At 38.8% G+C, this 72,089-nt stretch overlaps 3 protein-coding genes and 1 pseudogene across 5 annotated transcripts; 3 read left to right on the forward strand and 1 right to left on the reverse strand.

Annotated features, from left to right (window-relative positions):
* Positions 1–16,702: 16,702 nt before the first annotated feature.
* On the forward strand, positions 16,703–24,564 carry LOC103696830 (uncharacterized). 2 transcript variants are annotated; one of them, XM_088708789.2, is made up of 6 exons: positions 16,703–17,425; positions 17,676–19,914; positions 20,629–20,689; positions 20,766–20,989; positions 23,977–24,114; positions 24,202–24,564. In XM_088708789.2, the coding sequence occupies exons 1-5, from the start codon at positions 17,305–17,307 to the stop codon at positions 24,029–24,031; spliced, it is 2,700 nt and encodes an 899-aa protein (XP_088564915.2). In that variant the 5' UTR covers positions 16,703–17,304; the 3' UTR covers positions 24,032–24,114; positions 24,202–24,564. The 2 variants fall into 2 exon arrangements, with proteins under 2 accessions (XP_088564915.2, XP_088564916.2); XM_088708790.2 differs by having other exon boundaries at positions 16,800–17,425; positions 24,193–24,564.
* A 4,739-nt stretch (positions 24,565–29,303) lies between these two features.
* On the forward strand, positions 29,304–33,557 carry LOC103696829 (protein trichome birefringence-like 26). Of its 2 annotated transcripts, none has more exons than XM_008778550.6 (4): positions 29,304–29,748; positions 31,155–31,241; positions 31,708–31,985; positions 32,559–33,557. In XM_008778550.6, the coding sequence occupies exons 1-4, from the start codon at positions 29,544–29,546 to the stop codon at positions 33,336–33,338; spliced, it is 1,350 nt and encodes a 449-aa protein (XP_008776772.4). In that variant the 5' UTR covers positions 29,304–29,543; the 3' UTR covers positions 33,339–33,557. The 2 variants fall into 2 exon arrangements, with proteins under 2 accessions (XP_008776772.4, XP_038981284.3); XM_039125356.3 differs by having other exon boundaries at positions 29,476–29,730.
* A 1,785-nt stretch (positions 33,558–35,342) lies between these two features.
* Positions 35,343–41,432, forward strand: LOC103696828 (Transmembrane amino acid transporter family protein). The gene is made up of 7 exons (XM_008778548.6): positions 35,343–35,667; positions 35,734–35,964; positions 36,352–36,449; positions 38,048–38,234; positions 39,649–39,779; positions 39,859–40,095; positions 40,930–41,432. Exons 1-7 carry the CDS (start codon positions 35,550–35,552, stop codon positions 41,317–41,319), a joined length of 1,392 nt encoding a protein of 463 aa, XP_008776770.3. The 5' UTR covers positions 35,343–35,549; the 3' UTR covers positions 41,320–41,432.
* Positions 41,433–49,290: 7,858 nt separating this feature from the next.
* LOC103696827 (hydroquinone glucosyltransferase pseudogene) lies at positions 49,291–51,146 on the reverse strand (annotated as a pseudogene).
* Positions 51,147–72,089: the final 20,943 nt, after the last annotated feature.

A 72,089-nucleotide genomic window follows, 5' to 3' on the forward strand; every position in this document is an offset into this window, starting at 1 on the left:
ATAGTGGAGGTCTATCAATTAATTGTCCCTCACTCATAGAACATCCCACTTGGGTTGTCATGATCTTTAACTCTTGATTGTGAGATCAATAATTACTATTGGAGCACCTTGCTCTGATACCACTTGTTGCCCAAGGTGACAAGCCAAGAGGGGGGGTGAATTGGTTTCTTTTAATTTTAAACTATCTTACTCAAGTCAAATGGATGGTTAGTAAGCTAAAGCAAATCACAACACAAACAATACAAAGTATAGTGGTTCGGTGCTCTCCTTAGCACCTACGTCCACTCCCCAAGCGACCCCTTGGAAATTCACTATAATCTCGTGGATTACAGTTGGATTGTTTTCCGGGCTCACAATCCAAAAACCTTTGTTGGTTTTACGGGCTCACCAACGAACCTATACACTTTGGTTTTCCGGGTTCACCAAAAACCTTTGTTGGTTTTGCGGGCTCACCAACGAACCTTTACACTTTGGTTTTTCGGGTTCACCAAAAATCTTTGTTGGTTTTACGGGTTCACCAACGAACCTTTACAAATAGTTCGACAAACAAAAAGAAAGATTCAAACTCCTAAATGAGCAAATGAAACAATATTAACTACAAAGAAGAGTTAGAAAGTATTTATCGCTTTGAAGTGGCTTTGCTCTTCTTTGTCAAGGATGCTTCACTCTTCAAGGGAGGATGGAGCTCTTGATGACTCTTTGAATCTGCTCAACCCCTTTCTTTGATTCTTGAATGAAGCACTTGAATGAAGAAGATTAGGGCACTTTTGTTTTCTTGTGTACTCTTTGATATCTCTTTCAAAAGTTGTTCTATCTGATGAATAGTGCCCCTTTAAATAGCTTTCCACATCCTTTGGACAAGCCCCAATGGTTAGATTTGAAAAACTAGCCGTTACTGACCTTGGGAAGGACAAAAAGTACATCTGCAGAACTAGCCGTTATGCTTCAGCCCGTGTTTGGGTCGGCTCAACCTGTCCTTGGGTCGACCCAACTTTCACTTGGGTCGACTCAAACATTCCTTGGGTCGACCCTCTCAGAAAACACAGAAACTTGAAATTTCAGCCTTCCTTCCCATGGGTCGACCCAACCATTCTTTGGGTCGACTCAAAGTTCACTTGGGTCGACTCAACTTCTTCTTGGGTCGACCCTCTCAGTAATTCCAGAGAACCATTTTCTGTCTGCCTTTCTGTCTTGCCTTTGGGTCAACCCTCTCAGGGTTTGGGTCGACTCAAGCTTGGGTCGACTCAACCACTGTTTGGGTCGACCCTCTCAGTAAATCCAGAGAACATATTTCTTTCATGTTTTGAGGTTCTTGAAGTTTGGGTCGACTCATGCTTACCTTGGGTCGACCCAACTCACTGTTCATCTGTGCCAATTTTGCAGAAGTGTGCCAAATGACTTCTTGGTGTGCCGGGGTCGACCCAATCATCCTTTGGGTTGACTCAAACATTCCTTGCTGCATCTCAAGGTTAGATTCATTCAAATGAACAAAGACATGTATCTATATCAATTCATACAAATATACTGAGAGTAATGAACTTATAAATGAAGTATCAATTTAACTTATAATATACTCTAGATAATTGCTTGTTAATCATCAAAATAACACTATCATCCTCACATATGCAGTATAAGACACCATATCGATAATGTAAATGCTAGACAACTGTCGGAAGGTGGATTTTACGCCCCAGGCGAACCAGCAACAACTCCCTACTGTCACATGCATATGCAGGATAAGACACCACACTAATCATGTAAATGCTGGCCAGTATCCAGAACAGAAATCCATCTCACATCTACATACTAAACGGCACCTCGCGGGAATTCTACATCCGCGGAAAGCCATACTGCACCTCGCGGAGTCTTACTATGCCCGGCGGCAAGCAGAATATAAGTTGTAGGACCGGCCGATCCTACGCCTAGGGCCGTGTCCCCCCTAGGAAGGGACTGGGCTCCGCCCACCCAGAAGGCTACTATGTACACAAAGGCCGATGTTCAACCCCATCGACTATAGGTGTCCTGCAGATACTGCCAAGCTATGCATGAATGCCATAATGCACCCTCCCAATACTCTACTAAAAGGAGCATAATTAAGACTACCACTCACTCGACTCTGACCCAATCATAACTAACATCAGGGTTGGGAGTGAGGGGTCAAGGGTGTGCAATGCAACTCAATATACCACTGAAATGGGCTCTACAAATCTTTGAAATAGAGGAAATGAAATCAATTTACAAAAGAAGTCATTTCACAATTCAGATCCAATTTAATTACTCATAAAGGAGTATAATCAAAGCTACCACTTACAAGTCTTTGAAATAGAGGAAATGAAATCAATTTACAAAAGAAATCATTTCACAATTCAGATCCAATTTAACTACTCATAAAAGAGTATAATCAAGGCTACCACTCACAAGTCTTTGAAATAGAGGAAATGAAATCAATTTACAAAAGAAATTATTTCACAATTCAGATCCAATTTAACTACTCATAAAAGAGTATAATCAAGGCTACCACTCACAAGTCTTTGAAATAGAGAAAATGAAATCAATTTACAAAAGAAGTCATTTCACAATTTGGAACCCATTTAATTACTCATCTACCCCTCGTAATTCCTCTCAATGTTCCCTCAAATGCATGTACAGAATAATCAAGCATAGAGAATCAAGATTATAGAGGGATCTACTACAACAATTAATCAATAAGCTCAGGTGGAATCAAGTCACACTTGGCAACATTCATGAAAATGAATAAGGAATGTGCTCATGGTGCAAAGTACAAACTCCCACTCACTTGCCAATCTGGCACGGTCTCGATACGCCTCTAGAATTTTACAGTAGGCAGCAGGAGACTTCTTCCTCTTGTTCCCTAGCTTCTTGCCCAACTGTGACATGCATTTACAATACATTTAGTTTTGTATCAAGGGCTATAATCTACGTGCCAATTATAATATAGGAGACTTTAATTGATTCAACTCTCCCGTTCCCTAAATCTTTTTTTTTCTTTTTTTTATTAATTAACTCACCATTTATGTGTATTAGGGACTCCCTTGCATGAGTACAAGATTTCCCTAAGCCTAATCTAGGCTTAATACCCTATTATAGCATGAAATCTCCTATTTTTCAACCCGGATGAACAGTAACCCGAACCGACAGCCGGTTACTTCATCTCGGGTTTGATCCACTTTTCAGACTCCAAATTTGATGAAATTTTTACCTAACATTCTACACTCATAGAGAATTCTAAAGAGATAATATGCATTGCTATCGGAGGTCGTTTGACCTCCTAAATAATTCGCCGAAGTTGGAACTTCGATACAGTTTTTCCGTAGTGCCGGAAAAATTTGTCAAAATCCGATTCTTCCTCTTTTAACCGCCTCTACAACCCTTATCCGACCCCTCTAGACTATATCCACCCTTTGTATAGCCTAATGTCATCAAAAGACTAGATAAAGACGGATATTTACCTTTTTCTTTTTGGAAATCGAGGTCCTTGCGTAGAGGAGAAGGAGATCTACACTTTTCCCTTTAGCTGGCAGCGCAACCGGAATTTCTTTCCTCCTCGAATCCCCTTCCTCTTCTTCTTTCTTCTTCTTCTTCTTCTTCTTCTTCTCTTTTTCTTTCTTTCTTTCCTCTCTGTTTCACGCCTGAGACTCCCCTCTCTGTCTCTCGGTTTCATTCCAAAAGCCAGCTCAAACCCTCCAATTAAATCACATCAAGGCACTATTCATCCTTTGTTTAATATTATTAAATTCTCATTTTACCCCTAACACTTCGACATATCTACCATTATGCCATTAACTTTTGATTCCTTTCCATTTTACCCTTACCACTTCAACGCATCTACAACTATGCCATTATCTTTTGATTCCTTCCAATTTTACCCCTTATATCAATTTTAAAGGACTATTCTATCCTTTTTTTATATAAAAAAAAAAATTTTGGGGTTATTACATCCTCCCCCCCTTATATAAAATTCGTCCTCGAATTTAAAAGAGTAAATTACCTGATTACTCAAAGGGGTGAATGTATCTGCTCTTCATATTCTGCTCGGTGTGGTATTGGGAATCAAATAAATTGGGAGTGTTTTACCTTCTATCTCTACCACACAGGTAGGATACACATACTTCGCTTTTATACTATCCCCTACAGATGTACTAATAGCTAAGGAAATATGCATTAATATCTTATCCTTAGCTAACTTCTTAGCAAAATAAGGGGACACAAATGAATGGGTAGCTCCAGAATCAAATAACACTCAAGCTTTAATCTTATCAATGAGGAGCATACCTGTCACAGCTGCATTCGATGCCTGTACCTCCTGTGGATTTACCGTGAACACCCTTCCTGGCCCTCTGCCTATTGGAGCTGACAGTTGAGATGGTCCAGCACTCTGCTGTGATGTTTGTGCTTGACCTCTGCCTCTGCCTACAGGCTCCCTACTACTAGGCCTGTCCATCTGCACAGAAGGGTAGGATGCCAAAGGCACAAACTGCTGGGTGGCACCCTGCGGGCATTCTCTGGCAAAATGACCCGGCTGTCCACATCTGTAGCACACTCCCTGACCCATTCTGCATCTGCCAGGGTGCTGCTTGCCACATATGCCACATACTGGCCATAATTGGAACCTAGATTCAGTTATGGCCATAGTGACTGGAGGACGAGGTACTGATGGTAGAAAAGTATCTTGTGATTGATCTCTTTCCCTCCATTTCCTCTTACGTGGGGCAGGTGGAGCTGAGCGTACAGACTGCTCCGTCGGGCCCTCCGAGAGATTTACTCCCTCAGATCTACCTCTACTGCTTTGCTCCTTCCCCACACTCATTTTCCTCTGTTCTCTTTCAGCTCTTTCCTCTTTGTTTCTGGTCTCCCACTGTTTTGCTTTATCTATCAGCCTAGACAAGGTGGGGACCTCTAATGCCAGTACTGCATTATACAGCGAGGAAATCAAGCCCCGCCTGAATCTTTCTATCCTGCCAGCTTCAGTGGGGATGATGTAAGGAGCATACTTCCCCAATATAGTGAACTCACGAGCGTACTCAGATACGCTCATTCCGGGCATCTGCTTCAGCCTCTCAAACTGAAGAGCCCGATTCTGCCTCTCAGCCGGAGACAAAAACTCATCCATCACTGCTTGCCTGAACTCTTCCCAGGTTGGAGGATTCCTACTGTACAATCTGTCCTCCACTTGTCTCTGGTACCAGTCCCAGGCATCTTCCTTCATTGTAAGCCCTACAAGTTCTATAGCTCTTGCATCAGAACAGGGCAGTCTCCGTATCATCTTTTCAGTCTCCTCCAGAAATCTCTGAGGATCTTCACCTTCTTCCTCCTTAAACTCCGGGGCTCTGAGCCTCAGAAATTCTTGTACAGTAATCCCCTCATCATCTAGAGCTCGCCTGGCCAAACTTCTTGGCATAGGTACAGAAGGTGAGATGGATACTACTGACGGGGCAGGAGGTTTCCCCTGAGCAATCTGCTCTCTCAGAGGCTAATTCTCCGCCAGTAACTGTTCCATCAATGCATCTCTACTTCCTACCTCTCCTTGATCATTAACCCTCCGTCTATTAGCAGGAGGAGATTTTTCTCTTTGGGGCTCGACATGTGCAGAACCCGCATCCAATGCTATATCTGGCTCCATCCTCCTTCCAGGACGAGCAGGTCCTCTCCTTGGAGGTATTTTTTATATGTCTCTAAAAGAATCAAGAGAGATGGCAGTTATTACACACTGAGTCATAATATATTTTACTGAATTATAAATGACTCATAAATTAACATACAGAAAAATCCTATGCTCCATAGTATAATCCTATACTTAATCCTGACTCACCCTATTGCTCTGACAGGACTCTTCTTAACCTTTGCTCTGATACCACCTCTTGTCACGACCCCCGCCCCGTTCCCGGCGGGCCGCCGCGACGGTCCTAGGGTGCGGGTAGGCATAAGGCCACCAGCCACCACGTAGAACCCTACTACCTATCAATCATCAATAAATCTTGAAAAATTTGGCATGATACATGCACAAAATGATCACTTTTTCTATAGTGACCTGTCAGAATTATCTCAATACATACAACAACACTACCTGTCAGAGCAGCAATCACATAATCTGTCACATAATGAACCTGGACAATATATATCAATACATCATCTCAGGCATATAACTCATCTGCACACATATATATATATATACCTGCTTCCTAATCCATCCATGGTCAAACCCATATCCACAACAGGATCTATGACTGTAACTATGCACTATATACAATAGAAGGTTTATAATACACCAAAAAGTATAAAACTCTATCTACATTATATTATACTATACTATGGAGCGGCACAGCTAGCAGGCAACCACTAATCCTGCTCCTCTCTATACAATACCTGCCCTGCAATCAAAAACACCAAACTGGGGAGTGAGTATATAAATACTCAGTGAGTGGAGTAGAGAGTACTATGCACATGAGACAAGATATAATCATGGCTCGAGGTGAAATCTCAAGAGCAATAACAAGATGAACATGATCTCAACATAGAGAATATGGAGTAAATCATCAATATCACCACAATCAATATCAACTCATCTGAAGCATATATGGAATAATCAAGTAAACATATATGCTACTCATGAATATGCTCAACAGATCATAATGCTAGAACATACAAATCAGGTGTCAATATGCTGAAATCATCACTAGACAGCTGTCGGGAGGTGGATTTTACGCCCCAGGCGAACCAGCAACAACTCCCTACTGTCACATGCATATGCAGGATAAGACACCATATCGATAATGTAAATGCTAGACAGCTGTCGGAAGGTGGATTTTACGCCCTAGGCGAACCAGCAACAACTCCCTACTGTTACATGCATATGCAGGATAAGACACCACACTAATCATGTAAATGCTGGCCAGTATCCAGAACAGAAATCCATCTCACATCTACATACTAAACGGCACCTCGCGAGAATTCTACATCCGCGGAAAGCCATACTGCACCTCGCGGGGTCTTACTATGCCCGGCGGCAAGCAGAATATAAGTCGTAGGACCGGCCGATCCTACGCCTAGGGCCGTGTCCCCCCTAGGAAGGGACTGGGCTCCGCCCACCCAGAAGGCTACTATGTGCACAAAGGCCGATGTTCAACCCCATCGACTATAGGTGTCCTGCAGATACTGCCAAGCTATGCATGAATGCCATAATGCACCCTCCCAATACTCTATTAAAAGGAGCATAATTAAGACTACCACTCACTCGACTCCGACCCAATCATAACTAACATCAGGGTTGGGAGTGAGGGGTCAAGGGTGTGCAATGCAACTCAATATACCACTGAAATGAGCTCTACAAATCTTTGAAATAGAGGAAATGAAATCAATTTACAAAAGAAGTCATTTCACAATTCAGATCCAATTTAATTACTCATAAAGGAGATAATCAAGGCTACCACTTACAAGTCTTTGAAATAGAGGAAATGAAATCAATTTACAAAAGAAATCATTTCACAATTCAGATCCAATTTAACTACTCATAAAAGAGTATAATCAAGGCTACCACTCACAAGTCTTTGAAATAGAGGAAATGAAATCAATTTACAAAAGAAATCATTTCACAATTCAGATCCAATTTAACTACTCATAAAAGAGTATAATCAAGGCTACCACTCACAAGTCTTTGAAATAGAGAAAATGAAATCAATTTACAAAAGAAGTCATTTCACAATTTGGAACCCATTTAATTACTCATCTACCCCTCGTAATTCCTCTCAATGTTCCCTCAAATGCATGTACAGAATAATCAAGCATAGAGAATCAAGATTATAGAGGAATCTACTACAACAATTAATCAATAAGCTCAGGTGGAATCAAGTCACACTTGGCAACATTCATGAAAATGAATAAGGAATGTGCTCATGGTGCAAAATACAAACTCCCACTCACCTGCCAATCTGGCACGGCATCGATACGCCTCTAGAATTTTACAGTAGGCAGCAGGGGACTTTTTCCTCTTGTTCCCTAGCTTCTTACCCAACTGTGACATGCATTTACAATACATTTAGTTTTGTATCAAGGGTTATAATCTACGTGCCAATTATAATATAGGAAACTTTAATTGATTCAACTCTCCCGTTCCCTAAATCTTTTCTTTTTTTTTCTTTTTTTTATTAATTAACTCACCATTTATGTGTATTAGGGACTCCCTTGCATGAGTACAAGATTTCCCTAAGCCTAATCTAGGCTTAATACCCTATTATAGCATGAAATCCCCTATTTTTCCACCCGGATGAACAGTAACCCGGACCGACAGCCGGTTACTTCATCCCGGGTTTGATCCACTTTCCAGACTCCAAATTTGATAAAATTTTTACCTAACATTCTACACTCATAGAGAATTCTAAAGAGGTAATATGCATTGCTATCGGAGGTCGTTTGACCCCTAAATAATTCGTCGAAGTTGGAACTTCGACACAGTTTTTCCGTAGTGCCGGAAAAATTTGTCAAAATCCGATTCTTCCTCTTTTAACCGCCTCTACAACCCTTATCCGACCCCTCTAGACTATATCCACCCTTTGTATAGCCTAATGTCATCAAAAGACTAGATAGAGACGGATATTTACCTTTTTCTTTTTGGAAATCGAGGTCCTTGCGTAGAGGAGAAGGAGATTTACACTTTTTCCTTTAGCTGGCAGCGCAACCGGAATTTCTTTCCTCCTCGAATTCTCTTCCTCTTCTTCTTTCTTCTTCTTCTTCTTCTTCTTCTCTTTTTCTTTCTTTCTTTCCTCTCTGTTTCACGCCTGAGACTCCCCTCTCTGTCTCTCGGTTTCATTCCAAAAGCCAGCTCAAACCCTCCAATTAAATCACATCAAGGCACTATTCATCCTTTGTTTAATATTATTAAATTCCTATTTTACCCCTAACACTTCAACATATCTACCATTATGCCATTAACTTTTGATTCCTTTCCATTTTACCCTTACCACTTCAACGCATCTACAACTATGCCATTATCTTTTGATTCCTTCCAATTTTACCCCTTATATCAATTTTAAAGGACTATTCTATCCTTTTTTTATATAAAAAAAAATATTTTGGGGTTATTACAGTGGCACCCATCTACATCATCGGTGCCCTCCTAAATCTAGCCGATCACGGTGGTATTTTTTTTATTTTCCACCCATGATGTGAGGCATAGGTGGTGTCAGTTCTCGTCTCTAATTTTGAAAATCTAACAAAAGATCTACACATGCCAGTGATCATGCCTCGCTTAGTTTTAAATCATCTTTGTGTTGGTGGTGTCAACTAGTTGCTGTAACAGCCGCGGAATGCTGCGCTGGAGCCGGTGACTGACCAAATTCAACTGGGCGGTGACCTGTTGAACCTGATCTTGGCTTTTAAAAGTCAACATAATCGTTTGATGCCTGCATCCGTGCTAGATAGAGGAGTTTGTGCAACAAATGCAGCAACATAACATTATGTACTTCATAATGTTGCAGCTGGTGTAATTTTTGTGTTGTGTAGGCTGGAGAGTGTCAAGCCACCCATTTCCTTCCCCCCACTCTGCCAACACACATACTCTCTCTCGCTCTTCCTTGCCTCCCAGGATTTCTTCTCCCTCATGCTTCTTGTGTTGGGATCCCGTTAAGTTGTGGCCCACATTGACAAATAGCGTCAATATGATCCAAGTGAGAGAATGTTGGATCCCGTCTAATCCCGTTTAATTAAACCCTGATCCAACATCTTGTACTATGTTGTCTTACTTCATAAATTTAATAAAATTTTGGCTGATCACCATCGTTCATTTCTTTTAAGAGAAAAAAAAAAAACTTTTTTGTGGAGAAATTTTAAGAAAGTGAATGCAAAAGTTTATAATAATTACTCATAAATAATCATAAATAAATAAGTAATTAAAAATAAATAAATGTAAATAAATGGAGTAGGAAAATTTAGCTATAGAGGCACGCAGATAGTGTTGTCCTTAAAGATAAATTTTGTATTCTTCGAAATTATAATTCGATGTGAAGGGTTCCAACGTATCTATCCCCTGATGTTCAATGATAGGAGCATCTTTATAAGAATGCGCTCTCAAATATAAAGATTTGATTAACTTGCTTCTGATTTCCCTTTGCCTCAAGAATAAAAATATGGTGATATTTTCTAGAAATAGAAGAGAAAGAAAATAGAGGGCTCTTCCATGGAGAATAGAAGAAAGAGAGATGTTTTTCAGAAAAGAAATAAAGTATGTATGAAATGAGAAGAGGATAATAGTATTTATAGCGGAGGTTTTATGGTATTGTGCTCGATGAAAGCAACTATTCAGATATCCAATGACAAAAGCTCCACGGTTTTATTTTAATTTTTCTAGATGTATACTAATAAAGGAGTATGAAATATTTTGAAATACTAAAATAATTTTTTTTAAAACAGACTTGGCAGAGTCTACCAGCATGATCTTTGTCCATATACGCCGGCAGCAAGCTGCTTGCTAGATTCTTAAACGTTCAGGAACTCAGACTATTAATCAGGCTCTGTCTTATTAGCCTCCAGCTAGCACAGCACATTACCACCCTGGTACTGCTCCAGTTACAACTTATCTTTTCCAATCTTTCTTAAATATCTCTATATGTGAACGCGTACAATTAATGAAGGGATTAAAAATTATTAGGAGCAACAGGTTTCATTTAGCAACAATCTTCCTTGCATGTTGATGCCCTAGTCGACATGGCACACATGATTGTACAATCTCATATCTTGCAATGCGTGATGTGGGGGTAGGATTGCTTTGGACTGCTACATTGATATATAATTTTTGGTGCAGGTTCTAAAAGTTCTAATCTAACACAACAAGCTGAAAAAAGGCAAGTAAGTCGGCTTTTTTCCTTTTTTTTTCCTCTAAGGTGGGTGGATCATACGTGCCGAGAATGGATGTATCTAATAAAATTAAAAAACAAAATACCTCGAAGTGCCAGAAGCAACTTCCTATCACCAGCCCATAGGGTACTAGCAGAATGACTGGCTACATAAGCAGTCCCCCAGTCCATAGCCCCATTAGCTTCACGAAAAATATGCTTGATCTGGAAGGCCCCTCCATTCCTCACCATAGCCCAGATATCTCGGAGCAAAGGATGGACGCAACCATTACGCCTTTTGAGAAAGTGAAATAAACAAATGTAACCCAATTAGTTTTTCATGAAATATTTGCTCTATGACACACTTGGTCGATATTTTTCTTTGGAAAAAAAAAGGCTTGAACTTGGTTGGAAGCTTGGCTCTCCCACCTGAAAATTTTAGACTTGTAAAAATGAACAAGAAGTTAGCTGTAGCTTCATAATAACTATTTTTTTCAAGAAGAGGGAGGGATGCGGAGGTGGTAATTTATGATTCGACCCGTTAATCTGACCTACGAATGACCGCTTTAAGCAGGTTTGGATTTGACATAAATACGTTAGGGCCGGCCCGAGCCTTGGCCCAAAGGAAGGCCTCCGGAAGAGCTACTCCAGCGTAGGCAGTAGGCTCGTAGGCACAAGCTCCAGGCTGACAGGCTATAGCATGGCCATGGCAGCATCCAGGTGGCAGGCAGCAGACGGGGTTATGGCTTACAGCCTACGAGACAAGACCTCCTAGTCGGCCTCCTGTGCCCCATCCATAGCCCGTCTTCTCCAAGCTCCAGCCTCCAGCATAGCCCGTCTTCTCCATTCGACCATCCACCATAAATAAACAGTAATGGCGGTAAATCGCCGTAGTCACTCATCTTCTTCAACTCTTCTTCTTCGGTTCTTGTTTTCTTGAGTTCTTCCTTCTTGTTCGGTGGTTCATGAGTTCCTCCGTCTTCGGTACCGAACAAGAAGAGTTTCGGTTCCGCCTTAGTTCTTCCGAGTTTCGTCTACGTCCTTCGCTTGTTCGGCCGAGTTCCGTCTTTCGAGGATGGCGAACCCTTGTCCTCCCGTTGGGCCGGCACTCCGCACTCGGCTGAAAAGAGTGACGAGGGATTGGGAGGCGGTGGCGCCGGCGTGCCGACGACTTTTCTCCAGTTCTCCTTCTCGGCCCTCCGCCCTCTCCAGGTAAGCTTCCGACTTCGGTTTTCTTTTTTTTTTTGATCTCAGACTTCAGTTCCGTCTGGCGAATGGCAAATGACTTCCGAAATCCAGAACAAACCAAGGGGAAGTAGGGAACTAGGTCTGGGCCCCTGGGGACTATGGATTTCTTTTTTTTTTTCCCTTAGATTGTGCTATTTGTTTGAAAATCTTGTTTACCTCTTAAAAATGCTGCTATGTGTTTGCCTTCTAGTGGCTATGGTTATCATTTTACATTTTTAACCATTTTGTTATCATTGTATGCATTCTTTGTTTTTTTTTTTTGTGTGACGATTTGTCTATATTTCGACCTCTTCAATGATTAAAGTTTGCTGCCAGAGCCTGTATCATGTTTCTAAAAGAGCAAATACTCTTTTCATATGCAAGACCTCATATGGAAATAGATTTCATGTTTAATCACATCTTGAAGAGCTCAAAGAATATGCTAAATTGAAGATTACCAACTAGTGACACTTAAATTTGACAAGTACGTGGAAGTAGAGATATTTCTATAAACATAAGCTAAGTTTCTCTTCATGGCCTTATGAACTATAGAAATTTGCAGACAGTATGATTCACCCATGTAAGTAGGAGATTGCCCAGTATAATTTCTATTAAAATAGTGATAAAGGATTTAGAAACAGATGTTATTTCTATTATTTGAATACTCATAAGAAACAAAATTATTAGAATTCATAAAGAAACGATATTCAAAAGTATTTTACACTTATTAAATTTTTTTTATTATTTTTTTTTAAAAAAGCCTTTCTTAGTGAGTTCGCCTTAGGCCTCCAAATATATTGGGCCGCTCCTGAAATGAGTTCAGATCGTAAATAGGTAAACCTGTCTGAACTTGTTTATTAAATGGTTTGGGTTCAAATTTAAATATTTGATCCGCTTAACCCATTTTGATTTGTTTAATCTGTTTAATTTACTTGAAAATGCTTAACCAATTTTTGACCTATTTAACTCGACCCGCTTAACATGTGCAAATCCATTTAAACTGTCAAAAATCTGTCTAACAAATTTAACTCATTTAATAAATAAATTATGTGGATCAGATCGAATTATCTATTTAATAAATAAATTGGATTGAGATTTAAATTTTTAATTTATTTAATAAATAGATTAAAGTTGCATTGATGAATTTTTGATCCAACCCAATTCGTATGTGACCCGATCTGACCGCCCCATGGAGGCAGGAGGTGCCTTCTTTCCGGCGTTTCCATAAAAATATAATATATCCCAACTTTCCAAATTATCCGAGTATTCTCTTGCTGATTTAAACGCGTTGATGATTAATGCCAGATGGTGCCAGGGAACCGGCAACACGACGCCACGTAGACCGGCTGGGTTGACTGTTGTTGGACGCAAAAGTCAGCAGCCAACTGAACGAAGTCATGTGAATAGAAGTTTGACCAACAGACGTCCTTCCATATCATTTGATATTTTTTTGACCAAAGAGCCCTTACTTCTAGCTCGTATTTCCAGTTCTTCCCCACTTATTCACTCTCTCCTCTCGTAAGGTCAATTTCTTGAAACGCCGAGGAGAACCGGTCGTCGAGAAAGAGTTACCGGCCCGGTTGCTGCCAGCCTAGCAAATTAGGGGCCGCAGCGTCCAGGCTGGCGGTAGTGGACCCCACATTGTTCTGAAACATGGCCCGGACCACCGTGCCCAGGAGTCTTTGGACTGATGTGATGGGACTTCGTTCTCGCACCGAAACGAGCTCTTTTGCACGGCAAGCCAAAATCTTTTAGAGACAATAATAATTTCCTTTAAAAATTGCTAGCTGAATCAAATTCATTAACTCAGAGATGAATCACTCCAATCATAAACTAAAAGAAAACTTATTATTAATTTATGCTTGAATTGATCCATCCCTATGTTGATGAATCTAATCAAAATAATATTTTTTTAATTTAAATTTTTTATTAAAGTCTAGAAAAATTTAATAGTAAATTTTGAAAAGAAATTATGCAGTTGACAAATTAAATTACCTCATTGGCCTTAGTGCATCTTCTATTAATTTTTTATTTTAAGTATTTTCAATAATTCTCCATGGGCGATGATCGCTAAAATAAAGAGATATGGGTTGACTCTGCTTATGTGATCGAGGGATTCAACGGACGACATATCATGATAGACGGGATGTCTCTGATTCAGGACATAAAGAGAATGATCGAGGATTGTGGCGCTTTCAGGGCCACACATATTTATTGGAAAGCAAATATAGCTTCCTATGTGGCACATCACTTTAGAAACTTTTTTTGGATAAATCATGTGGACATTTTATACCTATTTAGTTAGATTTTTTTTTGATTTTGTTGGCTATGGTGTGAGGAGGTGTTGAGAGAGAGAGAAGAAGAGGAGGAGGAGGAGGAGGAGGAGGAGGAGGAGGGAGGAAAGAAAGAAAGAAAGAAAGAAAAGAAAAGGGGGTTGAATGGGTCGGATATTTGGTGGGCGAAAAGAAAAAGAAAATGGAGGTTCCTGTTTTGTCCTTACCCGCGGAAATCAGAGCAACCTAGATTCTCTCTGACATGTTCCGCTACAGCAGGAAATGTCCGTTAAACAATTCTTGAAACAATCCGTACAACTGCGCCAGAAGTCCGAAAGAAAGTCAGATTTCGGACAAAAACGGAACTCAGAAATTTCAGAGACGATAGGACAAAAGAAAGGGAGAGAAATCGCCGATTACATACGGCGAAAAGACAGACTTCCTCTGCTAGGTTTTCTGACGTTCGGATCCGGCCGGTCCGGACGTTAAAAATGGAGATAAATTAGAGGTATAATTATTTATAGACTCAAATTCCTCAGAAATGCAAAAATATTCCCCTTTTGTTTTGCTGTTGGGATAGCAATGTCACGCTTGTACACTTAATAATTAATTCAACGGTTCAAAGTTTCACAAATCAAGTCCTATAACATTGGATTTTGAAGTGCATAAATATAATTGTTTTTGGATTTGATGCAGATGAAAGAGCCATGGGGCCTTTGAGCCATCTTTCTTGAGCTCCCATATCCAACATTTGAATGGACAGTTCTAATAACTTCATGGTTGTTGTCATCGCAATTTGGTAGAGATTCCCCATGTTATACATCAATATTGAAAAAACAATCATCATCTGATTGTTGATTCCATTATTATAGATTTTATACAACAGGAATAACAACCATCATTTAATAGCATTGATCAAAAAATAACAATTCTTAGCTTCAACCTTTACAAAAAGATAATTTTATTCCATAAACATTGGCTTATGCAAATGCTCTTTTATTAATTAGTATTTTTATTGTAATAATACATAATAATTACTATAACAATCATTATTTTTTTTGATATGTAAGAGGGGTAAAAACAAAACCTAACCAATTCTCATTTTAAGGAGTCGTCTGGTACGCAGGAAGAATTTTTTTTCCCTAGAATGTTTTTTCTCGAAAGATAATTTCTAGTTTTGGCATGTTTAGTTGATTATGAAAAAATGGTATATTCCACTAAAGTGGCTTATATTTGGTTTAGCATTTACTTTTGTAGAAAAATTATATGAAATACTTATTATACTCTTAATAAATGGAAAGACTTTATCAATAAATTTGGATGGCTTAAGAATTCTTTTGGAAAAAAAGACCTCAATTTTCAGTCGGTGGAAAAATAGTTTTTTCATGTCCTCCATAAATTTTTTATTTTCATAAAATATGAAAATCTTATTTTTATAAAAATATTATTTTTTATTTTTTTATTTGAAAACTCCAATCAAATAAGAGATTTTTTTTTTTTTGTTTTTTTTAGACCATACTTTCTCTCCTTCTTCTATAAACCAAACAGTCCTAAATTAACACATGAATCAAACCCATAGGTTCGAGAGTTAAATTTACCAATTATATTCTTAGTGCTTTCATAACAATCATTCATATCAAATAAATTCACTTTTCATATTTTTTTTTGTTTTTGAGTAAAAGAACAAATATAAATTGATTTATGTGATGTCGACAGTAAATTAATTAATTAATTGCTGGTTATTATAAGCCCAAAGAGTGCAGATGTCCTTTTTTTTTTTTTAATTTGTTTTTGGTACAACAGGAACTCACACACTTCAGGTGTAGATGTAGCCCATGAAATTAGAAAAAAAAAGTACAAAGTGAAAGAGAGAAGGGACAGATACATAGTTCTCCCAAATAAAATTTTCGGAATATCGCATAAGATGTCATCCAGTCTGCAGCACTGTCTACGTTCTTGTAGACATGTGTAGCCCCATAGAAGGAGACTCGTCCAATATACTGCAAATGTGGAGCAGCTGTATCCCACTAGCTAGTGTCTTTAGCTTTGAATTCACTTAATCATTGTGGCAGTCTTTTTAAGAAGAATGCGGTCCGCTCTTAGTATATATCTCGTACAGATGATATTTTTCTATGTTGATCTGAGCTTAGCACCCAGGACGAACTGGTCAAAAATCTGCCGGCCATCAGTCATCGTCAATTTAGCCTCTGGGTCATGGTTGACAAATTCCACACCACCGCCGCCATCAAAGAGCATATGTCCACCGATCAATGGGATCAATCAATGGGGAGAAAAGAAAATAGGGAAATTTACTTTCCCATCTCTCTAAAGACTCCACTGTAACAAAAAGTCCTTGTTAATTAAATCTAAAACAACCTACGAGTTTTCCCACTACGCCAATTAATCGACGAGTTTTCCATCTGGTTCTCCTCCGAGTCGTTCCGACTCGCCGAGTGAATGAAAAATCTGGCAGGTAGCGGAAGAAAAAGCCCTCCCACCTCTCCCACGACCCTTCCCAACGTTCTCCTTCTAAACCTTCTCTCTCCTCTCTTTTCTCTTCTCCTTTTCCTTTTCCCCCGAACCATTCCAAAGGTTCCAAGAAGCATAAAGAATACAAGAAATAGGGAAGAGAAAACCTGCGATCGGAAATGTAGCCCAGGCTCTTCTCATCTTGTTGCCGTCCTTGGAGGTCCAAAAATGGCGACAGATGGTGATTTTTAGGGCTTGGTGCGGTAGAATGTAGTAAAGGCGAGATCTTTTCGTTCGTTTCTTTTGCTTTCTTGAACTTTGGCGAAGAAAAATGCGGCATTGGATGAGGATTTAAGTTTGATTGAGCTGAGAGGGGTTCCGCTCGCTTCCTGCAAGGGTTTCGAGGTGTGTGTTTTCTTTTTTTGTCCTTTTCCTTTGGAGCCCGTGAAGCTTTTGTAGATCTTTTTGTTTTACTTCCCCTTCCGGCGAGAATGGCGGAAGGGGTAGGAGCGAAGGTTCGATTGGTGCGTTGCCCTAAGTGCGATAAGCTTCTTCCGGAGCTCCCCAATTTTACGGTCTATAGATGCGGTGGTTGCAGTGCTACCCTGCAAGGTAGGTTTTCGGTTTTCTAATCTCTTTTCTTTTTGATATTGCTCGTCATTTTTCCTTCTGAAAAAGTTTTGTTTTTCCTAAGAAAGATTAGTTCCTTCCTCTGTTTGGGCTTTTTTTTTTTTTAGATCTAATTTTCAACACGTTAGGGGATTTTCTCTAAAAAACTGGAAAAGAAGTTTTTTTCTTTCCTTTTTTTTTGGTTGTTGTCGTTGCTGTAATTTTCTCTTGTTTTGATCTCCTGGTAATACAGCAAAGAAACGAAATCCAGTGACAGATTATTCATCAGAAAGATCGGATGGAGGAGATGTGAAATGTTTTGATAATTCAGAGACAGAGAGCTGTTGGGAGAAGAAAGGTGTTAATCCCGACTCTGGTTCTGAGACTGATCGAGAAAGCATAGAGTTTGGGTTTAGAAGAGAAGAAAAGATGCTCCTCAATTCAGGAGCAAATTCTATTCATGGCTCTGCGTCCATAACTGAAAACAGGGATGTTTCACCAAAACCCAACGCCTCAAGCTTACATGGTCCACCCTCAGGAAGTGGGATAAGGGACAGATACAGTATATGCTGTGGCCCCCCTAGAGCTCAGGTCACCAACCGTGCCTCCAATGTGGATGAATTGGTTAAAGAAAAGCTGGATGTTCAGTATACCGATCGGTATCACAGAGCTCAGCAGACACAAGTACCTATGGGCGAAGAGAAGTGCAGGGCTTCTGTCATTTGTGGGTTGCCGAGGGATCAGATAAATGGTGTTCCAGTTGCTCCTTTTGCCGGTGAAGGCCCATCCAGCCAGCAAATGAAACTTACTCACGGATATGGTAATGGTGGCCCAGCCATGAAGCAGAACAGGGAAGGCCCCGACAAAGCTGAGCATCTCGAGCAAGATCCTGCGCTGCTTCTGAGAAAGCTTGATGAATTAAGAGATCAGCTTCGTCGGTCTTGCGAGGTTGTGGACAGACCAAAAGAAAGGATGCCGAAGAACAGAAGGGAAGCCTCTTCTTCTTATGTTCGTCAAGGCCATGGTACTTGGTTTCCTGATGGCTCATCATCATTGAATCAAAAATCTAGTCTGCATCCTTGTCCACCAAATGGATACAGTACAGGGCTGCCAAACTTTTATCCTGGATATGGAGAGCCATTTGTGTCACAAACACTTGGGAGGGCTTCTTACCACTGCCATGTTCAGTACCCAGAAAGAGCAATTTGCAACTGCCCCTGTGGACATCTTGATCTAGATCCTGTAATCTCTTATCATCATGAAGGGTTTTACCCGCAACCTGCCTGCTCCTGTGTGCTCTGCTACAACAAACACCAGATGCTGCCTGCACAGGCTCCTCCTGCTTGTATCAATAATAGGAGGGTTCCTTATCTTGTAAACAATCATGGGTTTTACCCTGCGGATGGTTCATCTGTGTCTGGTTCACGAAGTTACAATCCAACATATGGCAACTCATCCTTGTATTCTTACGAGCCACAGCCACAACAAAGGGCTATGTTTCCTGGCAAGACGGATAGGCGTCATTGTCAACCCAAAGCTGGTGCTGCTCCTTTTGTAGTTTGCTGTAGTTGTTTTGAATTGCTGCTGCTACCTCAAAAACTTAAGCTTACGGTAGAGAAATGTTTTAAGTTGCGCTGTGGGTCATGCTCTCAGGTAATATCATTAGAACTTGATGGGAAAAGACTTGTTACTTCTGCCCCCCCACCAGCCATGCCTGCAGTTATGATCAATAACGGTTCTAATGATGGGTTTAATGAGGATTTTCCCTCTCAAGGCCATGCCAGTGGACATCCTGATACTTCTTACTCTGAAGATTATGATAGCTCAGGCTATAACATCCAGTCTATGGTTGAGAATCTAGTTTCTCCTCCTACATCAAGTCATGAAATGACTGGAAAAAAATATGACCTAAACTTTAGTGATCCAGAGAAAATGCAGGGGCTCTCCACATCTTCCAATAGGTCCGAGGATGTGGAGAGTCCAGACAGTAAGATTTGTCAGAGAGATGTGCCCAGCTTTACAGAACTTCCCTTTGAGGATGAAGTGACTTCAGATGTTCCAGGTCTACAACTTCGTGAGCATTTGGCGCACCCATTATGTAATGAGGTAACATATGACTCTGGAAAGGGAAGCACCAGTAGACGCTATAATCAAGAGAAGATTGTATCTTTTAATGGAAATTTTTTGCAAAACTCTGTAAAAGATGTACAAGCAGCAACTGAGATTGATTTGCCCGTTGATGAGTACCCAAATCCTGATTTATCTCAAGATTCTTGGGAAGTAAGAAGAGATGAATATCAGCATAGGATCGGCAAGGATGATGATTCATTCTTTGCTGGCCTTATAAAGAAGACCTTCAAAGATATCTCTCTATTTAATCAGTCAGTGAAGGATGATAGATCAAAAGTTTCAGTTAATGGCCATCCTATTTCTGATCATTTGGTTAAGAAGGCTGAAAAGCTAGCCGGACCAGTGTATCGTGGAGAATATTGGTATGTTACTGGTTCCCTTGTAGGGCATGCAATTTATCTGCACTGAGATGCAAGGTTTTATCGACCAGCTTTGTACATTAATTCTTTTTTAATCAATGACTCGTCTGATGATGTGTGTTGTAATGCATGTGTGCAGCATATAATCTTGAAAGCATGTCTTAGAAACAACCCATCTTTAGGAAGTAGTTTAAAAAACTTCTAGGTCTTGAGATCGAACATATAATATCTGTAGAAATAGCAAACATTGAGACACTGATATACAGATTGCATACATCAGTTTTTGCATTGGTATTGTTTAAGCTTTTAAGCTAAGCAAGAAACATCTTGATATTGTATATGTTTTATCCATGACAACAATAAGGTTGTCCTCCATTTTGAGCCTTGGCGCAACGGTAAGGCTGCTCAATTGTGACCTCGTGGTCATGAGTTAGAACACAGAAACAGCCTCTCCGCACATAGGGCTAAGGCTGCATATATCTGACCCTTCCCAGACCCCGCAATGATGGTACCCTCGTGCACTAGTCCATCCTTTCTTTATCCATGACAACTGACCAAATACCAGATTAAATTTAGGGTCATTGAGAAAACACCTTTGAGTTATTCTACATGCTGTAATTATGATTTAGGAGATGTTACGTAGATTGTACTGCAACTCATATGTTATCTAGTTATTCTTCTTCCAAGATAACATGTTCTGCTCCCCTTGTGATTCAGGTATGATTACCGTGCTGGATTTTGGGGTGTCATCGGACATCCATGCCTTGGCATAATTCCTGTAAGGGCAACTAATTCTGAATAACTGTAGTAGCATTCAATTACTGGATTTATTGATAAAATGCTTGATTTTGCAGCCATTCATTGAAGAATTCAATTATCCTATGCCTAAATATTGTGCTGGTGGGAATACTGGAGTTATTGCAAATGGGAGAGAGCTTCATCAGAGAGACTTGGATTTGCTGGTTAGTAGAGGACTTTCGCCTAATGCTGGTCGGTCTTATATTATTGAGATTTCAGGAAAGGTTTTTGATGAAGCCTCGGGTGAGGAGCTTGATAGTCTTGGCAGGCTTGCTCCAACGTGAGTTTCTTTTCCAGTAACACATACTCAGCTTTGTTATGTGGTGAATAGTTGATTAAAAATATGTTAGCAACATATTTAGAATAATTTCTTGCGTTTTTCTTCCTTTTACATGCTAGGCTATTTTTCTGCTCTTTTAGCAATATGTAGAAGCCCAGCGAACATAACTTTTAAACAACAAATGAGACCCCTTAAAAGATTTCCTGAGTTGATGGCTACCAGGTATAGAAAGCATAAAATATTGGATAACAATTAAAGCATGGGAGAACTTTCAGCTAAGTGTTTCTGTTCATTTACAAATGAAAATCCTTGATATAAAAGACAATTCAAAGCCTTTTCCTGAAACTGAATAAAAGTTTTTGTGAGTTGATGCTAGCATGATATGAAGCATAAAATATTGGATGACAATTGAGTCATGAGAGAACTTTACAAATAAAAATCCTTGATATAAAGAACAGTTTGAAGTGTTTGCATGAAACCATATGTGGTTCCATCACTGCCATCAATCTTACAATGATCTGACATTGAAATGTAATATAAAGATTGATCTCATGAACATGATTGTCTAAGATTTTTCAACTATTGTAATCAATGTTGTGGCAGCCTGTGAAGATTTTAGCAAATCCTTATTTCTTTTATCATAACTGCTCAACCATATGCTGTGCACTTGCCAAACAAGAAAATGACATTTGAAGTTACTATGACTTTACGAAACAAGCTTTGATTTATCATGTGTACTGCTACTTCATTTTTCCATATCATGCTACAATTGGTGGGAAGGACTACAAGTTGCTAGGTGCCTCTAGGGTTGCTACTGCAGCTTCTTTGAGACTGTCAGCACTTGCACTCACCTCAAAATAGTAGGGAAAAGACTATTGACGATGCATCCAAGGAATAGGTTTTGTAGATATAAAGATGCAGTAGGTAAGGCTGAAAATCAATCTGGCTAGATTGTTAAGTTCCTGTATGCATGTATCTTGAAAGATCCAATTAAATTGAGTTAATGAAAGTTTAAAGGGCCTCTTAATGTCAAAGAGGAGTTAAACAAGATTAAGGATGAAAGGGTCAAGCTCTGATAGTGAGTTTTGAAGTGTTTACCTACCTTTCTGTTGTGGTATCTGGATACATTCTTTAACATAATGTGGGACTCAATTTTTAATCAGTGGTGGACTTTTACTTGCATTTTTTTTTTAAACTTCTTTGACCTTTCTTGGGGCTTTTGCAGGTGCAAACACTGTTGCAGAGGTCCATATTTTTTTGTTCTGTAGTCAATGTTTTTCCCTTCTATTCTTACATGTACTCGACATTTTAGGGTTCATTGCCTCAAATATTTTGCCTTGGTTAACAGCTATGCCTACCATGGTTGACCACTTTCCGTGGTTTTACTGTCTATCCCATATATAATATTTGACATGTCAGCTCTGCTTTTCTTTCTTTGACAGTCTTCTTGAATGAATCATTGGATTGTCCAAGTGCTACATGCTATTGTAGCATTTTTACTTTTCTCTCAAAATTAAAATTTACATTTTCAATTTTTAGTTTTTCATATTTTTTTTTAAGCATTATGAAACTCCTTGATTCCATTCATTCTTATCTTCGTTCTTGGTGCCACCTTGTTTCCAGCCAGTGAATGTTTCCAAGCTGTCCGTGTTTCTGTGCACCCAAGCAAGTTGAGACCAACTACTGATGCATCTGTCTCATGTGCCATGGCCGTCTTTTGACTTGCATCATAGTCTTCCAATGGATGTGCTGGCTCATCTATTATTAGCATTGCCAGCTTGTTCACCCCTAGCATCATTAGCCTATGGCATTCCATTGTTTCCTCCTTCTAGTCTTTATTTCTGTTCATTGACTCTGTGAGCCTTTCTGCTAGTTCCATCCACCTCCAACCCACATCATCAACCTCCTAAGTTGTATTCCTCCACCACTGATTTCAGTATTTCCTAGGAATTCTTTTTCTTTTTTTAAGTTGTTAGGGTTGTGGCATGCCGTTTGTTATCCATCCACAATCTAGTATGGATTTTAATGTGGAAATCCACAATCAACTACACAAATATTTAGCAAATGGCTGAGCTTAGCCCTCTTTGCATTCACAATCTCAATGGTGATGTTGGAAGCAGCTGTCTGGCAAGCCCTCAGGCCAATTCCATTAGCTTATATATCCTTTGATTCCCAAACTTTTAAAGGGAAAATCGAATCATGATGAGTTGCAATTTTTAACTCATTAACTGGCCTACCTCTCAAAGCTGAGCCTGCTAAGTAAAAACCTTGTATAGTTACGGAAGCTTATGGCACATTGGCTCATCCTATAAACCAGCACATTGGCCCCTATCCTTCTAATTCTGTTCAAAATTTTCTGTGATTCTACCTTCCTTATCAGTGCATGTTCAGTCTGTCGTTCCAATGGAGAACTCTGGTTTGTGATCCATCTGGTATCATAGTATTCAAAATAGTATAAGAGCCTACTGTGCTGTAGACATATCATGCCATTTATTTAATTATATGTTCTCCCTACATGTATTACTTTCTTCAATTTATGAATCTGAATGTCTGTGGATCGCTAGCATTGGCCGTGCTTGTCTGATTGTATAATTTGCAAGTGTATATACCATATGAGAAGTTGCATTCACTAAAACATATGCACTTTTAGTCTCGTTTAATAATCAGCCACTGTAAGGAGATGCTAAAAACTGTCTTGCAGCTGATTTATGAACATCAGGCCTTGGTGATTTAGTAATTAAGTTCTTTTGAAAAGACTTATCATCTCATGTTTCTTGAATGGCCATTGATGAGAAGTTGTGCTGCATGCTGCTGCATATGTTCTACTCTGAATGTTACTACTTATAATCCACCAGTTTTTTACTTGCTGATTGCTGAAAAATGCATCTTCATAAGAAGAATTTATCTAATTCATTGGAGTTGTTTGGTTGGTCAACATATTTTATTCCTTGAATCTTTCAATAAATTCTGTCCTTGTGATTGATCAGAGTTGAGAAAATGAAACGTGGATTTGGTATGCGGGTTCCAAGAGTGATTGCTTAGCTGCTTTGACTTATTAGAGCACCCCATGAAGGTTCCAATACAAGGGAGAAACTACATGAAGCTTTTGAGTACTAGCGATAAAGGTAATTTCACTAATACAATTCAATGCAAAGCTCTGGTTGTTAGATTTGATTCAGAGGCTATCCAGACAATTTTGCCAGTCTCATCAGATCTAGTTGCGGCACTTTCTCATCTTCAACGCGCCATTGCCCTGCTAAAATTATCATCTTCTTTTGTTCTTTTGTTGCAATACCATGAGGTCAGAATAGCCGGCTTGCAATTTATAAAAGCAGGTTTCATTGTTCATTTGTTTTTGTTTTGAATACAATGATGTCTTTCGGAATCTCTCTTATGCGAGGGTGGATAGTCTCGCACTGAGACATTGGTTTATCAAAATGACTACTAGCTAAATTTAAGATGCTCTCTACTTGAAACAGAATTTCTATTTTTGTTGAGAAACTTGGCTGTCCTTCAATGTAATGTGGAGCTTAATATTCTAATATAAATCAAACTGCTCTAACTTTTAAGTAGAAGTGTTTTGCCAGAATATTGGTATGGCTTTAACCTGTTAGTGTCAGTGTTACCAAACTCATCATCGACAATGAACAAATCTTTCCTTGGCACCACTTTAATGAAGCTAGCTGCTTATATTTTTGGGAGATGCAGTGGATTAAGAGGAGTTGGTATTATTCAAGGTAATAGTAATAGAGAGGCTAATAGTATGGTTGATTGGATTCTGATATATGTAGCCAATCATAGGGAAACCACTCTTTGCTTTGGTACATCGGATATTTTTTTAGATTTTTTGTATATTTTGTTTTATAATTCATATGGATGCATTTTTACTAGATTTATTTAATAAATCTGGTTCGACCAAAGAAAAAGAATTCTTTTGCTATGTCAAACAAATTCTTTCTTCTAATTGGTAAGAAAAATATTTGTGACTATTGCTTTACGAGCGAAGTTTTGAAGAGTATCGGTAGTATCTTCATCTCAGATCCAAATCCATGATTCTAGGAAAGACTGAGAATAAAGAGAACTCTCTTCCCGGATAGAAGGGAAGGAGATGGGGAGCAAAAATGAAAAAGATTTTGCCTTCAGTGATACTCTTCGATTGATCCAAATAAAGCACTTAGGCCCTGTTTGGAAGAGCTGTTGACAGTAGAGCTGTTGGAAGTAGAGCTGTCTGAAGTAGAGCTGTTATAAAAAGCTGTTTGCTGTTTGCTGTTTGGTAACTACATTTATAAAGTGCTGTGGCACTTTAACATATATTTGGTAAACAAACTGAGAAAGTATTTTTATATGACAAAATTACCATAAAGGACATTACATAGTATTATACAACAGAACATAATAAAACATAACATATATTAATATATAAATATACGATATAGTATAATATTATTGTAATATAAAATAATATTATTATAATATAGCATAATAGTATATAATTATTAGAGTAAATTAATTTTTGATAATATAACATAATATTAAATTATTTAACATAACATATTAATGTATTATGATATAATATAATATATATTATATTTATAGCATAATACAATAATAAAGGTATAAAGTATTATAATTATTAGTATAAATTAATTTTTCATAATATAATATAATATTAAATTATTTAAAATAACATATTAATGTATTATAATGTAATGTAATATAATCTAATATTTATAGCCCCAGTATGAAAAGATTTCTGATTTCCTCTATGGCGAGATTGATCCTTTCTGCTGGAGCCCGTTTAAAGGCGTGTTCGGGTTGTTAGGATATAAATAGATCACCCTTGCCTAACTTCAATCGACGTTGAGCAAAGGCTGGAGTTGTACCAGGTTTCTCGTAATACAATAATAAAGATATAAAATATTATAATTATTAGTAAAAATTAATTTTTCGTAATATAACATAATATTAAATTATTTAAAATAACATATTAATGTATTATGATATAACGTATTATAACATTATATTTATAGTATAATACAATAATAAAGGTATAAAATATTATAATTATTAGTATAAATTAATTTTTCATAATATAACATGATATTAAATTATTTAAAATAACATATTAATGTATTATGATGTAACGTATTATGATATTATATTTATAGTATAGTACAATAATAAAGGTATAAAATATTATAATTATTAGTATAAATTAATTTTTCATAATATAACATAATATTAAATTATTTAACATAATATATTAATGTATTATGATATAATATAATAAGATATTATATTTATAGTATAGTATAATAATAAAGGTATAAAATATTATAATTATTAGTATAAATTAATTTTTCATAATAAAGGGATAAACTATGTAATTATTATATTTTAATATGGGCATTTTTATCAAAAATACAGCTTTCCGATAAAACTGAAAACAATATTTTCGGAAAGCTCCAAATTGGAGCTTCCCCCAAAAGCTGTTTCAGCTACCCGAAAAAGCTGAAACAGCTTTCCGAAAATTTTACTAAAAATATTTTTTTATCTAAAAGTACTTTTGGAGGACCAGAAAATGCTTTTTGGCCCTCCAAAAGCTCTCCCAAATAGGGCCTTAGTTGGCTTACAATTCAGTTCACCACATATGCCACATGGGTTTGGTTCTATAAATGGGTCCAAATAGCAATTTTTCATTGCTCTTAGTTGCTTACTGTAAGATAGAGATTAATACGTTTAAATAACTTAACTAGGTGTATTGTATTGACAATCGAGCCCTTACTTTCTCCAACTTTATCCACAGATGGTGAAACATTGTAGTCTCTACACATCCCTTTTTATATCTATTTTCAATCTAGAGATTGATGACAGTAGTTATTGTCGACAAGTTCTTCAACAATATGCTCAGGAAGATGTTTTCCTTGTCCAAAAGCTTATCCTTTCACATATGATTGACAATATCGATATGAAAATGAGCAGATGTATCGAAGATGGCAGCAAAAACTCGAAGCAAATTTTAGGTATAGATATGATAGGCCTCATGCATTTGTGGGAGATAATTGCTGAGAGACAAGTCATGTTTTGCTCAAACGTTTTGGAACTTTTTGTTCTCAAGCATTCATACAGGGCTGCAGTCTGAGATCCATAATGGACATCAAGCTGTCAACAGACCTTGAATAAATGGAAAGTAATTGCAGGCATGATACGGCGTGTATGTTGATTAAACGCCACTCATTGCACTTTGGATGCTCTCTTTTGTCATATATGAGAGGCTACTGATCTTGTGGGCAGAAACATTTGTTAGTTTTGTTATAAATCAGGATTCACCTAAGTCTCCAATAGATCTATTCTTTAAAGCTCCCTTGTTTAGCCAAGAAAAGAAATGATCCGATCGGAGAGAAGAAAGATTTTCTTCAACATGCTTTTTTGAAAAAGCTAATAATCTTGAGAAGTTAGATTTCGACTTTTATATCAACTCTATTTTCTGTCGCTCTGCTTGATTCTTCTTGGACAGAGAGAGTCAAAGTTTTACCAAAAAAGAAAATTTTTGATTTGACCGACCTATTTTAGGCTGCAAATGATGGAATTTGGATCGTTTGTTGGGGGCACTGTCTCTTAAAAGGACGTTGTATGACTAAATTATGGCCTTCAAAAGTTTGGCATGCAATTCGACTTTTTGATATGGCGAATCTCGCTTTTTCTGTTCGTAATCGCTAAAGTAGTGTACATCGATCTGAGAATCCTCCTTAATCAAGAAAGTCTACATAATTATCCTGTTTGTCTCTAAAGGTGGACGCGTGTATCAGTACATGATATTGTTGGCGAACCATTTTCAAATTCTCCTGTTTGCGCTCGAAACTTCTCTTTGCCGCCATTGCCAGGCTAGCTAGCTTGGGCAGTGGCTGATGGAAGGTTTTAGTAAAATATTCATGGCGGTGTTTAGTACCCGAACACAGCCATCAATAACAGTACTCTGCAAATGTCACGAGTAAAACACTAGCTAGGAACGTTAATCTGATGTTAGAATCAATGTACCTTAAGAAAGCCAGTTCTCCAGGTTTGTGTGCATGGCTTTTAAGACACGACTTGCCTGTAAACTTCCTAAGGGGCATGGATCTCAGGTAAGGATTGTAGGACAAGGATAACTGACATTGCCAGGAGTTTCCTAGAATTTGACTTGGTTATTTGTCGTTGGTTTACATATTTGATATCACTATTGCAAAGTGAATTATAAGATGAAAACTGCTAAAGTTTGCCGCCCCGGTCGCTGCTCGATTCGCTGGTTTGATGTAGAAGTTGATGATCGGTGGATTAGGTTTCTAATATCACCTATCCCTTTGTTCGCCGCACCTTGATGACCATGTTTGCCATCGCCACCGATATTTGGCAGTGGCCACGCCTATTTTTGTGCATGCTGTGGAAGCTAACTATAGTGCTTGTGGTTCATGCATGACGTTATTTCATGTTGCTATTAAACATTCTTTCAAGAAAAAGATCCAGCTCCAAGAACATTAGTTTATATTTACCAAAAAAAAAAAGTTTATTATTATTCTGAAAATACAAATAGAAAAAAAAAGAGAAGGGAGGACAGCCCGTTCTAATTTTTTTTTTAAAAATAGATTTAAAGAGAGACTATTGGCACCAAAACTATGTAACTCATTAGATCTAATGTGATCATTTTGGTCTTCATAGATAGGGTTACATGGGATCTAAAAGGAAGATTCGTCAAATCGTAAGCTAAATTTTTGAATGCCATAATTTGGCGGCTCGATATTTGATTAAAATATTTTATTATTATTTTTTTTTAAAAAGGGTAAGCTGGCCTCAAGCTATTGTAAGCATAAACATTTAATAGATAGGAAATTGAAATGCTTGGGGGTGAGTCATGAAATAATGCTCACTCTAACCGTGCATGTATAAGTGACAGGCAGGCTATCACCCTCCCCCAAAACATTACGTAGGAAACCAACTTTTCCTCTGCGCTATCAATGCTGGCCGAAAAGTAACGTAATAATGCATTGGAATCTCCGTGGTTAGAGCAAATGAATGAGAAATCATGCATCAGGCTTTTGTCCGTGTGCTCGTCTTTCTTAGATTTATAAGATGCTATCTTCAATCAATGCTTCAAGGCATCCGATGTCAAGAAAAAAACATAATCACCGAGCCATGTAGAAGTAGAACTGACTGCAAGTCCATCATCATTCAATTTAAACATGGGTTGTTCATGAAAGGTGAGTGCTACTCTCTCACTCTCTCTTGGTCGGACCATCACCTTACCAACCATAGATAGTTAGAATGGTGAGGCAAAAGAGTGGCTGTTTTCTGCCGACCATCCATCTCCACTCTGTTTACTCTTCTCTGCATTGGTCCTTGGGTTCTTCGTCTCAGTTAATTATTCTACCCAGAAAGGCGTCGGCTCCCACCTCTTCTCCTCCCTCTTCTCTTTATAAACACCCCCTCATCCTCTCTCCGTTGGTGCAGTCCTCTCCTTCTCCTCCGCCTCCTCCATTCCCTGTTTCTTCCCCTGTACTCTGAGAACAGAGCTATAGCAATGGGGAAGGACATGAAAACGGACATGGAGCCAATCCCTTCCCCTCATAAGAGAGTCGGCAACTTTCTCATCAAGGTCTTTGGCTCTGCCCTCCTCCTGGCCTTCTCCTACCGCCTCCTCTTCTCGGATCCCACCGGCTTCTTTGTCTTCTCCAGCTTCCCTGCCTCGGAGATGCCGGCACCTAAAGGTGGGAACTTGCAGAGAGGTAACAAGATTTTCTTCATTCCTTTTAGAAAATTAAGAAGAAATAAGAAATCTTGATGAAATCTCTGAATGATTACTGGAAGGAATAAAGCAAAAAAAACAGTTCAGGCTTCATTTCGCATAATTTTAAAAGAACTAGTGGGTGCTATGGTTTTCTTGAAAGAGAGGGAAACTGATAAATTTGGGATTTTTTTTAAAAAAGAAAGGACTTACAATTCTTGAAAATTAAGTGCTTTCTTGGTATTTTGCTTTATGGCAGGGAAATTTATTCAGTTTTAGGCTTTTTGAGTTGCACATAACAAAGAGTGATTATATTGCATATTTTTATGTTTGTGTTTTTCAGAAGATGGATCTTGGAAACATGTAAATAAATGCTGGGGGAAAAGGAGCTCCTGGGGGGACTATTTTACAGAAAAAGCGACTCCTAAAATTTTTCATGGGTTCTCTAAATATTTATTAACAAAGAATAGTTACATTTTTCTTATAATGTTTGTGATTATAGGATATGCGAGGCTGATGACCGTGAATGGTTTAGATTCTAAGTAATTAAAGTGGAATAATCAAATATCAAAGATGTAATTAATAATTTATAGGAATGGAGGGTAAGCCTTGGTGCAATGGTATGATTAATTGCTTCACTGAGACTTGGAGAGGGTTCAAAACTTGCAAACAGCTTTTTTGCACACCGTGATAAAGCCATGTACATCTAAACCTCTTTAGATCTACAATAACAGAAGCTTCATGCACTGGACCATCCATTTTTTAGTAATATGCACCATGTGATAGCAATCTTATAAAAATACCACATATAAAATGATTTGGAATTTTACAATATCTAATTATAAAAAATGCTTGAGTGACTCCAAACAAAACTTAAAAAGTTGCTCGGTTTGTGTGCTATAATCTTATCGCTTACTTTGAATTGGCACCATGAATTGTGCCACATAATGAAGCAATGTGATTGCGGAAGACAAATTATAAAATGAGAATTTATGGGCTGATAGAGCTGCAGCCCTTTGGTTGCACCTCTCCTCGATTGGAAGCAGCCTTGTTCTCAACAAAAAAGGAGAGAAATACAGCATTTATGAAGAAATTCAATGGTTGCCTTTCTCTTGTTGTCCGAACTATGGCTTTTTTGCTACAGAAAAAAGGAGAAGTTCATATCCAAATTTTAATGATAAATATATACTCAACTCAACTCAAATTAGTTGAGGTCAGCTATATGAATCATTTTTCTCAATTATGCTCGGTTTAAGATCATGCTTTCAGAAGGATATTCAGATATCAAGTCTTCCTTTATTAGAATAAGTGTGAAGACTCAAATAGAATGAGAATTATTATTTCAGTATTTAATTTGGTCTGTACGTCTTCATTTCCCATTACATCTGATCTCTTTGTTAATTGCAGATTCCCCTTCAATGGAGAACACAGTTGCCCCATATACTCGACTTCCACAAATGGCATTGCATCTAAGAAAAGGGGATTCACTAAAAGGTACGAATTTTGACAGTTTTATGTCTCGACTTCTGTTTTTTTTTTTTTTTAGCTAAATGGTGAAAAGTCATCACCATTTCATTGAATTAATGAAGTGATACATGAAAGAAGGTCCTAGCAGTGAACCTCAGAAGTGAAAACAAAAAATATCAACCCCTCCCCAGAACACCCAAAAAATAAAACAAGAAGGGGGAATACAGTCCACAACAACCCTCAAAAGGATCTGTAAAATGCCACCAATCAATCTGTACTTGATAATACTTATACCGATCTAGCATCAAGCAGCATAGAATAGGCTTAGAGCGCATTTTCCTTGATTTATCGAAAGTAGGATGAATACAATGCCATAGCTGCTGTCTGATCAAACTCCGTATGTTTCTGTAGCTTTGTTCTTTCTTTTCATAGAACTTTCAGTAATAAGTATTGGTTTGATAATTACTTGAAACCTGGATGAATGGTACTGCAGAACAATGCGACCTATTTTCTGGGGAGTGGATTCCTAATTCTTCAGGACCGCGTTACACTAATTCAAGCTGCAGCTATATAGATCCATATCAAGATTGTTTGACAAATGGTCGGCCCGACAGAGGGTACCTTTATTGGAGATGGAAGCCTTATGGTTGTGACTTGCCTCCCTTTGATGCAGAGAAATTCTTGAAAGCCATGCGAAATAAATCTTTGGCATTCATTGGTGATTCAATTTTCCGCAATCAGCTCGAGTCATTGCTTTGCCTTCTTTCTCAGGTGCATCTTATGGATTTCGTTAAATAAATTGATTTTTATAGGATTATCTGAAAATATAATTTTAGAAAAAAATGGTGGTGATAAACTCTTGCCTTAGTCCTCCTGCACGCATTAGACCTCTTGAATTTGTTGGCAAAAAGATTATGAAGCCTTTTCAGAATGATGTTAGATGAGTCTGGTGGAATGGATATATAAATGATATTAGTTATATCATACTAGACCAGGCTATTGAAACAGCTGGGAAAAAGAAATATTGATTTGCCTAATGAAATATTTCCTCCTCTACATCTTCAACATCTAGATATTTCATACTCCTCATCTATTTCATACTCCTCATCTGTTCTCATGCCTATCGCATGCACCCATCGATCTCATAAAGGTGGTTTTCCAAGTGCCAAATTAGTTTGCTCCGTATAAAATTTGGAAGTTAAAATATGGTTGGCTTTGCTTGTTAAAGAGCATGAAAGATCAAAGGTTAGTTTCATAATCTAAACTGCACACACACTCATAGTTTAGTTTTCCTACAGAAGACCTGAGTGACTGACTGACAAGTCGATGCATCCTGTTCCTCAGGTGGAAGAAGCTGTTGAGATCTACCATGATGAAACATTTCAATCCAAGACATGGTATTTCTCATCCCACAACTTCACTCTTGCATTAATCTGGGCTCCTTTTCTGCTCAAAGCCGAGTTGAAAGATTCAGGGAACTCAAATGATTATATTCAGCTTCATCTCGATGCCCTCGACGATACATGGACAAGCCAATATGGTAAGCATGACTACATAGTCATGTCCGGTGGACAGTGGTTTCTCAAGACAACTATTTTCTGGGAGAACAGCACCATCATTGGCTGCCACAACTGCCCAGGGAAGAACTTCAGAGAACTTGGAATGGACTACTCTTATCAGAAAGCCCTTGAACTGGCTTTCCGCTTCATCACCGCATCTCACCACAAGCCGCTCGTTGTCTTGAGGACTTGGACTCCGGACCACTTCGAGTATGGGGAGTGGTACAATGGAGGGGTTTGCAACAGGACGGAGCCTTACAAAGAAGGTGAGTTCAGTGGCGATCCAGTGGACCCAATGATGCGAGGCCTGGAAATAGAGGAGTTTGAGAAGGCAGCGACAATTGGATCGGAGAACGGGACTCGCCTGAAGCTCCTCGATAGCTACCATCTTTCGCTGCTGAGGCCTGATGGGCATCCAGGCCCTTACAGGAAGCTCCATCCTGATATCAGCAAGAGACCCCAGAATGACTGCCTTCATTGGTGCTTGCCCGGACCAATAGACACCTGGAACAATTTACTAATGGAGATTGTGCTGAATGACGGAGGCCAGAGGTATTCCTCCTGAGAGAACGAATCCAAAATGCATTCATTTCTCTGCATCTGAACAAAAGGAGTGAGCTTGTGATCTTGTTATACACAGTTTTTCAGAACCAGTTCTGTCAAGTCTATCCAGTCTTGTTTTATGATATTGATAAAGATTGCTAATATGTGATCTGGATGTATCTTTTGTTGCTAGAATCTGTTCTGTTCGTTTAATGGAGTACTTTGAGCACATTGATTGTTAGATCTTGGCTTGTGGATCACTTTTATTACACAATTTATTTCTACTGTCTGACATGGAGTGATGGATGTGTCATGCAAAAGATTAAAAGCAAAGTAATGCAACGTTCGACTGTGAAATAAGTGATGCAGTTATTAGTCAGAAGTAGTAGTAGCTTTGATTTTGTTGCCATAATATTTAAGCATTAATATATGAGCTAGAAGGGAGATAAAGAAATGGTACGGTTCAGGTAGTATGCAATTTTTTTATCCCCGATCCCACGATCATCCCATGTTTGAAATCATAGTAACTTCTTCCAGATATACTTTTTCGAATTCATATTGCCGTGAAATCTGAGATTGATTGTGAGAGGTCATGGGCATATTTCCATCTACCTCCTTGCATGCAACTAGTGTTTGATAGAAAATCATATTCAATGCTCACATTCGAAACTATTGCAATGAATTTGTGTCATACTTTCACAAACTATTCCTTTTTAAACGCATGATATTAGGCCTCTAAGTTTGATCTGACGTGCAGAAGTGTGAGCGCGCGCGTGAGAGAGAGAGAGAGAGAGAGTTAAATATTATTTGTTCTGTAGAAACTACTTATAAAATAATTTCATTGGTTTCACTGCGTAAGGCTATTCTATCACGCTCCGAACCCAGTATCCGAATCCGGCATGCGACACGGCCGCACACTCCATAGGACAGAGCCTAGAGAATATGCAAGGCCTAAAAATACAATACAACCTCAATATCCGTAATCAACAATGATCTCAATTCATACCAAATAACAAAGTTGATCCAATTACAAAATTTAATCATCTAACTAGTATCAGTGATGCTCTATCTAATCATTCCTTTACCCGTGATCTCAACCATAGCCATGTATTATGCAACCTGCAACACTGATACTGGTTGGATGATCAAATTTTGTAATTGGATCAACTTTATTGTTTGGTATGAATTAAGATTATTGTTGATATGGATATTGAGGTTGTATTATATTTTTAGACCTTGTATATTCTCTAGGGTTCTGTCCTAGAGAGTGTGCGGCTGTGTCGCGTATCGGACTCGAGTACTGGTTTCGGAGCATGACAGAGTGGTTTTAGAGCTTAGGTTTAAGATCATTGAAAGTTGTAACATGAAGACTATCAAAGCCTAGGTTAAGATCATTGGGAATCCCTAAACTTTCCTAATATTTAAATTTTATTTTAATTCTAATTGTGATTTTGGTGATGAACCAAACATATTAGAAAATATGGTCATTTCGATTTCCGCTCCAGTCTATTCCAATTCTGGTCAAGAGTTTCATCAAGATCCCGAATTAAATCTTTAACTTTTGTAGATTTGTTTTCTCTTTATATCAATGGCTGATTTAGAGACACAATAATAATTAGACTTGAAGTCCGTTTTGATGATTCAGAGACAGCTACCAACCCCCAATTATTCCAACAACAATGCTGTTTGAGGGGCCCACAAGATCACCGGCCGGAGATGACGGCGCGGCTGGAGACCAGATCCGGGGGGGACAGGTGACACAAGGGGAGGTTGGAGCCCTAGATAGAGCCATCCGAGGACTCCTCCAAGAAAGCAGCGATGGTGAAATCGAAATAAAAATAAAATTTCTTCTAACCTTTGAAGTTAGCTCATTTTCTTTCTCATTCTAGAGTCCCACTACCGGGGCCATCAATCTGATTTGGTGGGGTAAGACTACCAATTTGGAGCACCGGATGAGTGCTCAGGATCGTTCCCTCCCACCCGCATACACACCCCAAAACCCCAAATCCCCCCATCCTCCTTTCTTGGCTTCCTTCTACACGCGTCAGGTTCCTTTCTTATGCCATCTCCTCGCCCCCCACCCCCAAATTAACAAACAAACGTACATCCGCCGGCTGTTGCACTCCCTTGTCGGGCACGAAGAGCGGAATATGGACGCTTCTCTTCATACGTAAATTCCAACTGGCTCCACCCCTCCTCCAAAACTCTAACGTGAGCGTCGTTCTCAAAGACCATGGGAGAAGGACCGCCATCCGCCCATGTTTCCTCTGCCATCGAGGAAGCCCAGGGCTTCCCTCCCAAGAACCCGGCCCTCGCCGATGCCGGCGCCGCCTTCGTGCTCGAGTCCAAAGGTTTGGTTCGCATTTTGGAGTTCCCACCAAAATCTCGTTTTTCTTATCTAAAAATCTCTTTTACAGGAACTTGGTGGCATGCCGGCTTTCATCTCACGACGGCCATCGTCGGTCCGACAATACTAACCCTGCCATATGCTTTAAGGGGTATGGGATGGATCCTGGGGCTGGTGTCACTCACGACGGCGGCTGCGGTCACGTTCTATGCGTATCTTCTCATGTCCAAGGTTCTTGATCACTGCGAGAGGCAAGGCCGCCGGCATATTCGATTCCGGGAACTCGCGTCCGATGTCTTGGGTACATCAAGATCCGATTCACCTTCTTTCGATCGAGTTTTTCCCCTTCCACTCCAAAAAAAAAAAACTCTTTTCATTCAAAAATATTTGAATTTTGAGAACGGATAGTTTCAAAAGGTGCATGGTTGTTAAGAAAAAAGAGGAAGATTTCCCTAAACGAAATGGAGGAAGAGAAAATCATGTATACAGAAAAAAGTACTAAAATTAGAAATTTATATTTTATGATGGTATAAAAAGTTATGTTTTTTTTTTCCGTGCAAAAAATCACAACTTTGAATTTTAACAACCATGTACAATTACAAAGAATCCTGATTGTGCGGTCATCAATACCCTGTTCAACTATGAGCTAATTGTTAGCTAAGGGCTAATAGATTCATTCGTGTTGTAGGATCCGGATGGATGTTCTACTTTGTTGTGAGCGTGCAGGCAACCATCAATACTGGAGTTGGGATTGGGTGCTTATTGCTTGCAGGGGAATGCCTCAAGGTAGGTTTCAGCAAACTGGAATTACTTTTTTGTTGTTTTCTATCTTGTGCGTCTAGGGATTGAAAGCCAAGTTGGAAAGCATTACATCATTGCTACCAGATGGTGTAAATTCCTTCTTGCTGTTCCTCTTTTATGATAATATCATCTGGCTGTTTCAATCCATGACTGCTATATATTTCTGTTTCTTGCTTCTGTTGTTTTGTGGCATTTGTAAAACCTATCTTGCAGTTCCATTACTGGATGAATACTTCTTTGTGGATATATTGCTTCAGGAGACTAATTGCACACGCATCTTGTTGCTTATTTTTTAATTAAAAAGAAGGTCCGACTTAGTCATCATGTGCAAACACTTGAATCGCTAGGAACATTACTATATTCGGTCTCTGTAAAATTATTCATTCTAATATGATTCATGCTTCAAGAGATGGAAAGTAAACGGGCTTGCACAGCTCGAGAAAATGACAGGAAGGTCTTCGAACAATTGAAAATTGTAGCTTTTGTGTTCTTACGGACCAGGGCATGTGTAGCCTGTGCAAATGAATTTGTTTGGCTTCCAGCCGATACGTAACATTGCTTGCTAGCATTCAGTCATCATTTTGGATAATTGCAGGTGGTTGTCATTTCCCCTAACTGTATAGATGGTGATCAACTGCAGAGTCATATAGAACGTTCTTGGTTCAACTTCATTGTGAGGTTTTAGAGGAAAATATTAACCAGCTGGAATTTAAGTGCAGTAACTTCTAAAAAGTTTCACAAATTAAAAAGTAAATATTTGTCCAAATGAAATATAGTATTTAAGAAAAACACCATAGGAGAATTTGCACAAAGAAGAACAACCATAACAGTTATTTAGGCTACTAGGAAGCTATCACCAGCAACCCACTGGTATGACTTGATGTAAACAGCTGTATGAAGTAAAATGTCCAACTCAAGTAATAGATTCCATATCATTTTCACTTAGATATATTTGGATTGAAGTTAAGGTGAGGCACTTATATGATTTGGCTACCCATTATCCTCTTCCTCTAATTGACTTGATTTTCCTAGTAAATCATACTGAATGTTTACCAAAAACTGCTATTGCAAATTTTGTTTATTACCCTTTTTAACAGGGGTGTCGCCATTGTCATGCTCAAGATTATTACAATTTAGTGAAGAAAGTATTTAACTGGCAAATCCCCTATTATCTTTTTAGTCACTGTCTTCTTTATTGGTTCCCAGTGACCTGGTCAGCTGTTAAAATTTATCACAAGGGATTGTGAGAACCATATAATTTTTGTGTAAATAAATTTTCACATCAAGTAGGCCAACTTCAATTGACTTTTTAATCAACCTTATTGAGCATCATACTAAATGATAAAATAACTTGAAATTATACCTTACTCAATTTAGCAATGAGGAGTTAAAGCCACCATAGTTATTGAGATAAAGCTCTGTAATCATGGTTATGCTTATTGTTATGTCCAACTTATGTGTATCAATAATTTTGTAGCTTAATTTCAAAATAAACATCCCAAACATCATTTCTGTTCTAACATATTTCACATTATCTTGGTCGCTTTTGCTGGAATTTGGGCTACTTGTGTTGATTGGAGAAGATCATGTACTCGGAAGTTTATCCCGATGGCCACCTAAAACTTTATCATTTCATCATGATGGTTACAGCAGTGCTAGTCCTCCTCTCTCAGATGCCATCTTTCCACTCTCTCCGGTATATCAACTTGGCCTCGCTTCTTTTAAGCTTGGGCTACACTTTGCTTGTGGTCATTGGCTGCATTCATGCAGGTTCTTAATCTATCTAACCTCCTTTTCTTCCTCTGTGTTTCTAATCTACAAATATATATATATCCCTTAAATAATGGATATGACTTGGGTGGATGCACTCATCACGGTTGTTTTCAACCTTGTTAATGCCCATCATTTCTTGACCTTTGGATAACAGGAATTGGATTCCTTACTTTGATAAAGCATACTTTATTCTAATCTGTAAACTTTTCTCCTTTTTTTTTTTGAAACATACAGTGGGAGTTTCACAATCCTGAATTAAATTCGGGCCCTATTTCAAGTGAGAGTGATAATCTCTATGAAATACCGAGTTGAAATGATAATAGTATTTCTCATAATGAAACATCAGAAGCGATAAGATATCTGGAAATAATAATAGGATTAGGTTCTAAAAGATGAGTGAGGGAACTTCTGAGATAGCGGGAGAGTATTTGATTCTAATACCACTTCATTATAACACAGGTTTCCAAGCCATCCGAGATATGGTTAAATACTGATATGATCACTATAACATATGCAAAAGACCTGAGTGCTTGCTTTCTGGAGTACCTGGGAAGTCTAACACTAGTAGGGCCTGTTTGGGAAATCCAATGGGATTGGGCTGCAGTAGCTCTTTTTTTTTCTTCTAAAGACCCATCCTAGTCTTGGCCTAAATCCCATCTATGGGCCTGCTAGACTGCATGATAAAAAAAATAAAAAGGATTTATAGAGGTCTTTTTTTCTCCCATAAGATTTGGGCGGGAGAGGAATTGGGTTGATATGGGCCTTGCTTAAATAGATTGTGTAGTACATCATCCAACAGGAAATCCAGCCCAATCCTGCTGGATTTTTCTAACAAGCCTAATATGGAAACATGTAGGATGGATGGTAGCTCTATCACCTTGCCTAAGCATGAAAAAAATGAGAAAGATTGCAAATTCATTGTAATTGATTTCTAACCATAATTATCATAAAGAGGGGTGGGATTTCAATCCCTGAACAATAACATTCGCATCATGCAATGGAAATAGTCTAGATGCTTATATTTGGCGTTTGTTTGGTTGTCGATTTTACTAAAATGAGCACCACAAAATCTAGAATGTCTGAGATTTATAAGATTGTTTGGTTACTTTCTATAAAATTGGTTTTGTAAAAAATGACAGATCATAAAAGCTGATCCATGAGTTTTATGAAAAACAAGTCTCTCCCTGTTTTCATAAAACTTGTACAGACAACAAATCAACTACTTGATAAACTATGGACATCTTTCTCTGGTAAGTTATGACACCTCTGCTCTGCAACAAGAGGTTCTGGGTTCAAATCCTGCATGCTGTGTTCCCAAGTATTGGGATATAGATATCTATAGTATGGGTGGGTCTCCTTTCCTTCTCTTTTATATATTAAAACAAGTTGTAATCTACTTCATAATCAACAGGTTACTCCGATAATGCCCCGCCAAAGGACTATTCACTGGCATCATCGAAGTCTGAGCGATCCTTCAATGCCTTCACATCCATTTCAATCTTGGCTTCTGTTCTCGGCAATGGGATATTGCCAGAAATTCAGGTAATGCCCTGCTACTTTAATTATCTGAGATTTTGATAGGATTGGGCCTCTCATGATAACCTCCACAGGGTATTTGCAGGCTACATTGGCACCTCCTGCCACTGGGAAGATGGTGAAAGGGCTGATACTATGTTATTCTGTCATATCTGTAACCTTCTACTCAGCAGCAGTGTCTGGATACTGGGCATTTGGGAACAAAGTTAGCTCCAATGTCCTCAAGAGTCTAATGCCAGACACTGGACCTTCTCTGGCTCCTACAGGGCTACTCGGACTTGCAGTTATCTTTGCACTACTTCAATTGCTTGCAATTGGCTTGGTAAGCATATAACAGCTAGATGCTAACTCAAAAAAAAAAAGGTGTTTTATTAAGGTATGTTTAGGGGGTTTTAGTTCCAAAATCATGTTTCTTACATTCTTCCCTGCTCTGTGCACTAAATTTTCATATTATGCAATTCTTTTTTTTTTAAATAATATAAATGGTCTATGAGGGAGCAGATGAAATGAGAAGAAATGATAGAGCAGAATAAAAACATCACATTTTTATAAGTCATGCAACACTGCAGGTACTTCACTAATTTTGCCATACCGGTACTCATGATTAGAAGGAAAATACTATGAGAAAAAAATTGAATAAGTTTTTGACCAATACGTTTAGCTTATTTTGTTCATGATAGGGTAAATCCTTTCTACCTAAGCCCTATAAAACATAGTAAACATTTTTGAAAGTTTTGTAAAATGTCGTAATTTCGTCATCACAATATGTGCTACTTGAGTCTTCTAAAAATATAGAAATAGAGAGAGAAACATTTGCTCTAAAATGAAAAAATGTTGGTAATTTCTTGAAATGATTTTACTGAAAGATAACCGTTCAAATGATGTGCATCCATGTCATTTGCTGAAAATACATTTATCTTTCGGCAGTGACAATTCTATAGCGGTGACTTGTGAGAGTCCTCAGGATGTCGATGGTCTAAGCAAAGGGCAAGCCTAGTGAAATTTGTGGCCACTTAATTATAATGTTGGGATATGGCTTAGACTACTGGCCTAGGTTAAATTGTGAAGCAACCTAATTAGATTTTGGATGTTTCTAATATTTTAGTTATTGACATGAACTATGGACTTATATCAGGAAATTTAATCAAATCTACAGGTCTACTCCCAAGTAGCTTATGAGATTATGGAGAAGAACTCAGCTGACACGAACGAAGGGAAGTTCTCCAAAAGGAATCTTGTCCCCAGATTAATCCTACGAACCCTGTACATGTCATTTTGCGCATTCATGGCCGCAATGCTTCCCTTCTTTGGTGACATTGTCGGTGTCATAGGTGCCATCGGTTTTATCCCCCTTGATTTCATACTCCCTATGCTTCTATACAACGTGGCTCTCAGTCCTCCAAGACACTCATTCATCTACTGGTTCAACATCACCATCATGGTCGTCTTCACTGGAGTCGGTATCATGGTTGCATTTTCCTCCACAAGGAAGCTGGTCCTTGATGCCAACCAATTCAAGCTCTTCAGTAATGATGTGGTAGATTAATCCTGCTTTAGAGGCCTCATATTTGCATGCCTGTCAACCTTTCGTGTTTATGATCTATGTAGCAGTTGTAAACAAACTCTTGTTGGTAAACATGTAGTTGCATAGTTCTCTTATTTTCTGGGTCAACAAAGATTGCACCAACTTCACGCCGGCCAAGCCGCTGGTTACAGGCATATATATACATACATACATGTACGTTTATATATATATATATATATATATATATATATATATATATATATATATATAGAGAGAGAGAGAGAGAGAGAGAGAGAGAGAGAGAGAGAGATTAGGCTATATTCGAGTGGATCTTTGTTCAGATTTCAAATCTAAATTGGATGATCAAAGTTCCACAACGGGCTGTTTATTTCGAAATTGTTTATGCAACCATTTTTTTAGGAATGGAGAAATGAACGACGAGAAAGATATCACAAAGTGCTTTTTCCTTATCCTACCCCTCCCATGTTTATCATGGCCACTGGCCGGGAAGATCTCCTTAAAAAATTCTTGGACTGAGAATAGATAGCAAACATAATGAAATTTCCGTAGGTACAGTTTGTATACATTCCAAATATATAATACAGAGATACTACGACTCTCTTTGATTTAGGAGCAAAGATTGGCGGTCAAAGAGAAACAAAGAAAGAATCTTGATCAGTCTCCCACGATGATGGCATATTAAACAAGTTTCTCAAATCAGGTTGATGTTTAGGCACCTTCTCAGCCACCTCCATGTATCAGTTCTTGTGCTCTTGAGGGGTCAAATGGAGATTTGCCTCATGCCTATGCAAACTCAAAGCTCGCTCCTAGTAAATTCAGGTGTTTTCCTTGGCTCACTCTATTGAACCGGCTCAATACTTAGGGACAACCTTCATAGCAGATCCTGTTTTCTACCAGCTATACTTGGGGGGTTACATAACAGATACTTACCAACCACAAAAATAAGAAATGATGGATAATTACGTTTAAATAGAAGGCCTAATAGCAAGCTTCGTCTAGCTTACCGTTGATGAAACCAGGAATTGCTTTTACAACTCGTAGAGTTAAATACCAAAATATTGCTCTAATCCAAATGATTCGTGCACTAAATTTCATAATATATCATATTATCCAATATAAATGCTGGTTCCGTAGGAGCAAACATTCTCTCTCCAGTGAGGCTATTTCTGTCATTTCGTTTACCGCAGCAGGCGTCACTCTTGAGCGTGGCACCGACAGCGGCAACACGTGTCTGTCAATTAAGTTGTCGGGATCTTATTCGCCAAGGCCCGGCATGGGACACCTCATCCCCGTCGCGGAGTTAGCCAAGTGCTCCTCCACCACGGCTTCACGCCACCCTCGTCAACACCGTCTCCTCGAAAGCCCACTCATGTCGGACCCATTGGTTCACATAAAAACTTTCTCCCTCCTAGATTTTTTTTTTTTTGATAAGCTGATATTTGCATATATAATACCTAAAAGCTAATTTTTATATATTTAGTTGATCATATTTTTTTTAAAAAAGCTCATTATAGAATAGTTTATATTTGATTTAACATCTATTTTTAAAAAAATATTATTTAAAATATTTATTTTGCTTTTAATAAATGGAAAGAACTTATTCTATTCTATTTAAAAACTTAAAGAGTATTTTTAGAAGAAAAATTTATCACAATTCCCGAGCAGTGAAAATCGGACTTTTATAGATCTTTTTTTATATAATATAGAAATCTTATTATATATTAAAGCTATTTTTCTCTCTTTTTTATTTAAAAACTCTGATTAGATTTGAGTCAACTTTCTTTTTTTTTTTTTAACCACACTTTTCTTTCTTCTTGTCCTACGAACCAAACAAGTCCGTGGTTTCAGGTTTGGTTGGGCAATACTCGGGAAGAGATGCGAGGTTACAATTTGCTTTCTTTTTGGGTGGACTCCACGTCGGGAGGGGGGGGGGGTGGTTTGGGTGAGGACGACCTCCTTTGGGTTGGTAATGGGGTTTGGGTTGGAGAAGCAAGAAAGAATCATGGATGGAGGGGGAGGTGGCGACAGATGCTGGGTTGCTGAGGATATTTTAAGGTATCAGGATATGAAGGATGGCAGCCTAAATTTTCATAAAATTTTGGAAACTCTTAACCGGCTAAACCAGTACAGAAATCAAATATCCATCTCGTTTTCTTTAATCTAATTATTGAGATTTGACCTCCATAACAATCACGTAAACATACAAAGCATACCCAAGCAAAACTTTAATGATGAACATATTGACCAAAGTTGTGCAACCAATATGAGTAAGTTGCTTGACCATAACAAAATTTCCTACAAGTATTATTACAAAGAAATGCTCTTTTTTGGTTTTTTTGAGATTAGAAGTAAATTACACATACATCTAATAATTTAAAAACTCCGTGTCCATCTTCATGAGATTTATTTTTATTAAATATTTTAACACATAACTTAACAAACGTTAGTCAAAATCATTAACTTTAGATTGAATCCAAATACCATATCAAAAAAAATTCAAAAATAATCAAAATAATCTTAAGTAGTACAATAATAATCCAAAGATATAAGAAAATATGTACTTCCTCCTTATCATCCAAAAGCAATTTCGATTTTTCATATGGGCTAAACAGTTTTACTAATGCTGTTAATTTAATTAGAAGTAAGTGTAAATTTTACAAACTGCTCGATATAAGTATAATAAATATAAATTTTAAGAGGATTTTTGTAATTTAATTTTTTTAATAAACAAGATGATTGGCACTTTATTTTATCTTTGGTGAGTATAAATCAATGATCGAAGTTGAGAGAGATATATATACAAAGGGACTAACGAGCATAATTCAAATCGAATCTTAGTCAACCCAAATTAAAAGTGAGGGCAATTATGTGTAAAGCCATGACGCGATCTAGATGTGAAATTCCTTTGTACATTTGTCGACAATATTTAATCCAACAGAATGCATACCGAGAGACAACTTGTTCTTCACGGCAGCATTGTCGATAGCGGTGCACAGAATAATAAAATCTTATCACTTGTAAAAAAACACAAATATTAAGCTATTTGTCAACATGACATGATTGACCATTTTGTGGAACATTCTTTAATCTTCTTATCTTGAGGGATCGATGACCTTATCCAAATTAAGTAGATATGCTTTGGGCTAATATTTCACACCATTTCACTATCAGTTATCTATGAAAGGGAATGATGGTAAAAACAAATAGGTATATGCTGGTTCTGATATCATGTTAGCCAGCTAGTCATTATATTCTAAAAACTTAATCTACTAACGAGATGGGTCCATGAATATATGAGATCAACTAAAATTTTTGACTTATCCAATCTAGAACTATTCATCATGGTTATTTCTTTTTTATAAGTTATATAATAGTGATAATGTCGCGGTAACTTATTTATTTCTTTGCTATTTGGGACTGCTTCTACGTAACAAAGATCTTTATAGAAACGGCTGCCACTATTAGAAAATTGAGAAAAAGATAAGCCAGTCGAAAAGGCAGATTTCTATCTTCTGGAGGTAGGCCTACGTTGCTTGAGGTTTTCTTATCAGCATTGTGTAGATATTATATGTCAAGATAGGTCCAAGCAAAAATTGATGGATGGAGACAAAAATTTCTTTGGAAAAAGAGAGACAAAATTGGCGGTTTCAGTTGTTTGGTGATGTTGTGGGAATAAATGATCCAAACTTAGTCTCATATCGACTAGATAGCAGAGAAGTCTGTTCTTTAAATAGAGGGGAGCTACCTCTTTCTCTTCAGAGGCGCCTTTTGTGGGGTAAAACCGTGTATTGGGAAGAGACTATGAAACCCTCTTTAAAGCGGACAATATCTCTGAGGAGAAACAGTCGCCTCCGCTGTCTGAGACCGGTGGGGACGAGGTCGGAGGGCGGAAGATCCTCCGTAGCGCTGGACGCGCGGGCCGAAGGTTGATCTCCCTTGACCTCATCAATGGTGCTTTCGTTGAGAGCCCTTGACCCCGACACAGACCTCTCCACTGGGGGGCTATGTTGTGAGAATAAATGGTCCAAACTCAGTCCCACATCGACTAGATAGTAGAGAGATTTGTTCCTTAAATGGAAGGAGGCTATTCCTTTCTTTTCAGAGGCACCTTTTATGGGGCAAAACCGTGTGTTGGGAAGAGACTATGAAATTTCCTTCAAAGCGAACAATACCTCTGAGGAGAAACAGTTGCCTCCGCTGTCTGAGACCGATGGAGACGAGGTTGGAGGGCGGTAGATCCCCCGTAGCACTGGATGCATGGGCCGGAGGCCAATCTCCCTTGACCTCATCAGATGAATTGAGACTTGGGAGATGATATGTAAAGCTAAGAAAGAAAGGGGTTTGTAGATCAATAGTTTATCTGATATGAATTCATTTTGGCTAGCTAAATGGGCAAAAAAACTGTAACACGATACTACGGTTCTTCAGGCTCGACTCGGCATGGTTCACCACGTTCCTCTGCTCTTTTGGCTTGTTATAGTTTAACAATTAAAAAACTTCACCTAAAAATTTTCTCCCCTTTCTCTCTCTGGCTTGTCCATCCTCAAAGGTGCAAGGATAAGCCCTGCTCGCAGCAGACTAGTAGTCCTACGTTCAATGCTTTTGCTAGTTCTTAAATAGTAGCACAGTGTTGTGTCCAATTTATAAAGCTTTATGGAAAGCCACAATTTCAGATAAGTCAATTTTTTTTGTGAGCAAAAGGAGGAGGTCAGATACATCCCCCAATTTATTGAATTAATGCTAAACTTATGAGTAAGAGAACAAATATATTGAGGGAAAAGAGCAAAGAAAGATTTGTGTAGGAATCCAATGAAGCTAGGCCACCCCAAAATTATGAACACAATAAATGCACGCACGATATTGGTATCTTGTCGCTAGCATTTTTTTTTTTCTTTTGTTGGATGGTGCTCGATCATTTTAATTGAACTTTTGTTCTTGTCCACAAAAAAAAAAAGAAAGAAAAATGGAGCGTTCCAAAAAAATCATATTAAAAATAAAAATCTATGATTTTTGAACAAGGACCACGTCTACCCATTTATGCTCGATGCGAAGAGAGCAGCAAAAGCCAACCAGATGAATAACAACATGGGAAAACTAGGGAAACCATCAAAATAGACTCACGTTACTATTACTCTAAGTGGCCATCATGGCCTTCTTTTATACTTTTTAGGAGCCTTCTTGAGTAGTGGATATTCAGTTCTAAAGTGATTCAGTTTCTTACATTCATAATAGGTGACTTGTTGCTCCTTTTTTTCTCTACTTTGCTCCCCCCTGATCACTAGCATTTTTTTGAATCCAGATTTCTTCTTTCTGAAGAACTTTCTAAATTTCCTTGTGATCAAGGCCATTTCCTTACTGTCTTCAAAATCAGAACTATCACTCTCATTTTCAGTTTGAGTTGACTTTAGAGCAATGGTTCTACGCTTTTTAGATTCATCCTCTTCTAGGCTCTATTTCATGGAGAGTTCGTGAGTCATCAATGAGCCTAAGAGTTTTTCCAGCAGGAGTTCATTGAGGTCCTTGACTTCTTGGATGGCAATGACCTTTGCTTCCCAAGCTCTTGGAAGTGACCTAAGAACCTTACGGATAAGATCACTGTTAATATAAGATCTGCCAAGACTTTTCAGATTGTTAATAATATCAGTGAATCTAGTAAACATTTCAGATATAGACTCATTGGGTTCCATTTTAAACAGTTCATATTTGTGCACTAAAATGTTAACTTTAGCTTCTTTAACTTGGTTAGTGCCTTCGTGTGTGACTTCCAGCCTATCCCAGATTTCTTTTGCAGACATGCAGATAGATATGCGATTAAATTCACTAGCATCTAATGAACAGTATAAAACATTAATGGCCTTTGCATTTAGCTGAGCCATTTTCTTATCATGATCATCTTATTCCCCTTCAAATTTGGGTAGAGAGATGCTATCAATGATTTTCGTGGGTGTGTGCGGCCCATTGACTATGATGTTCCATAGATCATAGTCAAGTACTAGGATGAATTTGCGCATACGTACTTTCTAATATGTATAATTTGTGCCATTAAAGAGTGGTGGTCTATTTGTGGATTGTCCTTCAGCAATAGAGGTTCCTAATGGAGCTGCCATGATCTTTAACTCTTGATAGTTAGATCAAAAGAAGTTGAGTACCGGGCTCTGATACCACTTGTTGCCCAAATATGCAACCCAAGAGGGGGATCAATTGGGTTTAAAAATCTTTTGACTAGAATGCAGTGGATAAACTATAATTTCAACTTGAAGGATATAGTATGCTTTAAGCAATGAATGAATAATGGCAGAAATTAAAGTGCAATAGTGTAAAGCGAAAAGCACACACAAATACAGAAAATTTATAGTGGTTCGGTGTAACCCACAACTACATCCACTCCCCAAGACTCTTGAAAATTTCACTATAACCATCCAGATTACAGTTTGGTTGTTTTTCGAGCTCACAACCCAACTTGTTATTTTTCCAGTAACACAACGAACCCAGTCGATTTTTACAGGATCATCAACCACAACCTTAACCTATTTGTTTTCAAGGTTCATAAACAACCCAGTAGGTTTTCACAGGCTCACCAACCAAAACATTACACGATTGTTTTCCGGGTTCACAAATAATCCAGTTGGTTTTCACAGGCTCACCAACCAAAATCTTTAAACCTTATTAAATCCCCTGATTCAACAACTTCCAATTTAGGTTTGGAAGAACCCTTATCAGTTTCAGATTTAATGGACGCTGATACAGCAGAGTTTAAAGCAAAGAAATAAATGCTGTAACAAAATAAGCAAAGCTTCAATATAAATGAAATCAATAAATATGGATCAGAAGCTTTGAAGATAGTCGTTGGCTGCAGATGAGAATCTTAATTGCACAACAGTACTTCTCTGTTGAATATCCCTATTGATTTCCTCACAAAATGGTTTTACTCTTTGAAATCTCTCTTGTGAGAATATGATCTTTGGAAGCTAGGATTTGGAGTTTTTGAATTCTCTCTCTTGTTTCTCTCTCTTTTTCTCCTCTGGCGCTTCTTTGAATTTATAGACTTCATATTGTCCGAAAAATACAACTAGCTGTCTGACTAAAAAACTATCCGTTGACACGAAGCAAAAGCTTGTCGAAAGTATCCGTTGGAATAGTCAGGATAACAGGAGTCGACTCTTTGGGTTCAGGGGACATCCCATGTAATTAAGAGGACGGCTCAATAGGCGTAGGAGTTGGCTCCTTCCATCGATTCATACAGAGTTCATGCGCTTGCCTCAAGGGTCGACTCGGCAATGTCGGAAGTCGACACATGTAGATATTGGGTCAGCTCTTCAAACACAAGAGTCACCTCATTCCTTTAGTGCACATTAGTTTCCTGCACTCTTCAAAGGGTCGACTCAAAAATGTCGCTAGGTCAGCTCATGCATAAAATGAATCGTCTTCTTAAACACAAGAGTCGACTCATGAAGTTGGTCTCAGGCGGTGATTCTTCTCTATTTTTCTTAAACTATATAGTGATCGACTCAGTTTCTGTATGGGTCAACTCATTAAGTTTTTCACAGATATTTCAGAAAGCTTTGATTTTATTCTTCTTAATTCTTGGAGGTTGTAAGTGCCACTTTTATCTACAGGTCTAACCCTTCACATTTAAGCCAATATTATTGGAGTACATTTTTAACTCAATTATTTTTGTGAACATCAAAATTCGTCTTGTAAGATTAACATACATCGGTCTCTCCAATATCATTTTCAGAAGCCAACTTGCCGTTATGTGGAGGAATCAAGCGAAGCGGTCTCCAATTTTATTTTCAGAATTAGGCCAACTTGCCGTCGTCTTGTGGAGGAATCAAGTAAAGCTGCGCCACTCCAAATTTATGAACACAACAAATTCCTGTCGCTATCTCCTTTTTTTTTTTTGCATAGTTTTAATTGCATGCGCTTTCTTTCTCGTCCACTAAAAAGAAAAGATAAAAAAGGGAGCCTCCGGAAAAAAAATAATCTTTTTCTGAATACGAAATTATTCTAGTTCGCTCAACAATCATAATAAAGAAAAAAATCTACGATTCTTAAACAAAGATCACGTCCACCCATCTACGCTTGACGCGAAGAACGAAGACCGGGAGCATTAAAGCGTACATTTGAGAGAGCAGCAAAAGCCACACGGATGAACGACAACATGGGAAAACCGAGGAAACAGTCAAAATAGACGCACGTTATTTTATCACCAGACAAATATCCAAACGGCAAAACAAACGCCATCCGTTTCTCACACGGCTATTCCAGCTTTCCATTTTCCAGCCACCTCGGAGAGCGCCTTGTAAGACGATCCCTCCTCCGTTAAGGCCCTGGCCGCCGCCTCCCGGAGCTCGGCCATCCGGTCTCTCGCCGCCTTCCCTCCCTCCCCCTCCATCAACTCTTTCACCACCCTCGATATCTCCTCCCTCCGGACCACGCCGTCCTTTCCAACCTCCGGCCTCATCGCCACCTTCACGCTCTCCGACAGCATCACTGCGTTCATTCTCTGCTCGGCGTACAGCGGCCAGGCAATCATGGGCACGCCATGGACCACGCTCTCCAGGGTCGAGTTCCACCCGCAGTGAGTCAAGAAACCCCCGGTCGAACCGTTGCGCAGCACTTCAACCTGCGGAGCCCAGAACCGGACCACCAAACCGGACCCCTTGGTCCTCTGTAAGAACCCTTCCGGCAAATAGTTGAGTGGGTCGTCCGCCCCCTTGTCGCCAAAGAAGGCCCCATAAGCCTCTGTGTCGCTTGGACACCGGACAACCCACAGGAACTGGGTCCCACTCATCTCCAGCCCAAAGGCCACCTCCCTCAGCTGCTCCGTGGACAGGGTCCCACCACTCCCGAAAGAGACGAATAAAACCGACCCAATAGGTTGACGGTCTAACCACTCCAAGCACTCGGAGCGATTCTCCTCGCCGTCGTTCGAACCGGCCCGGATTAGTGGCCCGACCGGCCAGACCGGCGGCTTCCCCGGTTCGTTCTCCATGAGAATCCTGGAGGCCACCGGTTCCATCTCCACGAAACTGTTCACCAGAATTCCCTCGGCCTCTCTTGAACGCTCGGCGATGTGGAGGGCCCACGTGTAGGCCTCGTTGGTCCGGTCTTGCATGGGGTTCACAAGGTCCTCTCCCCTGATGGGCGCGCACCCAGGGAGGACGACCGGCTCGGCGAGGTCCCGGTACTCGCATGAGGTGGTCCGGTGGAGGGTGGGCAAGTAGAACAGGAGGGAGAGCACCGTGAAATTGGTGGTACATGTAGTGGGGAACGCCGAGCTCTTTGGCAATGCAGAGGGTGTCGCCGCCGAATATGTCGATGACGTAGGCGGCGAGGGGGGTGGTGACTTTGAGGGTGGCGAGGATGTCGCGGAGGCGGGGGACGGAGCGGGCGACTACGTGGCAGAGACGGGTCTCGATGCGGGCATCGGTCGGGAGGTCGTCGAGGAGGACGGGGGGGAGTGAGAGGGAGGAGAGGCCAGGGGGAAGGGAGTTGAGGAAGGCATCTTGCGCCGGGGAGGAGAAGTCAGAGAACGTGATGAAGGTGGCGGCGAAGCCGCGGTGGAAGACGAGGCGCTTGGCGAGCTCGGCGAGGGGGATGAGGTGGCCCACGCCGGGGCTTGGGAGGATGGCGACGTGGGGGGTTCGGGTTCCCGCCGCCATGGGCTAGCAGCTGTGCTCGTCTGGCGTGTCTCTGAGTGAAGAAAGGTTGAGTGGTGGAGAGGGAGGATGGTCGATGGTCTTATATTGGCGGTACTCGGTTTACTTATCGTTGCAGTGGATGCCCTTTTTTTTTTCTTTTTTTTTAATATATAGTAAAAACGGCTACTCATATCATATAACTCTAATGTGAGTACATCTTGCCAAATCGTGGAAAAGTAGAGAATATAAAGGATATGGAACATCCGAAGCAGACGTTCAAAGAAAATCCCTGGAATGCCGGGCGACATAGGAGGCGACCTAGTCTGCTGCCCTGTTCGCCTTCCTAAACGTGTGTGCTGCTCGAAAACCGCTCAATATCTAAGCCATCCTACGAGTCTCCCGGATAAGGGGATGACCATCACCAAATCAATCCGCCCCTCGGATCCAATCAATCACCATGGAGGAGTCTCCCTCGAGGTACACCCGCTCGACACCAAGAATCAGCCTCGCATAGGATATACCCTCTCAGGCTGCCCGCAGCTCAGCCCCCACTATCGTAAGTCCAGGCGTACGCCGACCTCCTGCTGCTATCATCCTACCAATATGGTCCCTGATCACAAAACCAGCCCCTCCAGTCACACCATTCACCGACCTATTGCCGTCGAAGTAAACTTTAAGATAGCCAAGAGGTGGGGGTACCCAAGAAATAAGGGCAAACCGGGATGCTAAAACAGCGTGAAGAGTACCCCAGGTGTCCCTAGCCATCCCAGAAGAAAACACATCGGCAGCCACCATAACCTCCCTTGCATGTGTCACTGCTCTATTCACCACCATCCTCGGTGACATCTTCCTCCCCTCAAACAGACCAGTGTTCCTGTCCAACCAAATGTAGTAAGACAAGTATGCCATCAGAATCCCTGCCTCCGCAGACCAAGGACTCTGCATGGAATCTCTCAACATGCGAGTCAGGTCATGCATCGAAGTCACCGTGTTGGAAAGTGGGACCGGTGACCTCCTCCATATCTCTCAGGTTCTAGGGCACTGCATAAGAACATGCTCGATGGTCTCTTCAACATCTACACAAGCCTCACAACACTGAGAGATCCGCATACCACGTCAAACTAACAAACTCCTAGTCGGAAGGCAGCCCTAAGCTCCCTTCCAGATGAAGAGCGCCACACGGGGATGAATCCGCAACCTCCATATCCAGCCACTATCAATCTGCCGATTTGGCTCCGTACTGAACAGGGCGTGAAGATCTCTCGCTCGCACCCGTGACCGTCCCGTCGGCGTCCAAACTAGCCTGTCAGACTCCCCCCCTGAAAGAAACCGGTAGAGTCAAAACCAACTCTGCCAACTGAGCCTTTACAAACTTTGATTCATCATTAAAATAAATTAAATATTTTATTTTATCTTTTGTGCTGGTTTATATTAGTTAGGTTGAGTCTTACATTCTTATTATCTAGTCAGAAAGAGTCGGATCGAGTTGGGAGATTTTTTTCCCCAGGCATCTTTTGAGAGTGTGATAACCATCAGTAGAAACGGGGGAGGCCAGCACACCAAAAGACAGGCGTTTGGGTTGCCTGATGGCGGGCGGTTACAACCATCCATCTTCCCCTGCAATCAGAGGCTACAAGAAGCCCCGATCGGTGGAGTGTTTCATCACCCTCTTCCCTCTTCTCCACTATCTCTCTCTCACAACCCTTCACGGTTGGCAGGATCCGGTGTTGGACCCACGCCGCTGGAGCAGAAGGCCGCATCGCCGGAGTAGGAGGCGGACGACCACTTTCAGATCAGGTAAGCTCTAATCCCTTTCCTTTACAATTTATGCTTTGTAGAGTAGATTTAGTATAAAATAAATATTAAAACGGGAAGGGGAGAAGAGGGAAGAAAGAGAGATGAAGAGGGGGAGGCAGACCGCGGCTACTAAGGCTGCCGTAGGCGCAGCTGGCGCCGCCGGCCTCAGGCTAGTCCTCTCTCGAGCCGATCTCCCTTCACGGGAGAAGGAAGAGGGAGGAGTGTTGCCCAAGGTGACAACCCAAGAGGGGGGGGGGGTGAATTGGGTCTTTTAAAAACTTTTAAACTACTTCTAATCTTTTAGATTAATTATGCTAAGTTGTATGGATGCTTAGTGAAGCTTAACCTTAGCAAGAGTATGATTCTAATCTAATCAACTATTAAGCAGTGGGTTTAATAAAAGATTAGTCTGATTTTGCCCTAGTATGCTATTCAATTTAATGATTGAGTAAATTGATTATGCTTGCAACTAAAGGATGCACGAAGAAGAGTTAAGCAAGCTTAATATCTAAGTAAGTGAGTGAGGAGGTCAGTCAACAAAGAGCATCACAAACACAACAAAAATATAGTGGTTCGGTGCATCCCAGCACCTACATCCACTCCCCAAGACCTCTTGGGAATTTCACTATAATCCTACAGATTACAGCCGGTTGTTTTACAAGCTCACAACCCAACTTGTTGTTTTACGAGGTCACAACGAACTCGGTCGGTTTTTCCAGGCTCACCGACTAGAACCACCCCCGATTGTTTTTCCGGGATCACAATCGAACCCTTACACGTTGGTTTTACCCTCGGCTCACCAACAAACCTAAACCCCGTTGGTTTTCCCTTTGGCTCACCAACAAACCTTACACCGTTGGTTTTTCCTTTGGCTCACTAACAAACCTTTAACCCCTTGATTCAATCCCTTGATTGAATCAAGTTACAAGATATTAAAACAAAGAATAAAAACCAATCAAAGCTTCTTAAACAAGGAAATATAACAATGTAAACAAATAGAGTAAAGAGAAGCCCTCAAACGAGTTTTGAAGATGGAGGAGCTCGGCTTCTTCTTTACTTGATCCTCCTCTGATTTGTCATGAAGTAGAGGATCCCCGAGGCAGCACACGGATGGAGAGGAAGCTTACGGATTCACTTGGATGCTCTTCTTCTCTCTATTTCGTTTTGGATGGCCCTTTTTGTGCTTATGGGAGATTTCCTTTGTAATCTCTTTGAGATCTTTTTCCTAGATGATCTCTCCCACTTCCATGACTTCTCCCCTAGCTCTCCTCTTGTTTTTATAGCTTTTGATGGCGTGGAAATAAGAATCTAGCCGTTATAGACAAAAATAGAGCCGTTGGACACAGTCTGCACTTCCTGACAATATTACCGTTGGGATCGGAGTCGACTCGCGCGATCAGGAGTCGACTCGCCTGTTGCAGGAGTCGACTCGTGCTTTACTGGAGACGACTCGGCCACTGTTCCAAATTTGAATTATGGTGCATCCTCGACTGGGAGTCGACTCGTCTTAACCCGGAGTCGACTCGCCAACCTCTGGAGCTGACTTGGCAATTTCGGAGTCGGCTCATCCACTGAAGTCCGTGGATCCAATTTTGAATTTTGTCCTCTCGAGTCGACTCGACTGTCCTGGGAGTCGACTCGAATCTCAGAGCCCGAACTTCCGATCCTCTGTCTTTTGGCTCGTCCAGTCTTGGAGTCGACTCGAACTTCCTTGGAGTCGACTCGGCTCTCAGTTTGCGAAACTTGGTCTTCTGCCTTTTTGATGTGAAGCTGTCTTGGAGTCGACTCGAGCTGTCTGGGAGTCGACTCGAATCTCAGAGGCAGTAACTTGGTTTTCTGTCTGTTGATGGTCGCGGAGTCTCGGAGTCGACTCGTGCAATGCGGGAGTCGACTCGAATCTCAGAGTCCCAAAAATGCTCTCTGACTTTTTCCTTGTGTTCCGCTGAGAGTCGACTCTTGCTTTCTTTGGAGTCGACCTACCAACCATCGGAGTCGACTCGCGTTCCACTGGAGTCGACTCGAATCTCAGACCCGAAAACTGCTCTCTGACTTTTCTGCCTGTGACTCCTAGGAGTCGACTCAAACTTCTCCGGAGTCGACTCGGTAAACATTGGAGTCGACTCGAAATCCTCAGGAGTCGACTCGAAGACTATTCTTTTGAATTTTTCCTTTGATTTTACTCTTCCAAATTGAATCCTTTGAACTTTAAGCTTGGGCCAATAAATTGTAGCTTTCTTCCAACTTGAGAGCTTTGGAGGCCTTCTTCCAACTTGCTATGTTCCTTGCAAAATAAATATCTTTCTCCTTGCAACATAAACATTAGTATTTATACTTCAAGGTTTTGTGATCATCAAAATCAATCTTTGGGTCATCAATCTCCCCCTTTTTGATGATGACAAAACTTGGAGTATATGCAATATAAAAGATATTGTTTTCTAGAAGTAATACATGGCTGAGTTGCATGAAGTAGAAGACATGTATATTTAAAACATACTTCATGATAATGCTTTTAGATTTAATCAGCTTAACATAATCAACATATTTAAATTTTAAGCTGATTTGTATTCAATTCAAAGTAATAAAGCATTCTGAGTATATAGCATATACTTAGATATTTCTCCCCCTTTTTGACAACATCAAAAAGATAGTGAAACATTAAGTACAAAGATCAGAGCAGAATACATCGAATGTGAATTCAAGAGGTTTTTTAATTTGATACCACAGATAGTTTTCTAATCAAGTGTAGGTGGAATCTTCCTTAGGTTAATTCAAGAAGTACCACAAATGATAGTCAAGGAAAAATATGAGTGGAAATCTAACCTCTCTTCACTAAGTATGAAAGCTTGTTCATTTAAGACCTTTTGCCCAATCTATTAAGTATTTTATCAACATGAGAGCAATTTAATTAATTTTCAGAGTAAAAGATCAAAACTTATATATTTGGAAAAACATATCATCATGTTGGATCATTAATTCTTAATGACTTCAAAGTTCTTTTATGATAATAAGAGCATTGGGGCACAAATACCAAAATATGAGTTTATGCAATTTTTGATACATCTTTGAGCTCTTTTAAAGACTTTCTTTTATTCCTTTAGAAAATAAGCACAATTTGATACATAAAATAATGAATTGGCACAAAATAGAAGTTTTAAAGAGCAAGCCAATTAAAACTCATTAGTGAGGTTCAAAATAGATTTTCTAAGAGATACTCAAGAAAATTTAATACATTGTTCTCCCCCTGTTTTATTAAATTAGAGGCTCTTAAGATTTGTAATTTGGTTCATGAGTGATGCATAAGATATACTAACCAAATAACACGCCTCAAGGTGTATCATAAAGATTTTCAGATTTAAATTTCAGATGATACATATTGGAGAGTATTAGGATCACTTTTCATTTAGTATTCTTTTCCTCTCCTATAGATTCATGTAATTAAGTTCCATAAGACCTCTCCTTCTGAAATTTTCTTTCTCCCCCTCAATTGATCATTCCATTTAAGAGTTTAGAATCCTAAGATAATGTTCAACAAAATTGTCAATCTCAAAAATATATTTTCTATAAGTTTCAGCTTATTTTCATAAGACTCAAGGTTTGAGATAAGACAACCTTTATAGAACTCATCTTAAGGTAATTAAAGCATGTCTTGCAATATAAGGAGGTTCATCAAAATCAAGCCATAAAATTCAAAGCATGCATCAAAATAAAGTGTCTTTGGGATAGGATACTGAATATCTAAAGCTCCCCCTCAAAAGATGCATTCTTCTTTAATCATTTTAAATTGTTGAATTTCAGATTATAGTGATAAACGTGAATAACACTGAAATCCTGTAATATCGAGAATGTAGAGTAATCTAGTATTATTCCAAAATTTGTAGTAATTACTCTTTCTAATCCTTTACGAACAAGTTATGCTTTCTCTTAATCTTAGAGAAAATGTATAGAAATATCAATCAGAAAATGATTCATTTGAAGCTTAGTTTCTTTCAACCGCATTTACATTTTCTTTCTTTTAGAAACATTTGAGTGAGCTGAAATATTTCTAGTTTTAAGATCATTCACTCTATTGATGGAAGTTTTTTAATAATGTAGGGGAGAAAAACATATAGATGATCATTGAGGTATATATATTTATAGAACTCAATTTCTTAATCATAGTTTTTCAGCAATGTATACATGAGACACAATAAATCCTTTTAATATCAAAATAAAATCATATATTTAGAAATTTTTGTTTGCAATCAAGATCATCGAAAAACACATCATTTGAACCAATATTAGTATACTTTGAAAATAAGAAATGATATGTTTCGGATGCGTATCGGAGCAATCAAAATAAATTCTGTTTTTCTTACATTAACATTTTATTTAGTAATCATATGGAGTTTAAGCTTTTATACAAAATCAAATTCTGAATTTCATAAAGATTTTCAATAGAGCCCTTTTAAGTCATAATTTGATATATGTATCTTTCACATTGTGGCTCATCTTAAATTATTACGATTGAAAAGTACATATTTCAATAACATTAAAGCACTTTCAGAATCTTTGTGTTTAATTTTGAGTTTTGATACAAAATAAAGGATATTTTAACAAGTATTAGGACATTATGTATCAAAGTTAGGCGAGTAGAAAGATAGATCAAAATCAATTTATTTTTCCTAAATAGAGATATTCTTCTCTTCTCCTTTCTACAATGATTGTGAATGAATCTATTTTATTTCTTTTCAATAGGATCAAACAAAAGATGTTATGTAGCAATTCAATCATTCAATCAAATTGTCCAAGTATGAAGCATTACAAAATATTGAGAACCCATAAATCAAGACATCATACCATATGCAAAACATCTCATGCGTTAAATCATGCATTAAAATATTAAGAACAAGCATGTCAAGGATCCAAATCAATACTTTTCAAATAAACTCCCCCTATTTAAATATAATCTTGCAATGATTTCATCCTTAAAGTGTGTTTTCAAGTGATTAAGAAATTTGACTTAATTATACTTTCATTTTCTTTGTTTTTCATTTATAACTTTCTTATGCTCTATACTCTATTTGCTCCCTATCCGGTGGAGTTGGGAAGGGGCACGAGGTACTACCACTAGCCTCCCTCTTGTGCCGTCCCTAATATGCCCTACACCGAATAGTTGGTCAAATAGTGCCGGGTACTACCACTAGCCTCCCCATTGGCACCATCCCTATGATGAGCAATATAGAAAGGTTAAAATGTTCACTTCAAACTCTCCCTGTTTAAGTGTAATTAATTATGGATTTTATCACTTCCAAATATGCCGAATATATTATGCTTGTTTTGCTTTTTCTTAAGATTGGAGTACTTGCTTTTGCTTAGATTTTTCATCTCTTGAGTAATATCCGTTTTCTTTTCTTTATCTCTCTCTCTCTTCATTATTCTCAAGTAATTTACATGAAAGAGCAGAATAATGAAATAATCTTATGTATCATATAGATGTATATCATGCAAACAATATTTTCATTGTGCTCAAGGATTCATAACTTCTCACAAGTTATTTTAAATTAAAATTTTATGCATAAACTTGTGTATTTCATGATTATGACATAGGCAAAGATATATTATAGTTTGGGCAAACCATGAAACAATTTCTAAAAGTATAAGTCAATCAATATATGTATATATAGACATGATATCAAAAATTAATAATTAAAGACCTTAATCATGCCATAATAAGATTTAAGTTATTGACTTTGCTCAATGAATTTATGAGAGAAGTATCTAGAATTACCAATTCATTCTGCATTCTTCAGTCAAATACCTACTAGATTTCTTATGTATGAACTTTTGGCTGAAGAAGGTCATCTCTCTTGTTTGCATGTGAATGTTTAGTGTATCTTACATGAAGATATCCTTCAAGTTGAAATTTCTCATTTTTCTTTCTTGAAGGAAGGTTATTAGTTTCTTTAAGATACAAAGCATTCATCCAACATATATATTTTTTAACTAGATGACTCAATATAAGATATAACAATAGTTGCATGTTGAGTCACTTTACTCAAGAGATTCCCTAAATATAAGTAAGCACATATCACTTGAACTAAAGAGATAGTTTCATTAAATCAGATGGTTCAAGGACAAGCATGTGAGGCAATAGGTAGATTTATCAAGGTCAAATCAATTTCTTATTTTCAAAATTAATTTAGTTTAGATTTTATTCAATAAGGCACGCTAGCTAAGTTTTAATCAACTTATCTTAAACAGTTGTTTCTATCACAATTCAGATTATGATTTATTTGTTTATCAATAAAATATGATTCATTAAAGTTAGATTGATGTCTTGCATAAGGGCGCATAATAAGCATACATTCTGGTCTACTAGCTGTATGATAAAATAATTATTCTATCATGCTTCAATACAGCTTTAAACAATATATCTACTTTGCTCATTCTTTTCAAATTCTACAAGATGGGGTCATAGATATACCTTCTTCATGCCAATTTTCTATAAGAGTTTTCTTGTGGTCTAACGTTGGTCAATGAAGATCCCCTTTCCTGTTTGTCTTAATTTGGAGTTTGAGAGAAGATGTTAATTCATTCATCATACATATTTCAAACTCACCTTGTATGAGCTTAGTAAAAATCTACATATAAATCTTCATTAGCAGAACCAAAAATGATGTCACAAATTCTTCCTTTTGATACATAGATTTATTATTATTACTTTCTATCAAAAAGGTTGCTTAAGCTTTTATATCATGCTTTTGATGCTTGTTTCAAATCATATATTGCTTTATCATATTTGTAATGAGTGTTTTCAAATATGGTGGTTATTTAACATATATAAAGTAAGCACATAGGAGTCCATTCTACACACTCATTTGATAAAATATAACGTTCATAAAGCAAACAAATGATAATGGTGATTTTTACTTCTAATCATGCAAGAATCTTATCAAGATCTATTTCATCTTTTCTTGATTTAATCAATTTTTCTTCATTAATTGTATATGTAAAAGATTAACCATATTATTTGATTTTAGTATTTTGTTAATAAATCATTAGTCTCATAAAGAATAAAATGAATTGATACTTCTACAACTAGAATTTTTCATGAATGTTCTATATGCATTGCTTGATGAATGATATCTAAGGATAGAAATATCTTTATTAGATTTGGCATTACTTTTCAAGAGAACATATCAAGCATAACATGTACGACTGAAAAATATGAGAGATACGCAATAGTTCATTTTCTATTTTTCAGAAGATCAAAAGAAGTTTTCATCAAAAATAGATCTAATAGAAGTCATATGTATGATAAGTATTGATGATAGCTTTTAAAAATAATTTAAGTAGATGACTATCATACAACATTGCCTTTTTCAATTCTTCAAAGATTCTATTAATCCTATTTTACTTATAGTGTTCTTGGTGCAGAAATAATTGTATTCAATATTATTTTCTGTGCACAACTTAACACAAAAAATTGGTTTTCAAAACTATGCCGTGATTCATAGTTTGCAAACCTTTATCGTTTGATCGCTTTTTGTGAGTTTGTGCCGATGCAGAAAATATTTCAATTTGAGTGCCAAAAACAAGGTTAATGTAAGCTTTTGAAAACTTAGTGATGGAAACAACATCTTTAGATTTAGAAATTGATTTTTGTTTGTTTCCTTAGTTAACATGCATCGCAAAAACTTTGACCTTTCAAAAGATAATCTAAGTAAGCCTATGGCAAGGTCTTTTGAGATTAAGTACATACTAGCATGAGTTGATTCTATGTGCCAAGGATGGTTTCTTTAATCTTGGTATTCATAGTGCATATATTCAAAAGTATACCAAGTACACATTATCATATCTATGATCAATAAGCAATAATGCCATGGATAAAAATTCTCAATCAAGCATATAGAGAATTCATAGAATTAATCTTAATAATGATTAATCATTTAGCAACTTATCCAATAGTGAGCAAAGTATACTATAAAATGAAGTGATTTGATTATATTTTCAAAAATATTTTCTATATCACAAAATTGGTCAATACTTGCAATTCATATTTTAATCAAATACTGAAGCAAAAATAATGATGAAATGTAAGGTTTACTGATTTCATTATTATTATTATTATTATTTTGTTATTACTTTTCATAGGTATGTTTTAAGTTTCATTTTTGACGTGTGTCTAGAACACCCATTTGTATGAAAGTTCTATTTGTTCCATGGGTATCTTGGCACACCTATGTCTACATCCTCATATTTTCATTTTGGGTACCCAAGCTTGCTTGGGTCCTTGAGAGTTAGGACATATGGTTCCTTTTGGAACCCAAATTTGTTTAATTTTAATAACTTTACCACTTGATTTAATTATGTTAGAACGATAGGTAAAGTTGTTATGTCCATTCTTTTCATGTTTGAAATATGTTATCTTATTTAATGGTTTGCTTGGTGAATTGATAACCTTTTTCTCTAGAGATTTATTATTAAGTAAAGAAGTCAAGCCAAGTTTTGATTTATCATAAGCAACATATTGGCTTTCAAACATCATTTTCAATCGTTCAGAGCTTACGGTGAATTTGTTAATAAAAGATTTTAATTGATTAATTTCTTTACTTAAGTTTTGATTTTCTCTAATTAAGCTATGATTTTTCTGAATCAATTCTTCTGAAAATGACCTTAAGCTTTCATTTTCAGAATTTAGTTTCTCTTGTATTTCATCATTAGAATTTCTTTCTTTTGAAATTTTCAGATTTAGTTTCTTAAGATTTTTATTCTTTACAGCTAATTTTCTACATTCACCATACAAATCATGAAAAGCATTTAATAATTCATCATAAGAAAATTCTTCTTGAAAATTATTTGATGTAAGAGTAGATTCAGTTTTTACCTTGTCTTCTTGTGCCATAAAGCACAAGTTAGTTACCTCTTGTAGTTTCTTGGAGCTAATATCATCATTGTTGCTCCTAACCTTTATTTTTTGGCTTGACTCTTTCTTGGTCAAGGCTTTCTTCCTTTTTATCTCTTTCTTCCTTTCTTCTTGCTTCCTCTTTTTTCTTGTCTTTAGGAAGCTGATTTGCCTCGGAGTCGACTCGGACCTTATTGGAGTCGACTCGGCTAGCTTGGGAGTCGACTCGGAACTACTTGGTGTCGACTCGTTCACAGGGTCTTCAAGACTGTGTCTCTGCCTTTCAGACTGTTCTTCTCTAGGAGTCGACTCGGACAAACTGGGAGTCGACTCGGCTACTGTGGAGGATTCTGCAATCTCATTGTTAGTACGCAATTGAAGCACATGTGAGCTAATCTGAGATTTATCATAAATAGTTTCTAAAGTATCCCAGATCTCCTTAGCAGATAAGCATGCAGAAATTTCATTAAACTTCGTTTCATGAATAGCACAATATAATATGTTCATAGCATTAGCATTCAATTGTGCTAAGTCCTTTTCATTAATAGTTTTAGAGAGTGTATGAAGGTCATTTATTATGATTTTCCATAAATAATAGTTTTGTGATTGAATAAAAATGCGCATGCGTGCTTTCCAATATGTGTAGTCTATGCCATTAAACAGTGGAGGCCTATTAATTAACTGTCCCTCTCCTAGAAAACTATCTATTTGAGTTGTCATGATCTTTGGCTCTTGATCGTGAGATCAATAATTAATCTTGAGCACCTGCTCTGATACCACTTGTTGCCCAAGGTGACAACCCAAGAGGGGGGGGGGGGGGGGGGGTGAATTGGGTCTTTTAAAAACTTTTAAACTACTTCTAATCTTTTAGATTAATTATGCTAAGTTGTATGGATGCTTAGTGAAGCTTAACCTTAGCAAGAGTATGATTCTAATCTAATCAACTATTAAGCAGTGGGTTCAATAAAAGATTAGTCTGATTTTGCCCTAGTATGCTATTCAATTTAATGATTGAGTAAATTGATTATGCTTGCAACTAAAGGATGCACGAAGAAGAGTTAAGCAAGCTTAATATCTAAGTAAGTGAGTGAGGAGGTCAGTCAACAAAGAGCATCACAAACACAACAAAAATATAGTGGTTCGGTGCATCCCAGCACCTACATCCACTCTCCAAGACCTCTTGGGAATTTCACTATAATCCTACAGATTACAGCCGGTTGTTTTACAAGCTCACAACCCAACTTGTTGTTTTACGAGGTCACAACGAACTCGGTCGGTTTTCCCAGGCTCACCGACTAGAACCACCCCCGATTGTTTTCCCGGGATCACAATCGAACCCTTACACGTTGGTTTTACACTCGGCTCACCAACAAACCTAAACCCCGTTGGTTTTCCTTTTGGCTCACCAACAAACCTTACACCGTTGGTTTTCCCTTTGGCTCACCAACAAACCTTTAACCCCTTGATTCAATCCCTTGATTGAATCAAGTTACAAGATATTAAAACAAAGAATAAAAACCAATCAAAGCTTCTTAAACAAGGAAATATAACAATGTAAACAAATAGAGTAAAGAGAAGCCCTCAAACGAGTTTTGAAGATGGAGGAGCTCGGCTTCTTCTTTACTTGATCCTCCTCTGATTTGTCATGAAGTAGAGGATCCCCGAGGCAGCACACGGATGGAGAGGAAGCTTACGGATTCACTTGGATGCTCTTCTTCTCTCTATTTCGTTTTGGATGGCCCTTTTTGTGCTTATGGGAGATTTCCTTTGTAATCTCTTTGAGATCTTTTTCCTAGATGATCTCTCCCACTTCCATGACTTCTCCCCTAGCTCTCCTCTTGTTTTTATAGCTTTTGATGGCGTGGAAATAAGAATCTAGCCGTTAGAGATAAAAATAGAGCCGTTGGACACAGTCTGCACTTCCTGACAATATTACCGTTGGGATCGGAGTCGACTCGCGCGATCAGGAGTCGACTCGCCTGTTGCAGGAGTCGACTCGTGCTTTACTGGAGACGACTCGGCCACTGTTCCAAATTTGAATTATGGTGCATCCTCGACTGGGAGTCGACTCGTCTTAACCCGGAGTCGACTCGCCAACTTCTGGAGCTGACTTGGCAATTTCGGAGTCGGCTCATCCACTGAAGTCCGTGGATCCAATTTTGAATTTTGTCCTCTCGAGTCGACTCGACTGTCCTGGGAGTCGACTCGAATCTCAGAGCCCGAACTTCCGATCCTCTGTCTTTTGGCTCGTCCAGTCTTGGAGTCGACTCGAACTTCCTTGGAGTCGACTTGGCTCTCAGTTTGCGAAACTTGGTCTTCTGCCTTTTTGATGTGAAGCTGTCTTGGAGTCGACTCGAGCTGTCTGGGAGTCGACTCGAATATCAGAGGCAGTAACTTGGTTTTCTGTCTGTTGATGGTCGCGGAGTCTCGGAGTCGACTCGTGCAATGCGGGAGTCGACTCGAATCTCAGAGTCCCAAAAATGCTCTCTGACTTTTTCCTTGTGTTCCGCTGAGAGTCGACTCTTGCTTTCTTTGGAGTCGACCTACCAACCATCGGAGTCGACTCGCGTTCCACTGGAGTCGACTCGAATCTCAGACCCGAAAACTGCTCTCTGACTTTTCTGCCTGTGACTCCTAGGAGTCGACTCAAACTTCTCCGGAGTCGACTCGGTAAACATTGGAGTCGACTCGAAATCCTCAGGAGTCGACTCGAAGACTATTCTTTTGAATTTTTCCTTTGATTTTACTCTTCCAAATTGAATCCTTTGAACTTTAAGCTTGGGCCAATAAATTGTAGCTTTCTTCCAACTTGAGAGCTTTGGAGGCCTTCTTCCAACTTGCTATGTTCCTTGCAAAATAAATATCTTTCTCCTTGCAACATAAACATTAGTATTTATACTTCAAGGTTTTGTGATCATCAAAATCAATCTTTGGGTCATCAAGGAGATAAGAAAGAAAGAAAAAAAACTTACCAGTGGGTGATCCGCAGCCGCAATCGCGGGTGCCGGCCTTGGCCGCAGGTCACAGGCCGTGGGTTGCCAGCTGCGAGATGCCGAGGCGGCCGCAGGCCACCGATGCGCCCTCGAGCACGACCATAGACATGGCCACGGGCACGGCCGCAGGTTCGGCCGTGGGCGCCATCGACCGCTGCTCGTTCCTCCCAAGCCTCCCGAGCTCGCCCTCCTCCCTCCATGGAAGAAGAAATGAGAAGAAAAGGGGAAGGAGAAGTCAGAAGAAGAGAAGAGGAGGAGAAGAAAAAGAAAGAAGAAAGAATGGGAGAAGAACCTTTGGGAAGGAAGAAGAAGGAAAAAAATAAAAGAGAGACCCTTAATGGGTCCAACCTAACGGGTCCAATCCGGGTTCGGGTCCGAACTTGTTAGGCCCAAATAAAGGAAAAGAAAAATAGGTTTAGCCAAATTTGACTAAACCCGAGCCTAATCAGATTGGGCTAAGTCCGAATGAATCCAAACTGTAAATTGGGTTAAATCCAAACCAAATTAAGCCCAATTGAGTTGGTCTGACCCAATTAAGCTGAGTTAGTCTCAGCAGACCTAATTGAATATGAATCAAACCCAATTGAACCCCAGTTCAACTAAATTGACCAAATTGACTTCAGGCTGACCCTGACTCAAGCCCAAATGAGCTACATTGACCCTGGACCAAAATTAAATCTAATTGGACTTGAAATTGAGCATAATAACCTAATCAGTAGAAGACCAAATTGGCCTGAAAGGGGCTAGATCCAATCAAGAACTGGGCCCAATCCTTTAATTAAAGACCTAATTGACCTGCATGAACCCAATCTGGTTCTAAACCAAGCCCAAGGGCTCCAAATTGGGTAAATTGGACTTAAGATCCAAGCAAGTAAATTTATGTTATGATAAATTAAAAAATTATGAAATAAATAGGGAATAATGTGACCCCTATGTGATAATTTAGGTGATCAAGAATTCATCATCCGGACGTAAGAAATTAGAAAGCAAATTGCGATAAGTAACTTTGGTACTGATCTTAAAGTTTTTTAAATTACTGTTTATTTATAATTATGAAAATGTATTGGTTATGATATATTTTTCTCAAAATTAGGATCAAGTATATGGTTGCATGTGATTCATGAATTTGATTAAAGAGCATCCTTCATGAATATTTGATGGTGTATGAGTTATGAAATTATGATTATGTTACACTGCATGAAAAATGATATTTGAGGCATGTTTATGCATTTTAAATTATATCCTGCCATTTTTTATTTTCCAACCTATTTATGATGATTATGATTTATGAAAAAAAAGAATATGATTTATGAACTCTCAGATAGCTATGACCGCTTTTAGAAATAGAGGCCAGTCGACACCCTGGAGCTAGCATCCAAAGAATAACAGGCCCTCTGCCAATGGGTTAAAGTTGGTAACGAATAATAGAATTAGTTGACTAAGATTAACAGGCCCTGTCACAGGAATATAGTGACCATAGCAGCACATCCGTCTGAGAGTATGTTTTATAAAGTATGGATAAATGGCAATATTTCTATATGACTTGCATTATCATGATTATGAACTCTCATGGATGGAACATGCATTGTTTTATGACCTGATTTGTGTATATCATCTATAAAATGCTTTATTTTGCTACAACTGTTGGCTTTTTAATCACTGCATTGGCATAATTATACTTGATCCAATAAGATAGTACTTGGTTACTTACTGAGCTGTGTAGCTCATATCTTTTCATCTATTTTTTCTACAGATGAATAAGACTAGTAGAAGCAGGGAGCTTGGTGTTATTCAGGATTGGGGTAACTGAAAATGTTATGTAATAATCAAATTTTAGAAGCTATGTACTGTTCCAACTTCATGAATAATGTTATGACATTAGTAAATGAAACTATTTATTTTTGTTATGAAATTTTAAGTGGCTTCGTGTTATTGTATGCATAAGATTGCAATAGCACGGCCGTGTCATGATCCGGATTTGGGGCGTGATAGAGAGAGAGTAAGAGTTCCGGTATCTTTAAGCCAAAACTGCGCCTGCTGCTATTTGTTTGTTTTTTTTTTCGATACAGCGAAGAAGACGACAGAGAGGGAAAGAAATGGAATCAAAACCCTCCTACAAAAATTCTCCTAAATAGTGTGCTGCGATCGCAAAGTAGGCAACCCAGTCTGCTTGATGTGAAAGAAGATGAAAAACCCAAGGAAATGGAACCATGGCCCTTCTTGTTATACATAACAAGGGCTAAATGCTAATTAACTAACTTTAGACAAAGATTTGTCATAACATGGCAGTCAGAAACCATAGGTTAATATTCATTCATGTTCAAGTTCCCCAATTTCAAATTAGTTTAACACTTTCTCAAATGTCCCTTTCAATTTGAGTCGTGCGGCATCCTTTGAATCTTCTGCCCTGGGTGGCTTATTTGTTAAAATAGTAAGCAAGCTGCACTGCTCGATTTCCGACTCCATATGTCATGTGATGTGAACCTGATACAGTGGTTTGCAACAACTTAGAATGCCAAAAAAATACTTTGAGATGCAATCTAGCCACCTTGAGATCCGCCAAGTCTCTCTCTCTTTTTTTCCTAGCACAACTGTATAAGTTTTGACGAGCTGTATGGCAAATGAAAAACACTAATTTTGTTGGCTGGCGGGGCCACCCTTTGTTCAATCAGAAGTGGGACAAATCTGTTCCTAAAGTATGTATACCCATCAAGCACTGCAAAAAAATTGAGAAATAATTGCAAGAACTTATTTCGGCATTGACAATCTTAAAGCTAATAGAAAGATATTTTGCATCAAAATATAACCATCGTGACTTTTAAGATTTGAAAGTTTTCGCTCTTTAAGGTTTGCACATCATCGAATAATCGATCCATACCCATCTAAAACCTCAATATTTTTCAGAACCATTAGAGAAAGATCTTTCTCTTGAGTAAACATTGTGTAACATGCCGAAGATATAAAAAATCTATCATTGGCAAGCTCCTTCGGATAAAGCTCTTGTCTTATACCCATGTCTTTCAAATCAAGACGTGCTTTCAAGTTATTTTTCGTCTTTCCATCAAGATTTAACAATGTTTCAATCAAGTTATCACAAATATTTTTCTCTATATGCATCACATTAAGATTATGTCAAAGAAGGTTATACTCCTAAGAAGGTAAATCAAAAAAAATGCTCCTTTTTTTCATAACTATTTCTGTGTAGATGTTGCCATTGTGTCATCATCATTTTTCTATCCATATACATTGTCATCATTCTTGAAGAAATTGTCAACATTCTCAAAAACCTCTGCTACTAATCCTTCATTCATTGAGCTGCCAACATTCTCTCTTCCCCTCTTCTTTGAATATTTGGAGACCTTACCGAGTATATAATTGGTACCATGCATTTGTCTAAGAACTTCAGTTCCAGTTGGTGGAATAGTGGCAGACGCAACTCTATGGTACCATCAAACAGATCATTCTGAAATCGAAATAGATAGTTTGCTTCTAACCAATACGAATGGGTTGAATCTCCACAAGAAGGACATGCTCCAACCAGATAAGTTAATATATGCAGGAAAATCATTGATAGTCCAGATAAAAACTGCACGCAATTTGAATGTTTGGCCAGCGAAGTATCAAATGCATCTATACCCTCCCATAACTGCTTCAATTCCTCTATTAAAGGCTGCAGAAAAATATCAATATCATTACTTATGCCCTTATTATCTGGAATAACCATTGACAGAATGAGTGAAGACTGTTTCATATACGTCCATGGTGGCAAATTATATGGAATCAAAATAACCAACCAAGTGCTATATGTAGAACTCATCATTCGGAATAGATTAAACCTGTCAGTAGCTAAACCTACCCTAACACTGCAAAAATCAGAAGTAAATTCGTGATGCGCATCATCAAATGCTTTCTATTCTAAACTATCCGCTGGGTGTCTTAACATTTTATCCTTTGTACAACCTTCATCATACGTCTTATCGAGGAAGCCGTCTTCGATGATGCAAACATTCTTTTCAATCTAGGTATGAGAGAAAAATACTTCAAAATTTTAGCCCCTTTTTTTTAAGTCTATGTAGCATCCACTTCATTCAATAAATCATGCTCGTCTTCTTTATATTTTTTTATCGTGAAGATCCACATATTCGGTATAACTCTTGGTTAATATTTTCAGCACGATATAAAATATAGTCATTTGGACAACTGTGTATCTTCTCGTATCGAAGATCCAACTCTTTTACTAGTTTTTTGGCTTCATAAGAAGATGATGGCAAATTAACATCTTCCGAAAATGCATACTTTAATAATTGAAGAAGTATAGTAAAAGACTTGCTAGACCACCCATTTAAATATTTCAAATGAAATAAATGCACAAGAAAAGAAATCTTTTTAAAATTCTTACAACTCAGATATAATTCTTGATCACAATCTTGCACCAAGTTATGATACTGAGCTATGTCTTCATCTGAATATATAGGTTTCTCAACACGCATAAAATCAGTAACTGTATGCTCATCACCTATTATAGATGTTTTTTGTCCTCCACTAAAATCTGTTAAATTTTTAATACTATGTCCAAGAACATCTCTGAGTAAGCCTCTATATCATCTTCCCCTATAGGATTTCGTTCTATGTTACTAGATCTAAAACTAGAGGTATGTTCTATATAGGAGGGTTGGTTACATAGAGACAACAATATGGACTCTCCATGCAATACCCATTCAGTATAATTCTTTAGAAAATCATTTCACACCAAATATTCTTCAACAATTTTTGGAGCGAGAGAAGAATTATTTAGACATTTGTTGATATGGACATAAAATCTTTTCGTTCATATTAAATTTCTCAAAAGCAAATTTAATGAAATTCTGAACTCCATCCACATATTCGGCACTGAATCTCGACTTATTTGTCCAACTTTTTTCCATTCTATTAGAATGCTGATTGAACTGCAACTTATCTAAAAGATAAACAAAATTAGGATATGAAGAAGGATGGCATAAAAATTATTTGAAATTAAATAGAATAATACATTCACTTAACACAGCTTATCATTATTCTGAAATATTTCCTTTGTATCATGCATGTAATTATGGAGTATGTGATTGTTTATTGCTTGCTGAATTGCAAAATTAGTTGATGCCAAGTCATGCATAGGTTTTTTTATTTTTTCTTGGTGCTTGTTCAACTTAGCCTTTTAACTATTTGGATAATCATGACATGTCTCTATCATTTATATAGTTTTACTGATCACCATGATGATTCATGGTGATCAGTCAAACATCCTCTACTCAATAATATCATGAGATTTTTCTATCGAAATGGCATGAAAAGAAAAGATAATTTGTAAAAATTCACAGCATCCATGACAGATGGATCAAATCACCACATGCTAAATAACAATCATGCTAGTTAAACGAATTAACAGGTAGCTAGATTGCCTGCACTCTATAACATAAGCCTCAGATATGAAGTGCAAAATTAATTTATGTTATCAAAATTTATTTTTTATCATATGCCAAAATCATACATATATGGACACCTCTCTACTGCTCCACTCTCAAGGTGGGAGATCTTTCCCGTATCCTTTGGCAAGAGTATGAGCCGGGGCCAGACTATGCCTGGATCTGGCGCTTGGGACTCCACCCGAAGGTTGCACTGTTCCTATGGAAGGTGGTTTGGGATCGTCTTCCGACGAGAGCAATACTCAATGTACGAGCGCTGAGGATTCCCTCGGAGTGTGGGGAGTGCAGTGTGGATGAGATTAGGCATGTTAACAAGCCGAGCTGAGTCTGGGAGGCTCGGGCTTGGGCTTGGGCTCGGTACCGAGCTCTGTTTTGGGCTCGAGCTAGGGCTCGAGCTCGTATAGCTCATTTCAATTATGAGCTCAAGCCCGAGCCCGAGCTCGGGCCACATAACCTCTTCATTTTTTTTGGCAACCATAACCCCTCTATTCTAAAGGCAACAAAGTGAGAAGAGACGACTGTGTTGCCTCAAGCGACAGCTTGGGCCCGGCGGTAGCGGCAGCGGCGGCGGCTGGCTAGAGAGGCAAGTCGATGGAAGAGGGAGATGAGGAGGAGGAGATGGGCTGCCTTCTGTCCTGCACCGAGGATGGGAGCTTTCAGCTGGCCGGCGTGGCAGTGGCATATGCGGCGGCGATGGAGGAGGAGGAAGAGGAGCGTGGGGAGGCGAGCCTGAGGGAGTGGATGGACTGGCCGGGGCGGCCGGTGGACCTCCTCGAGAGCCTCCACATCTTCTAGCAGATCGTCGAGGCGGTGAGCCTCGCCCACTCGTAGGGTGTCATCGTCGGCAGCGTCCGCCACTCCTGCTTCGTTCTATCGTCCTTCAATCGTGTCTCCTTCATCGAGTCCGCCTCCTACTCCAACTCCGGCTCCAACTCCCGCGAGGACACTGGCGGCAGCTCTGACGATAAGCCCACAAGGCGTCGGCTCGTAGACTAAGAGAGGACTCCCGAGGAGGACACCTCCGAAAAGGCGTCGGACACCAGCTACCTACGCTCGGGCTCGGCGTACGCCAAGGAGGTGGACGGCAGTGGAAGGGAGGTGGACGTGGTGGGGGAGGAGAAAAAGGCATTTCCTTTGAAGCAGATACTGCTTATAGAGTTAAATTGGTATACGAGCCCAGAGGAAGCCGACGATAGTCCAAGTATACACTATTTAGGAGAGACTCAAAAAGGATGAGCCCAAATGGGCTCGTGAGTTGCTTGGGCTCGAGCTTGAGTTTAAACGGGCCTCATTTTGGGCTCAGGCTCGAGTTCATTTTACTAACGAGCCGAGCTCGAGCCGAAATTTTACCGGCCGAGCCCGAGCTGAGCTCGAGCAGCTCGGCTAGTTAACAGGCCAAGATGAGATGGTGGACCATGTGATGTTTCAGTGTGCGTGGGAGAGGGTGACGTGGTGGTTGGTTGAGAACCCACGAGAGGTGTGTGGCTAGAGGGATCTGTTCCTACAGGCTATACGTCGATGGTCAAAGTCTTCACTGCTCCGCCAGAAGGCGGTTAGAGAGTGACCTGCACAGCCTACCAGATTTGGCTGGCAAGGAATGCTCGAATCTTCGGCGAACACAGTATGTCGCCGAGGCTCGTGGTGGAGAGCGTCCGGGCGCAAGCGGCGAAAATCAGTCACATCACACCCATTGAAGGGACTTTAGTAGTTTGGGACATCTGGGTTTTCCATTCTACTCTGGCAGCACCCCGCATGGTGTTTTTCACCTGGGAGCCCCTACCCCCAAGTTTTCTCAAGGTTAACTTCGATGGGTCAGTCTTGGATGGAGGTGCGAGGGGTGGCGCGGGTTTTGTTATTTGGGACCCGTATGCCAGGGTGGTCACTGCAGGTTGCTGTCAGCTATTCGACATCTCGGTTCTTGGTGTGAAACTGAGGGCTGCTTGGGCAGGCCTTTGTCATGCTCGGCGTGATTTACAAGCCAGCTCTATTA

The sequence above is a fragment of the Phoenix dactylifera genome, chromosome 1, assembly GCF_051530095.1.
Source record: "Phoenix dactylifera cultivar Ajwa chromosome 1, Ajwa_hap1_PhDact_Kaust_v1.1, whole genome shotgun sequence".
In the NCBI taxonomy this organism is placed as follows: Eukaryota; Viridiplantae; Streptophyta; class Magnoliopsida; order Arecales; family Arecaceae; genus Phoenix; species Phoenix dactylifera.

What these genes read in the sequence shown, in the direction of transcription:
- LOC103696829 (XM_008778550.6), top strand. Translation starts at nt 29,544, where the DNA reads ATGGGGAAGGACATGAAAACGGACATGGAGCCAATCCCTTCCCCTCAT. An exon ending in AGGTGGGAACTTGCAGAGAG is followed by an intron (nt 29,749 to 31,154) that starts GTAACAAGATTT and finishes TGTTAATTGCAG; the next exon opens with ATTCCCCTTCAATGGAGAAC. An exon ending in AAAAGGGGATTCACTAAAAG is followed by an intron (nt 31,242 to 31,707) that starts GTACGAATTTTG and finishes ATGGTACTGCAG; the next exon opens with AACAATGCGACCTATTTTCT.
- LOC103696828 (XM_008778548.6), top strand. Translation starts at nt 35,550, where the DNA reads ATGGGAGAAGGACCGCCATCCGCCCATGTTTCCTCTGCCATCGAGGAA. An exon ending in CATTGGCTGCATTCATGCAG is followed by an intron (nt 38,235 to 39,648) that starts GTTCTTAATCTA and finishes CATAATCAACAG; the next exon opens with GTTACTCCGATAATGCCCCG. An exon ending in AATTGCTTGCAATTGGCTTG is followed by an intron (nt 40,096 to 40,929) that starts GTAAGCATATAA and finishes TCAAATCTACAG; the next exon opens with GTCTACTCCCAAGTAGCTTA.
- LOC103696830 (XM_088708789.2), top strand. Translation starts at nt 17,305, where the DNA reads ATGGCGGAAGGGGTAGGAGCGAAGGTTCGATTGGTGCGTTGCCCTAAG. An exon ending in TTGCAGTGCTACCCTGCAAG is followed by an intron (nt 17,426 to 17,675) that starts GTAGGTTTTCGG and finishes CTGGTAATACAG; the next exon opens with CAAAGAAACGAAATCCAGTG. An exon ending in CTTGGCAGGCTTGCTCCAAC is followed by an intron (nt 20,990 to 23,976) that starts GTGAGTTTCTTT and finishes GTGATTGATCAG; the next exon opens with AGTTGAGAAAATGAAACGTG.